Raw genomic sequence first — 63,248 nt, 5'->3', positions numbered from 1 at the left:
GATAAGCGCTATAAATAGCATGTATCCAATCGAACCGTGTTCAATCGTGTGCAAAGTAACGACAAAAGTAACTGTAAATTTCGTTACCGTTACCCAAAAAATGTAACTCGTTACCGTTACAGTTACCAAAAAAAGAAAGTAACGCAGTTACCAGTAAAGTTACCAAAAAAGTAACTTGTAACTGTAACTTCGTTACAAGTAACGAGTTACTTCCATTCCCTGTTCTAAATATAATCTAAACTAATATATGTGTATAGTTAAATAGAAAATATTTATATGTTTATAGTATGATATCAAAGTCAGTGAAACATTTAAACTATTTTAAAAAATTTCCAAAATTATGATGTTTTTTTACAAATAATCATTCGTAAAAATACACACAAAGAAATGTACATAATTACAATTGAATTAATATTTAAGAAAGATTAAAATCTATTTATATATTTAAATTTTCAAACATAATTTATTTCTTTACTACGAATGATTTGGATTAAACTTATTATTTCAATAAACAGAATGAGAAATAGACGAAGTCTATTTAAATAAGTATCTTTTAAGTAAAAATGTATGCAACTTTCACAAATAATTTTCCTCTTTTAAAAGTAATTATATTGTCTAGTATTGCTGTTTTCATTATTAATTATAACAATATGGCACAAAGAAAGACAAGAATGAACTTGATTTTTAGATTATTTAAGATTAATTTTAGTATCTATTATTAGCTCGTTCAAATAAATAATTTGACCTGGTATGCTATTTAAGAATTTGTTTTATTATCATACGAGCGGAAATTAACTTATGAATAATCTAGAATTGTTCATTTTATTTATTTGATTTTTAGTTTTATTCATGCAATCATTGAAGTAATTTTCCTGGTAAAAATATGTACAATAGACACCTGTCTAGTTATTATCTAATTATTGATTTTACGCATCTTCAAGTTTCTATATCCATTTTCTTCGCAATATTGTTACAACTAATATGAGAATACAACAGGGAATGAAAGAGTTTACCCTTTCTGCCACTTTTTATGATAATAATTTCATCATGACGTAAGTATTTTTTTATGACTAGTGCGATAATTAACTGTACAAACGCTGAATTTACCCTAAGATTGGAAAAATCACGTTAAAAAATAACATTTTATCATTATTCTTTAAAGTAGCGTTTACTCCGAGGGGGTAATCACTTAATGTAATCGTGGGACGGAGTCCTTGAAATCATTATGAAATTTATACGAAATTCCAATGTATAATCCGATAATTATATATACATAACTACAAGAAATAATTGTGTAATATTAGATAAAATCATTCATTTTACCAAATGACCGCATATATAGGTATAGTGAAGAAAATTATTTGTCATCAAATAAAATCATATGAAATCAAATGAAATCATGTAATTTGTGGGACAATATTTCAAATATAGTGGTTACTCCTCGGTTTACTCGTTGAAAAAAGTAATTTGTAACGAATAACGTTACTCGTTACAATACTCGTTACGTAATAACGATCGAGTGATTTTCCAATGTTGATGTTATCTTTTTACAGTCATAAAAAAATTCGTTATTGCTAAATCCTTTATTACAACAGAGTAACGATAAGGTAACGGATCACGTGACTAGTTTCTTGTGGAATACAGTAACACTCGACACAATAATTATAGATATGTAAGTTTAAGAAAACTGTATATACTTTCTACTAAAAGCAGTGACAGTTCAGATTGGGTTCCTCTATAGGCAGCAAGTGCTCACCCTCATCCGGAGATATGCCAGACATATTTCCGGGAGTACGCAAAATCTCACCTTGAAACTACCACGTTTCACACCCTTCCATATACATCAATAGACTTAACATCGCGCGCGATCATTCCCGCGGAGTTAAGCGGGATAAACTGCCGGAGATATATTGCCGGGGTTTCCTTTCGCAGTTAATCGACGATATCAAGGGATTACAGTACGCTTCAAACTGGGAACAGGCTCACCCTGATCCTAAGTACGTCCGGTCATGGAGGTTTGCTTGAATAAATGACCGCTAAGTGCGACATGCGGGGGGGGAGACATGCGGACGACATAGCGCACATGTATGAAGTAAATATGTATATGGTATACGTGTATCAAAGCAAAGAACGAGAGAAAGAAGGAAGAAAGCGATATAAGATTTTTTTTTATAATTTTTTTTATTTTAGAAAATAGTTTTAATTAAAAAATTTCTAGAGACAATATATATATATATATATATATGGCGTACCGTTCGATCTGGTTGACCTTGGTCGAGACTATCGAAAAACACCGGCTGGCAAGTCGTGTTTATAACGTACGTAGAATCATCAACAGGCAACCTCTGGAGGGAATCGGCGAAATGGTTCACGAGTAAGTAGATTGTACTCACAATGGTCGTCCTTAAATGGAGAACCGTTCTTCACGGACGTCTGGGAAGTGCAGGACGCTACCAGAAGGTGCGGCTCCAGGACTATCGCCCGTCTCCTTTAGTTCGCGCGCGAACTACGTATGCCAATCGATCGATCCCAACCGCTGCTGGAGAACGGGTTTCTTTGCGGTATAACGAAGGCTAACCGTCGAGAAACCCGCGAGATCAAGAATGCGTGGAATATCAATCGAATTCGTGAGTCATGCTTTCGTGGTCACCTATTCGGTTCCTACAATTGGTGAATCATATATGCATTCGTCGGAGAGGGGTGTGAATTCCTCTGACATTTCTTTCCAACTGTCCGGAAATAAATAATTTCGGTATCTTATACGATGTAGCGCGCCAATTGCAGGAACGAGCAGCGTGGGAATTCTCGGCAATTATTAGAATTGTTTGATACGTCGTGACGCGCGTATTGTTATACAATAAGCTCCATGTGATGTAAAGCTTGAAGACGACTCTGGTGCAACTTGCGGAGAAAGAACTCGCTTTCCAGAGAAACGTCATAGTGACCGCTAGATTTCAGAGAGGACTTTCGAGATCTCGAGCTACAAAGTTACGTCGAAAATCCAATTATCGACTGTCGTCTTGATAAAACTACCGCTTAATTACAAACCGCGATATTTTAATCGCACGAGTTCTGAAAAACTAAGCTCTTTTATTATTATTTACGACAATCTAGACACATGAATTCTTGGAATACAATTGTCTCTTTTTTTCAGATCGAGATCAGCGGTTGTGTAGAACCAACAGTTGGTAAAATTTAGTGCATCTGTCTGATGAGGGTCAACGTACAGGGGCTGCATTCTCGACAAATATCGCGTTCTAAGATATACAAAAATATTACAATAATATACACTGGGCAATAAAATTAACGCGACACCTGTTTCACGCAAAAATAGGCAAACTTTAATAGAATAACTTCGTCAAAAATCATCGTATCGAGATGTTTAAAAAAAAGTATTTTACAGCTTGAAACCTCTACTTTTTAGATCGCTACTTGAAAAAGAGGTCTCACGGAGATTTTATGAAGTTACACAAACATAAATGAAGATATAACAGATCTCAAAATTTTTTACGAAATTTGAAAAGTTTTAACGCACGAAATAAAAATTGTGCACAAATGCGGTTTACATTATTCGAAAGATCGAATCTTTACCCTTTATTTACGAATTTACTTTTTTATAAAGTTCCGTGGAACTCCACAAATTTCGTAAAAAAAAATTGAGATCTGGTATATCTTCATTTATGTTTGTGTAACTTCATAAAATCTCCGTGAGACCACGTTTTCAAGCAGCGATCTGAAAAGTAGAGGTTTCAAGCTGTAAAATGCTTTTTTAAACATCTCGATACGATGATTCTTGACGAAGTTATTCTATCTTGAAGTTTGCCTATTTTTGCACAGTGAAGCAGGTGTTGCGTTAATTTTGTTGCCCAGTGTACGTTATACATATGTATATTACAGATGTTCTTAGTATATATTCATAATACACAATATTTTGCGAGAATAAGACACCTATAGTCAACTTATATCGCCTTTCGTGTACTTTTCGCTCCACGATGGATTACAACGTACACTAAAAGTAAAATGTTCACGCCAATGTGAACTTATAAATGACTACGTTTAATAGAAAAAGCAGCTTTGCAAATGCTATAAGATTCTGTAGTATAATTTATATATTTTTATCCAGTTTATATATTTTATTATAGAAACTTACAATTGCAAAGCCGTTTTTTCTGCTGAACGCAGCCGTTGATAAAGCTGAACATGGATAAAATCATGTCACGTAATTTTGGGAGTTATAAGGCCTGCTTATTTAATGGCAACAGTGATAATAATAATCGGCATTTAATTAATAAATCATTTTGGCACAGTACAGAATAGCATCGATCTCCATTCTCTACAAAACTATCGAAGTGTGCGTCATGCGTCTCTCAGCAGCCTACTTTGTCGCAAAAATACAAAAGATTTCATTAAAATTATCGCGTTGTATAAAAAAAAAAATAGTAGTCCCGGTCGCCGTCCGCGTGATCGCACGAGAAAAAGTGAATTGTTACATCTTAGGGAGCATACGGACGTCATACTCGGCGAACGCGCTGCGGAAGCAAAATATACAAATTTATTTCCTCCGCAACGATAATTTCACGTTACGTATATATCGCATCGCTGCACCATAACGTCACAGCTTGAATTAAACGTATTCTGTATTTCAGCGTAACAACAATTGGCACAGTTTCGCGCAAAACGAATCCCGCTGAGATTCGAGAAACGTCCGCCTCCTCTTCTTTTCTTCAAGCTTCACGCAACGAGCAACGGCAACCCTCCTATGCGACGTAACGCTACGTATACGCCGTTTTCACTAATCTTTCGTCGGCTAAGTTCGATAAAAAATAAAGACCGAGCTTCTTATATATTTCTACCCCCAGCGTAGACGTAAGCGTTACAGAGACCGCATCGATTTAAATTAAAACAGCGGGTATACATGAAGCATGGTCGGTACAAGAGCATGCCGCTTATCCAATAATTAATGTTAATTCGTTTAATATCAAGACTGACAGTTTGCGGGAGATGACTTTAAATAATATCATGGCGATAGGAGATCCATAATAAACGTAATATGGATGAGGAAGGAGGAGGAGGAGGGAAGAGAGTTTCGGGGTAGCACTAAAAGTTACGTCGTAATGTATAAATAATTAATAATAATCGCCAGTGTGTATAGTGCTGACGCCCGTCTAGCCGGATCAAAATAAGATCCATTCTAGCCGCGCTTATTTACAAAACGTTTATGTACGCGAGCATAGGCGACGTCGACGTCAGCTGACTACGTATGTATTCGTACTGTCGAGTATAAGGCACCTACGGTAAACGGTGAATTTGCAACGCCTCCGCACGACGAGATACGCACGATGTCGAATAACATTTTATCATGACATCGAAATAAACGAGCGAGGCCTGCTACTAAGCCTTCGCGGCTGTAACAATTGAACCTAAATCGAACGCGAACGGTACTCTCTGAATTGCTTAGGTGGCCGAGTTCTCTCGAACGATATCGGCACGTGCGTATCTTTCTTGCTGGCTTCATTATAAGCAGCCGCTAAATTATATCGCTTCGAAAACAATATTCGGTACCATGTTCATAGTGGTAAGGGTGATTTCGACCAAAATCCGAGTAACTTTATCGGCAAACGACCACTCATTGTCAGATAATGCTATTATTTTGTTAACATGAATAAGATTACAGTAGAGCTCCATTTATCCAAATAGCAAAGGCCAAGACAGTTTCGATAACCGAGATTTAGATAATAAAGATTCACTAACTTTTCCCTTATTCCGATACTTATTAATTCTGATAAAAACTGACGTTTAAGAAACTGAGGTCAAACACGTCGAGCTTCTATTATTTAAAAATCTTCTAATCAGAGATTGACCGAAGTTCCGAAACATGACAAGTGCGATAAGATTTTTTTAAGAGACATTGATCGATCACAGTTGAATGTGAGAAGAAAAATCGACTATATGATTGACCAATGTCTCAAGATTTAAGGTGTGCCTTCCAACAAGCGACACAGTGTGACACAGCGATCATCTCATCCTTGTTTAACATTGGCGAACAATGACGTACTGATACACTATGTTACACCGTGTCATCTCCGTCGCTTGTTGGAAGGCACCCAAGGCTTCCTACATCTATTGTATTTCGTGATTAAGAACATGTTACGGCAAAATTATGGCAAGTGAGAAAAAAATATGTACTGTCTCGCCCTACAATGGTACAAGAGATAAGAAAATGTGTGCTATTTCGTTCTGACTAACGAATTGACAAAAAATACCGAATCAATAAAAAAAAAAAAAGTAGCCCTTACAGCCAGTCTCTGATAAGAGGGTTTCTACTATTATCCGAATTACAGCGCCGTAGTTCAGGAGCTCAACTATAAATTCAGAACTGAGCATAAACTTGTTGGTATAAATGGAGTTCTACTATATTAATTTCTTAATACATGGAAGACAAGATTATAGAGATCAGGGGCGTTGAATTATTCACCTGGATATTTCGCTGCGAGCAGTTCTGTATCAGTCGAATCGATTAAATTGATCAGAACTTTCGATCGAAATAGCCCTTTTTTTTCGCGTCGGGAGTATCTTACTGTTCAGTTTCACCTTCGTGCTTCTCAAAACTTATACAAAATAATGTTACACAAAAGGAATACGATTAAATAAGTGTATATGACAAATCTTTCGTACCGGTTTTGTTAAAACTAATATTTAAAAAAATTTGGAAAGACTTTTTTTTATGGAGAAAAGTAATTAACAAAAATTTCGAATTAGTCAGGAAAATTATAGTTGACTTTTTCTAAAATACTAATCTCGAACGATATTATTACATTTCTTTCATGTTTTGAAATTTAATTGTTAATTGTCGTACAGATTTAATTAGTAACTGCGAGAGAAACGTGAAAATTGATTATGTTTTGTCTTAAAATCCGATACGAGATCCAATTTAAAAGGATTATTTCTAATAATAAATACAGTTTAAATATTACGTACTTATAGTAACAAGTGTTATCGCTTTAACAAATATTACCGTTTATTCATTCGTGGAATAACGGCACATAATCTCGCCGTTCCTCGCACCGAACGGTTTCATACGAGATTTCATATAAGTATTCAACGTAACTACAACATAAATATATCTTTACGTTAGAACGATAATTTAGATTTACCACACAGCAATCGCGAGATAAGGAGCAATAAAAGTGACGCAGATGCGCAGCGATACCAATTACAAGACGATAATTGTAAGCGGATAGTAGTAGTAATACTATCGATAATAGAAATGACAGTAATAATAATAGTAATAAAATAGTAATATATAAGTTGAAATAATTAGTATTAGTAATCGTATAATATAACTGATGCCGCTGTCGGAGGTTTTTCAGTCTTCTTTGGTTGCTGGGTAACTCGCAGAGGTTAGTGGATACAGCAGGACACTGTAGTACCGCCGCGACTAAAAACTCGTTCCTTTCCGAGTTTTCACCACCTCTTTCCCACCCTTCTCCCTTTACCCCTTCACCCCACCGGTTGTCGCTCTTGGCGAGGAGAAGGGCGCTTAGTTTACGTTCTTCTCTTTCCTGTTTTTTTTTTTTTTTTCTTTCCTTTCAATCCGTTGATGGGGATCAATTGATTAATAAGCGTCTGGCTGCGGGCGCTGGAGGCTCCGGAGCGAACGACCGAGCGGTCTCGTCGAGGACAAGAATAGCAATATCCGATCCGTGTTGTCCAATCCCACGTCCTTCCTCTTATTGCACTAGATTATCTCTCGCGACTTCCTGCACGCGTCACCGATAACAACGATAAACTTTGAGCGACGAGCATTCGTCATCATTTAAATAATTACTCCTGTCACCTCGAATACCACTGCTAGAAATTAAAATGACTAAGTAATTTGTAAAAGTGTTTCTCGCTCGTTGTCGATCGAAACACGAATGAAACGTATAGTCGATCTCTCCCTCGTCTTTGCAATTTCTTAATATTCTTCTCTACTCTGTTCCCTCTTTCTTCCCTAATCTTCCGTAAATCCAGCTCTCGCGATTTGAACGTGCGGGCGTGTACAGAACCGTTCGGTTTCGATGTGGTTTCCGTCTCGAGAGCCCCTCGGGTCGTACGATACACGAAGAGAGCAATCGCGTGACGGGATAATGGTCGGCCGCGACTGATTTCGTCATCATTCGACGATGACTATCATGAGTGGACGCGGCGGAGCTTCCTCGTGTAGGACCGGGGCAGACTCTTCTCCAGACTCCTCTACCAGGCTCAGCTCAGCTCGCGTGGCGTCATGGAGTGCCGCCGCGCCGGATGATGGTTGTTGCGATGATGACGCCTCGCGCGATGCTCGCACTGCGCCGTGCAGCAGTCGTCGACGTCCGCCACGTGCTCGCCGCGCTTCATCTGATGCACGATCGAGTTACAGAGTGACCGTGGACAGCGCTTCCTGTCGCACCTGACCTCGCTGTTCTGAAAGAAGCAGAGGGAGCGGTCCCATTACGATAACCATTTACGCGTTCGTTGCGTGAAATCTGCGCAAGAAATTCTAGCCGTGAAACGCGCGGAAACGGATCATTCTGTAGAACGGATCAACGATACGCCGCTTCGCATCGCTCATTCTATTCTATTCTATTCTATGATGTAACGTAGGATGATACATACATGTATATGTATATCTTCTAGTCTCTCTACGTATATTGTATCATTAAATGCACGTTAAAATATACGAATGAATATTGTATTAACACTCGAAGTATCGAGAATATTAACACTATAGTATACCGAGAGACGTTTTCCAATTTGTTAAAAAAGAAAAACAAACTAAATAAATAAACTAATAAATTACTACACATTGCTGGAATAAATTGTGCTATACGGGTTAATACGAAAATAAAAAAAGCGTTGAAAAATTTCAGAATTTTTTCACATAAAAAAATATAATATTAATTTAAAAAATAGATACGGATAATAATGACCGCTCGGTACTTCTAATGCTGAAACCCGTGAAAACAACTCAGGTTGTGCTTAACAGACTTAGCTAAAAAGAAGAAACTCGTATGTAGCAAGACGAGATGTTTATCCATCAACGAAAAAAAACCAAACGCGAGTAATAAAAACGAAACGTGAGAAGAACCGGTGCAACGAGCTCCGTTGGAATACAAAATCCGTTTCTCACGATCGAGACGATTATTTTTCGCTCCGTCCCGTGACGTCGCGACGCGACGCGACGCGACGCAACGCGAGCCAGCCGAGGCCACAGTGTTCCATTTTCATCGTAATGGATGGACCCTATAATGGTCGGGCCAGACGAACGAGTCCGGTTAAAGGTTTTCTCCTTAAAGATCTCTCGTCGTGCCCGTGTCTGGATATCACCGCGAGACGATCGCGCGACGACCCCGTCTAACGAATGAATTGAGTGTAACGAACAAAAGTAACGCGAGCTCAAGACCGCGAGATTCACTTTATCTCGTCGGTTCGATTAAGATAATTAGACACGCCTGATAAAGAGAGATCGTAAAAATAGCGTTTTATTCATTAATCCAGTCTCTCTCGTTTCGAAACGATCCGCGCGATCATGTTCGAGAATCGTGGCGAATAATGCGCGCGCGCGCTATTTAATTTTTATTTTTCGATCGAATCTCAAGGATTTTAGATTTCTTCGAGATTTCTCACCTTGCAGCGGCACTTGACGCATTTCACCTCGCCGTGCGAGTGCAACCGGGGATGCCACTCCATGCCATTCTCGTAAGGTCCACCGAAGGGGTACTTGCAGCCACCGGAAGAGAGTATCTCTTCCGCGGTGCGCCGCGTCGAAGGTAAAGCTTGATCCCTAGGTAGGCGTACGGTGTCGCTTGACGCGGTGGTGGTTATATTAAGGATCGTTGATGGCGGGCACTGTCTGCAGCAAGCTTTCTTGTCCGGCCTGATGGCGATCTTCTCGTCGCACTCGAGCGGCGGACATTGTACCAACGGGCATTTTACCTCCAGCGTGACAGCCTGCGAGACAAATGGATTTCCGATGTAAATTGCGAAGGTGACCTCCTCTCTTACCTCCTGGCCATATCCCGTACGTAACGCATACATTTCACGCGTTTCGCTCATTCTCCTCTTCATCGTGTCGCATTTATCATTTATTACCGAAGGAGTCACACATGGCAATTTAGGCTGCGATCCGATTCACATTTATAAGCATAATTTGTCCTTATTTAATAACAAACAAGGACAAAAAAAAAATAATTCCAAGAACGCCGTGAATGTGAATCGGATTGCAGTCTAGAAATTTCGTCCCAAAGCCTTAGAAGCGTATATACCGTGGAACGAAGAATGTTTGTGTTGTGTGCGTAGTAATTTCAGTAATTTGTAAAAGATGTACGTCGTTCCCTGGCATACATAACGCGAGATATTTTCACGACTGCATGGTGTCAATTGGCTAGGAAGCGATTGCCGAGTATTAAATAAACTGCATCGTTTAGAAAATCTTGTCGCTGAATCATTCAATTAAACTCATTACTAACTGCCAGACCGCAACCGCATTCTTCGGACGTGGTGTGGTATAACGCTCAGGTTTTTCCGCGCGCTGCAAAATCATGCGCCGAGCTAATCATTGTAAAATATAATGGTGATTACTTGGACGATTTAAGCCAAAGCGTAATTATAATATATTAAGAAAATATGCGACGCACACGTGTAGACAAATATCTTATAATTGTTATGTGCTTCAAAAAGAAATTAATGTAACGAAAAAGAACACACAAGTATACATTTTAAGATGTAAATATTTATCGCCTTCTATTCAACTACGATTCTAATAAAACGAAAATAGGAGTAGAAACTTACGTCACATGTACAGACTGCACAAGTGTCGAATCCCGCTGGTGGTAGATACGGATGCCAAGATGATCCCGCGAGATGATATTGTCCGGCCAAAGTACAACCCCTCGTAGCATTGTTCTTGATCGTGGCGTTAGTTTCGGCAGTTATTGGATCTGAATAAATTATCAACGAAACATTAAACATGTCGATCGAATGTCGCATTTAAGAGTAACTTTATCAAATAGCTTTACCAAATAACAATTTATCATTCGAGCGTTTTAGGCGATACTTAACTTATCTCTTTCGCAATTTTGCTACATAAATTTATGCCAGTTATGTTCCGTTCTGTCCTTCTCTTACGTATAGGCATTCTCGTTTCGTGTAAAAAAAAATATTATTTCCAGTTTCGATAAATAAATAAATCCCTTTACCTGCGCATATCGGGCAGCAATGACCAGTCGGCGGTTGCTTGAACTGCTTTCCCAACATCCCGCAAGAGATTGTCGGACAAGGTACCACGTCGCATTGCGCCAAGCCGCGATAGCAATGACACATCGAGCAGGGATCCGAGTTCGAGGTCCATTGCGTGCCTTCTTCGTAGAATCTGGTCTCGTGGAAGCACGCACCGGTCTCGATATCCGACCTAGGTGGCTGCAGGTTGTACGCCACCACAGAGGCAACGTCGTTGTCGGCGTAGTGTGGCAGGCAGCTGAACGGTGCCCTCGCCTTGAAAGGGGCTTTCAGGATGTGGGTGACCTGCTTGTCTGTGACTTCGAGGAAACCGATGCCCGACTCGATCCTATAGAGCTCCAACGATGACAGTCCGGTGACCGAACCTTCCAAAGAGTATCCCGTGAATTCTTCGAGAAGTCTTCTAGCGACAGGAGCTCCCTGCGCTAACATGGGCATCGTTTCTAAATATAAACGAAACGTTCGCAGTTCTTGGGAGGAGGATGGGAAACCGGCTAGCTCCAGTTCGTAGTGTAGAGAACAATCTAAATCCACCGCAGTCCATATCAAACCGACCGGTCCAGGATGCGTTGGCTCCTTGGTCAATCTTCGCAGTAGCACAGGCGCGGTCGTGTCTCTGGCGTCCGCCACGGGTCTCTCTAAGAGTCTACCGCGTAACATGGAACCGACATGGCTGGCAGCGACCACGGAGAGTTCCTCGTTGAAGAGCGGTTGCAACAGTCTGGGTCCAGGCCGATCCAAGGAACCGTTCGCGATGGAGCCACCGATCAACGAAGGTGTCAGATCCTCGAGTTCCATCCTCCGTTTCCCACCCTCGTCCACTAACGTCACCAGGGGACTCTCTTCCTCGAGTCCTATCAACTGTACTCCGTAGCGTAGCGCGCCGACACGATCCAGAAAGGCCCAAGCCAATCCGGATGCCACGGATGGTGTTTCCGACAGCAGTAACGTTTGATACATGTCGCAGGTTGCGCGCGAGCCTATCATGCCGATCAGTCGAAGGGCCTGCGGGTCTTTGCGAGACATTATACTGATCAACAATTTGCCCCGAGTCAAAAGACGTAGATCGGTCCCGGAAAGGGCGCTGCGGACCTCGCCGTAATTCAGCTCGTTCGACGGCTTTCTCACCATTATCTCTTCGCGAAGGACCACGTGATCCTTCTCGTGATGCTCCAGCTGAACGATCAACGGAACATCGGCCACGTCGTTCGGCAGGAAGAGACCGTTGAAGACGAGGGACACGTGGATCGAGGGCGCTGAGGCGGACGACGCGGATACAATCGCCGTTGCACCCGCGCCGGACATTAACGACCGGTCGACGCCCATCGCCGATTCCAAGAGCGCGGAGAACTGCTCGGTCGACAACGCGCGGTAACGCGACAACTGCCCGGTCAGACTCGACGAAGGCTCCCAGAGGAAGGACACGTGTAGCCGTTCCTCGCGTAGCAGCTTGCGATAGTCGCGTGGCACGCGTCTCCACACCCCACAGAGCTTGCCGGTGGTGTTCTGATAAGCACCACCGATCGGATCGATCATCTGCTCCTCGAGAATATTGCCGGACCCATCGACGAACTGTATGCTGCGCGGTCGGGGCGTCGACGCGGACAGATAGAACGCGTAGTAGATATTCTTGCGATGAAACGTGAAGCGACCAGTCGCCAGATAGTTGTACGCGCTGTTGTAAACTGACGTCGGATTCGGTTCATCGCGACGCAGAGACTGCGACGTTCTGCCCGTTAACAGGGTGCCGAAATCTGTAATTAACGACGTTTAATTAACGATCGTTTAATCATAGTTGGTAGTCACGTGACCCAGACATTTTTTAATTACGTTGCGAAGATTGTTTATGACGAATGTTTTTCACAATTTTAATCTTATTCCTCGGATATATTACATCAACTTTAACAAAGATACATTAATTTTAAGGTTTATAAACCTGCAAATACTATATGAGAAAATTTCGAAGCGAATATCAATCAGCTTTGAGAAAAATGCCCGCACATTTCATGCTCGCGGAAATTGATAAATTAACGTTGTTGGAAATCGAGTCTTTGATACCGTTTTTTGAGCAAAAAAAAAATACGATTTCAAGATCAAACGTGTAGTACACGCGCGTCAAATTTTCAGAAAAGCTTGTAACAATCTTACGTTTCAGGCTTCGCTCCTCTTCCTCCGAAGTCAATTGCGCTGGCAGATCCTGCGCTATGTCTGCGTCTGCAACAAAAGATTTATTCCGTCGTAAACGCGGGTATTTGACCGCTCGATTGTACAATCTTTCCGGTCGTTCAACGCGCAGTAATTTACGTTCGCAAAAAAAAAAAAGACCAATGACGAAGCTCCTCTCGACATGGGTATTAAAAGTTGTCTTCGGCCAATTTTTGCGAGTTGCGCTTTTCGTTCCTTTTGAAAACTGGACGAGTTTTACGTTAACAATTGATAGAAAATATTAGAACGATAACAAACGGATATTTTTGAGAGGACATGTATAAATTATATACCGTGCGTCGGAATCAACGTCGCGGCCGCCACGTAACTCACGCGCGATATAAAGCCAAATGTGTATTCTATAGGGACACTCTCTCTCTCTCTCTCTCTCTCTCTCTCTCTCTCTCTCTCTTTCTCTCGGGAGGATAAAACTCCTCGCGCAGGAGAATGGCGAGTCCTTTGCACTCTGCATCGAGCGCGTATAGAGTGGTGGTCCTCTCCCGTTCCCCGAGCGTCTCTCCTTCGAGACGAGCGTAAAAATAAAAATAACCGGTCGATCGTCGATCGTCGATCCCCATTGAGCCGATTCAGCGGCCGGTGGTGGCATGTGCACCGACCATAAAGTATGCCTGCGCGCGGTAGGAAAAGAGTCGGCTGGCGCCAACCGCCGCTACTTTGAATGCTACTTTTATGGCGCATGCCGCGCCGGTTCAGCGCCACGGAGACGTTAATTGCCGCGGCGCGCAAAACGTACAGCACGCCTCGCACCCGACGCGGCCCGATCGGTTACTCTAACTAAACCGTTTCCGCCTACCTGATCGGATCTATGACCAATGGTCGCCGCTCTGTCGCGCCATTAATATCGGAGAAAGACGGATATGAGCGATAAAACGCGGTTAATTACGCGGCGATTAATTGGACCTACCACCTACCGCGTTTTTTTCTTTTTCCGCTGGCTCGTCGTCCATCTCCCTCTTTTTCCCTTTCGATCTCGTTCGAGCGCGGCTCCTTCGATTGTCGGCTTCAAATTGTTTCGCGGAAAGATCGCGACAATGGTGACACGATGGATTCACAAATCCACGACACACGTTGCGTTTTGCAATTCGCATGACTAGAAAGGATAATATGTGTGCGCGTCATCTAACAAATATGTTATGGCGGCTGGAGGTTGTACTACCGAAAACCGCCACCTTAAGCACAACACCGTTTCGGATCGAAGGACGACCGTTACTCAGAATTAAGAATCGTTCAAGGAGACAGATATAAATGTGTCACGAACGAACGGCGGAGCAGAGATCGTGGATTATCTCGCTCGTAAAGCTATATTCTTGCGCGATCTATACTAGAATCTCTATCTCGTCCTTGTCTCGCTTTCTCCTTTTTTTTTTTTCCCTCCTCCAAGATAATCCATCCGACACGCCGGACAGTTTCGTTTTATATTCTGACTTCAGACGCCTACGGTATAACCATATAACTAATTTGCTTCTCGCATTAGTCCGGAGAAGAGACCCGAGACCGCGACTTTCGGTCGCCCGTCACAGTCGGGACGAGAGAGCATCGAATGAGAATCGATGCGATGAACCAATCGACGAGCTCAAGGGTCGCAGTTATGTTTCCTCGTGTGGAGCGTAAAAGGCAGGGCGTTGCTAATTGCGGCCGCAGTTTCACCTTTCATCAGCAGGGGGCAACGAGCCCCCCATCAGCAGACAACGGCGACAATGATTATTATGACGATCGTATATAAGTCGAGTCGTGCATGTGATATTGATGCGCGCGAACGGTCTATGAGAATAAACGACCGGCGCGGCGCGGCGGTATATAAGTACGATTATCAAAAATGATTCGCTCGCTGTCCTCGTCGCTGTCGTCGTTGATAGATCCCCATACAGAGACGGCAGCAGAATTGTGGCGACAACGAGCGCTTTATCAAAAGTGTCATATTAACCTAATTGATAATATGCGCGCCTCTCCCGTTGCATCGCCAATAGCCGCGCGCGATAAGCGCGACCGTAAAAAATTTAACGAAACGACGACCCCGTCGTCTCTGTTTATTACAACGCAGGCGCTCGCGGAACCAATCGATAGAAACGAACGAAATTAACCGTTAATCAACGACGTATAGGGCAAAATGGAACAGAGAACGAAAACAGATTTATCCCATCCAACGAATGGATCATCCCTCCACTACTATACCGCGCGATCCATCTCTATCTCCCGCGCGTCCGCCGCCCATCTATTCTTATTCCCATCGCGCGCTTTATGCCCGATCATTACGTATGCTAATATTTACATTTAGATTGCACGGCTTAATCGAAGTGACGCCATGCGGTAATATAGCCGGCGCCATGGCGCTAAACCGTGCCGTCCGTCTCCCTCTCGCTCCGCCGCTCCTCTTCCACCGATTACGAACTCGAGTTCACTCTCGAGAGAACGCGATCGGTCAATCTCCTCTCTCTCTCTCTCTCTCTCTCTCTCTCTCTCTCTCTCTCTCTCTCTCTCTCTCTCCTCTCACTTCCACATCCGTCCCTTTTTTTCCTCTTCACCGCTAGGCAAACCGTTTCGCCCCGGTTTCTTCTTTCCTCGCCCGCATATCTCTATAATATACACGTAGAAGAGAGAAATATGTACGCTGCTCTTATCGACATCTCCGATAGTACAACACCCCCGGCGACCGACAGCCGGAGATTTAACGGGCCAATTTGCAATTTCCTTGAATAAACAATTCTACGCGCGTGATAAATGCACGCGAGGCGCGCGCAAAAGCGTAAAAAGAGATAGTATCGCTATTCGAAGCGGAGCGGTTTCGTACCAATTCGCGCTCATTATCCGTCGCGCTGGAATTGGCGCGCGCGAGCCTTATCTGGTAGCCTTATCAACAACGCGGGAGAGATACGTATACTACTTTCACTGCATCGCCGCGCGGCGTGGGCCAAATTCTTCGAGAGTGCACCGCTCCTCCACCCGCGGCGGGCTCCCCGTCCGCAACGCGCGCTCTATTTCTCCTCGCGCGGAGATCCGCGTGTACCGCGCGCTACACTCGCAATAGAATGCGGATGAAGTTCCTTTTCCTATTCTGGATATCGAGGAACAATATAGATACCGAGTACATTGTATACATATAGTTACAAGCTTGCGTATAAAAATCTTATCTCGCAGCTTATCTCAGCAGCGCTCTCGACGACCGGCGGAAAAAAAAAAAAGAGATTATAACCGGGAAATAATCGCAGACACGTGTGCGTCGCGTAACTTACTGTAGTCACCGGGACAGGATTTGCAGCATCGTCCCGGAAGTAGAACTGGCTCGTCACACGTGAGTTTGGGACAATCGTTCTTGATGTTGCGGCATTGAACTCTCGCGATGATCCGCCGTTTCTTTTGCACCTGAAAGTAGAAGAGTACGACTGCCGATAAAAATAAGAACGAACTATATACGTTTTGTCATGATTATATTACTTCGAGATTTCTTCTTCTCGCGGACGCACGAGACGTCCTTGTGCGAGTATTTTTCGCCACCTTACTTCATCTTTACATCTACTTTCCGCGCGGGAAGCCTCTGAGACACGATTGAAAGACACAGGCAATAAATAGGAGAATAACAGATTTCAACTTATCTACACGAACGGAATACTGCATTTTTTTTCCTGTGGCTTCTGATAAGTTAAACTTATTATTCTCCGTGTTTCTATAAGTGTTTTTCAATTGTGTCTCAGACTTTATTTTTGGTTGCCTTCCGGTATGACAATGGAAGGAATGTTTACGAGGCGAAGGCAACGCGGTAATGTGCGACGCAGTTACTAAAAGTGCGGCCGCGCGGTTCCAGTTACGGAGAGGAATTAAGTCGGTGGTTTTATAGAGCGGCGCTCGCGCACGGCATTCCTGAAGCGTGAAACGACGCACGTTCGACTCGACTTAGAGAGAAAAGGTGCGAGCCCCCGAAAAGGGATTCGATTGCGTATACAAATTGATGAAAATTACAAAAAATGTACAAATTTATATAGAATATTTATAACTTTATTGGCCTAAACATCCCTATAGGGATTTTGCTCACTTTTATCATTTTCATCCAAAGTCGCGAGCCTTGGAATTACCATGAGATGTTTCTCATCAACAGCCGAGGGCTGCAAATTTGCAACGCGTCGTGGGGCACGTATATTACAAAACATATCCACCGAGAGTACGACGATAAATCAAATTCTCAAAAGCGATCATTAATAGGCTGCTCTTTAAGTTTACATATCGTATATGGTGACCCGTCACTCATTGGGTATTCCGGCGGGGATAAGCGATGTCCGACGAGGCACGACGACATCGTCGCGGGAGCGACTTTAGGAGACATGGCTTCTTCTCTCTCGCAGCGACGTGTGATTCACGCGACGCGTCTGCTTCTTCCACCAACCAAGACCGCGACCTATCAATAGCTCCTCATGTACACTGAAGAGGGACTGTCATTCCTCCGAAGTCTAAAAATAGAGGCCGCGCTCTCTCGCGCTCCTCGTCCACGAGCCGAACGTAACAGCGTGACGTAGCGTCTCTCTCTCTCTCTCTCTCTCTCTCTCTCTCTTCCATCCATCTTTTCGGTCGATCGTAATATCTTCGAAGAAAGAAGGATTTAACCCACGAGAGAGTGTGCAGCTATCGAGGCGTCCACTCTGGCAAAATTTTAAAAGCGAAGATCGACTTCCTTCGAACTTTGCTTCGGTCGAAAACGTTATCTCCTTGATCGTATAATCACACATACCTGTTATTGCTAATACATTACGAGAAAGATTAGAACTCCGCGGCCTCTAATGATCTGAGCGGTGACTTTAATGGCGTCGTACGTAACGATCGTACACCACCTCTCCTTCGATCCGATCGTATAATTAATTTTCTCTTCTCGGTAAAACTCATCAGATAGCGTCTCATTAGCATTTACACCGATTACTTATCGCGTGTTTTATCGTCGTTTAGTGCACGCATAAATTCCGCAACATTTCCACATTAAGATTTAACGATTCGGCGCGCTCGAAATTCTCATAACGACCGGATGGCGGGCTCGAGAGAGACTCGCGCGATCGACGATTAAAACATTCTCAACAGTTGATCCAAATACCTTCGGTTTAATGTAACGTACGAATGCAAAATTTTTTATGGAAACAAATATATTGAGAAAGTCAATTTGTTTTGATTGTGAAAATTCTGGATAGATATAAATCTGTATATATAAACCTCAAGTAAACAAATAAAATACAATCCGACTTTGCGACAGTAAACACTTACTGTTATATAAAGCTTTTATAAGTATATGTAAGATTTTTTTTCAGATTTTTTCAGACATAATCCGTAAATCTGGACTGAAGTTCGAAGAACCAGGACGAAGGGTAAAAATTTCATATTGCCGATAGAAATGAGCCGATATGTTCAAGAAAGTAAGATATCTCAGAAGGGAATATTATACGCTTCGATTGGGGGGGGGGGGGGGGAGAGGGTGGGAGAGAAGGCATGCGTGTGTACAATCGGAATATAAATAACGATTATTGCGCGATCGCGAATAAATACGTATCCGTGCGCGTATTTCGTGACGCACGATCGCTCGCCGAGTGACGGTTCGGATTCGGCGTCTCGACATTTGATACGTCACCTTTGTGTCAATATCATGGCATTTATAGGCCCAAGGGGTTAAATTATACGCGGCGCGCGCAACGATCCGAACCGCGAGGGCACCGTGTAATTGCAAGAATGTACGCGCCGCGTTGATTTATCCCGATAGAAATTTATCCTCTCTCCAATTAATAAGACTCGAACGTACCGTATGACTCGGTAAACGTCGATGTGACTCGAATTTAAAAAAAAAGGAGAGAAAAAATAACGAGCGTAAAGTCGTAATAAGTACCTAGGACGTGATTATAGCATATTTCTCGACAATAAATTCGAAGGCAAAGGATAGAGAGAGGGTATATATACGCGTCGCTCTTTATTCATGTATGTTAATAAATGCTGGCGTGGTACTGATTGTTTACTAAACACTACGTGTACGCCGAACGCTACACGCGTGACATGCGACACATTTTAATACGCGGGCTGTAACGAGTTATGTGTTTTCTTTTTTTTTTTTTTTAATAGCAATAAAAAATATCGACAGAAGTAAAAATATTGTAACACACACACGTACCGGTATGCACTCGCATTTGATGCAATACATGACTCCGAAGGGCGGTCCCAAGTCCGCGAACCATGTCGAGCCCAATTCGCGTATCTGCTTGCCGAAAGTACATTCTGAAAAGAAAAGGAAAACATCGCGTCGTTATCAATTCAGCATTATTACCATATTATCGTCGAATGACATTAGCGATACAAATATAAACATCGCGTCTTATCCGATTTATGATTTCATCATCTTATCGATTACTGATACTACTACGCCACACAAAGTTTGTATTTCGCAGACATCGAGGTGACATTGGCTATACGTTCGGTAAGGAAAAGCAAAAAAATACTTTTATTGAAGATTCTCTAATAAAAAAAGGAGAAGAGAATGTTTATCACCGATTTATCACCTTCAACATTTTACGAGCCAAGAGAAGAAGACGTGATTCACTCTTTTTTTTTACCTCTTCCTCGCACATTTATCTATATGAGATTTTTTAATATGATTGATTTATATATACATGTAGATCCAGTGAGAAGAATTAAGGACAAAAATCGGTCATATTAAATAATCTTATAACAGTTGCAAAATGGTAATGTAGTAATCATATAAAAAAGAATACATATTTTAAACGCAAAACACAGCTTATCGCACTGACGCACTTCCGTTGCCATCATCGATGAATGAGACGCAATTTGATGCGAGTATAACGTAACACGCTCGGTATGTAGGTACATACATACATTGATCCACGTGCATATTCATTCGCATTCGCAACCGATGTTATGCGTCGCGCGTTCATTCAAACCACTTCATAAACCACCGCGCCACATCGTAAAGACATCGTCGAGACGCGATGATCGACGCATCAGTCATTCTCGATGTAAAACTCGGACTCCTGTTTGCAAATTACTAACGTATCTCGTATCTACGAACCATTTACGAAGAGAAAAAAAATTTACTATACAAACGCAAAATTGCAAAATTTTACGGTCAAATTCTCGTTATAGCTGTTCTTAAGCAAACAAATTTGCATATTTGATAAATATTTTACATTCATTGCAAATAATTTTGCTCACTTTATATTTGCAAACGGAATTTGCCGCCATGGTAAATTTTTTCTCTCCGTGCAGCTCTGGTCGATGCCGCGGTCAGTGACAAAACGGACGGGTCTCTCCGGTTAGCCGCTTTTCGAGTCTGGATTAGATTAGTTTTACAGCGCGAGACGTATATAAATCCCAAAGAGAGGACAGATAAAGACGAGACCGTTATCTTTTACAACAAGCTGGCGATAGCCAGTAGCGAAAACACGTAATAATACGCTCCATTAAATCGATAACAATACCGATCGTCTTTTTTAGCTCGATTATATTTCCTCACACTCGTCTTCATTCACTAGCAAGAAAAGGATGGGGTTAGCGACTGCAAGTTGCTATTAGCAGGGTAATTATGTTTCGTCCGTCACATCCTTTCTTTTCTGTGTAAAAATAATAAATACGGGCGTGGAAGCGTCCGAAAATAACACGATGAGGAGGATCACTCGCGTTTGTATTACGCGCGCGCGGCATCCTTATTATCCTGTAAAGTGGCACTAATTACGATATAATAGATATATCACTTTCTTTCTTAATCCACTCTTTCTACGCTCGATCTAAAATTAGCGGGATTATATCAAAATAATTATAAAATTTCGAGACGTTACACTCATCAGCTAAGAGGTTGCAACACTTTTTTTCACTTTTGGATTCTGGAACTCAGCCTCGTTCGTTGAACGGTTGAACATAAATGGTCAGATCCATAAGAAAGAACCAATCGCTCGGTGAACAGGCTACATTTCAAAACTCATTGAAAAGTGTTGCAACCTTTTATAGCTGATGAGTGTACACATCTCGTTCATAATATTATAAAGGAAAAAAATCGACAATTTTGTTTCTTATACCCTGAGAAAAATGTCCTGATTAAATTAACAAAAAGATTCAACAACAAAGGTATTTTATAGCGAAACTAAACAGAATTTCTGGTTGCATCTCTTTTGTCGGTTTAACCAGAACATTTTTCTCACATCAGTGTATATATAAGTCTTTAAAAAGGATGAAAGAACTTTCGACCTTTTTCGTTCCAATATTAAATAAAAAGATCAACGTTTATTATATAGATGTGTGTGAATAAACAAAGAAGAAAGAGATAGACGGGTGTTGTGAAAAAAACACATTAACGAAATTTTCATGATGACCGCTCTAAACTACTTAAAAACTATCCACCGCAATGAGTGAGAGAGAGAGAGAGAGAGAGAGAGAGAGAGAGAGAGAACTCGGTCACGTGCGAGTTAGAGAAAGGGAAATGGAGAGAGGCCCGTTTTGCACGAGGTCATTGCACTGCGTGCGCTAAGTCGTTCTAAGCGCAAAGTCGCGGCCCTAAGTAACTAGGAGTCCGAGAGAGCCACGGCACAAGATACCGCATCGAAAATATGCGAGTCACGCGGCATGGCGCGCGGTAAGGTGAAGCGTATATTAGGTCTCCCTCCCTCCCTCCCACCTCAACAGCGATGATGACTCCTTCGTCTTTTCTTCCGTTTCTCTCATCATCCGGGGTGGCTTTCTCGCGCGACGCGACACGCTTCTCCGGCGCGGCGTCCAGGCGTGTTAATATAAATCGAGTTTTCTCGACAAGTGCAACCACTTTCAGCGATCATTATTATCACGACTTTACAGATCGTGACTTAAAGCGCGAAGCTCGAGTTGAGAATTAATAACGTTTCACGCGAGGTATACTCGCAACTCATCCGCGCGTACGGCTCTCTTGCCAGCAGGCAAAATAAATTTCTCCCCTTTGTCCTCGCATACGCGCGCGCGTGTGTGTGTGCACACTGTACGTCCACGTGCGTACCAAAGAAGCGTAAATTCTAATCAACGGGAAGGCTTAAAGCGGTCGCTGTGGACTATCAATATTATCGCACAATATTATTGATCGTCTGAAGGCTGTATTACAGCCTCTCAATTATTTGTTTTGAATTGTTTAAATACTGAAAGAGAGAGAGAGTCCCCTCGTTGCGATAGTAGCTGTGAAATATTAAGTAAAATAATCGAGAGGATGCATGAGTTACTCGTAATAGTCGTAATCCACAAACTATACGTCCTCGAGCAATACTTGGCGTAATGATAAGAATTATTAGAATCAGAGCACACGGAAAAACTAGCAACAAGACGTAAGCAATGAGAGAATCGACCAAATCACAGTAGAGACTAAAGCCCGTGTCACACTACGGATTGCGGATCGCGCATCGATATTCAGCCAATCACAACAAAGCAGCTTTATCTTGATTGGTTGAATTCCGATGCGCGATCCGCAATCTCAATCCGATCTGCATCCACAGTTCATCACGGGCTTAACGTGAGCCTGGCAATAACATATGAAATATAGATATGTCGATTAGTTTACTGCTTATGTCAATCACTACTTAGGCCGTGTCAGACTACGTATTGAAAATTGAGATTAAAGATTGAAATTGAATTTTGGCTAATCAAAATAATAGAAGCTAAAATTTCTTTATCCTCATTGGTCAAATTTCAATTTTCGATCTTGAATCTCAATTTTCAATGCGTAATCTGATTCCGGCCTTATGCTTTTTGTGCGCCTTAACAATCATCGACGACAATACCTTTGACTCTTTCGAGGCTCGCACGGGTACTTTCTATATACAAAAGCTATGCGTTTCGCACTATCTGTCGAGAATGTCGATATTTCGCGAACGTTGCGGTCGACTTCGCATCAGGACGAGAGAAGTGGCGGAAAATCACGCCCGACTTCGCGAGCCGATGAGCCCCCGAGAGAGAAAATAAAATGTGTACAGTGCGGCCGCTACGCGAGATGCCATGAGTACGTCTTCGCTCGCTAATATAAATAATGCGAGCGTGGAAAAGGAGCGCGACGGAATGCACCGGACCCGTAATCCGCTAAGGAGGCGGTTAAGCGAATGGCAAACACGTGCTACACCTTTCGTTTTTCGCTTTTCCACCCTCTCCTCGGAATGCACCGGACCCGTAATCCGCTAAGGAGGCGGTTAAGCGAATGGCAACCACGTGCTCCCCCTTTCTTTTTTCCTTTTCCCCCCCCCCCCCCCCCCCCCCCCGCCGCCGCATTTCAGTATCCTTCTCGGATAGATTTACGAACGTGACGTCTATCCGCTCGGTATACCTCGCCAGCGCAGCCAGCCGTTTCTTCCTCTCGCTCTGCTTTTCGGCATCTACCCGCTTCGTCTCGAGTTTCACATCACCTTTAGCATCGCGCGCGCGAGCGCGTTGCTTCTCGTGACGCAAAGCGTGCATAAGACGGTTATCCCCTATCGCGTCGTAACGATAAAAACAAGAGCGCGGCTCGATTAGCCGATCGAAAACGACGCGACATGTCGTATATACGTTTATCGGTTCTCAGCCAGAAGCAGGTCGATCGGATCGTCCGAATGATCCTTCGTTAATGGCAGCACTTGGCACGCCGCGGTAAAATACAATCAGCGATAAATTTAATTTCGCGCGTACGGAGGGAGAGTCGTCGTCGTCGTTGCGTGTCTGATCGACACGAGAGAAATAGGCATAACGCTCGAGCTATGATTACGCCAGATTCCCGGAGGGAACGATATGTACGTCACGTGCAGCAGCATCATCATCCGCGTCATGAATGTCGCTTTGCGTAAGGCCGGAATCAGACTACGCATTGAAGATTGAGATTAAAGATTGTAAGATTGAAATTTGGCCAATCAAAATAATATAGGAGCTAAGATTCCTTTACTCTCATTGGTCAAATTTCAATTTTTTAATCTTCAATCTCAATCATCTGCGTAGTCTGATTCCGGCCTTAGGTCGTTGATGATGATTGAGATTAAAGAATTAAGATTAAAATTTCACCAATGAGGACAAAGAAATTTTGAGTCCTTTTGTTTCGATTGGTCAAACTTCAATCTCGACATTCTTCAATGCGTGGTCTGATTCCTTACTTTGCGTGCCGCGTGTTTCAGATTCGGACGAATCCTTGCGTTATACGCGGACGAGTAGCGCCCGCCGCTTTCTCGAGCGATCAACCCGCGCCCTCGCGTTTCCGCTAAAAGCGGAGAGACACGTAGGATGCCCGTCCGATTGTTTATGTATGCCGCGCCGGCCGCCGCGATACCTGTCGGCACGCAGATTTACGTGGGCGACGCGAGCACTCATCATCGCTCAGCCGCACATCTTATTTTCTTCCCCCTCTCTCCCTCCTTCTCCTTACTTCGACCTATTTTTTGCGTCATTAAGTTTTATTTCACCTCGTTCAGTTCGCGGGTGAGACTTTTGGAAAGAGGTCGAGAAAAGAGAGGGCTATTTTCTTCTATAGATATATCTTTACACAAGTATATCGTTACGTTATATTTTAGATATGGAATTTGGAGTTTGTTTATCAATTCTTTTCTCTCTATTCAATATCTCTATAGATGTCTTTATGAGAAGCGAGAAATAAGAAAAGAAGAAACGAGTTCTCTAAATATTACACTGTATAGCTCTTTTGTACAATGTTGCTGGCTAATGCACGTACCGTTTAAAATTTTAAATAATTCCACCAAATAAACAGTCTTCGATTTAATCTTCGGATAATCGATAACAGTGTGCAATAACATGTCGATCATTTAGGGCGCTTTAAAGAAAAATTGTTTCTACCGTCTCTTTTTGTGCGACTTCCGCTAAACTTTTATAGGTCGCATATTAATACGTTCTTCTGCGCCCTGTAATTCCTAATCGACAGATTTGTGCGTGCGTCGTTACATATTCGCGCGCATGTTCCTGCCCGCGTTGTTTTCATCAACCCCGTATATGTAAATATATATGTCGCCCGTACACCTACGTGATGTCACGCACGGCTCAGAAATGCCGACCTTGCGGCCGCGACTTAAGTCAGTGCACGCGTAATGCGATGCATTGACGTTCGCCAAGCCTTTCGGCCAATCCCTCCGTCCGTGCGACGGCCGCGCTGATAAGAGACGGCGACGGCGGCGGCATATCTGCGACGCGGCGCGGCGCGGCGCGGCGCGGCGCGGCGCGGTGTACGTGTCGCACGTGTGTACGCGCGTGATATGTAAATTGTAAATACACGCTCGGACGAAATACATATTGCATCGCAGGTAAGGCCTACATCGGAGAGGCAAACGTCGCGCGTTTTCTTCCACCCCCACCGTCGCGCGTCGGTAAACAAAATTTCTCTTCTCTCGCTCTGCGGAATAATTGAGAACGCGCGTGACGTAACGTGTATTGTAGAAAGCCTAGGAAGCGCGCGTTACTCGAGGAATTGAAACGGGGTAATTATGCTGCGGTGATGTTCTTCGTGACGAACGAAGGAATGAGCCACGGTTCAATTCAAACTCTTCGTCTCGACAGAATGAAACTTTTGCCCCTCTCTCTCTCTCTCTCTCTCTCTCGCACGCGCGCGAGAAAGAGTAATTGAGTTAACTGCATTGGGATTATGCCAGAGCTTAAGCTTGGCTTAAATCAGAGCTGTCTGACGAATAAACCGCTGTTACGTCGGCTCATTCGTATTACTCCAAATTTCACGGCTGGCACGTGTCAATTTCCTCGCGGAGCCAAGAAAACCGGCTGATTCAGTGGCGCGAGAACTATCGACCGTCAACGCGCGCGCGTATAATTGACAGAGATATTCCGCAAAAGGCGGCGACCAGAGAGAGATTCCCGAGAATAAAAATAATTAACACGTAAATGTTCCGAGTAGAGACATCGGTCTTTCCTATAGGCGTAATTTACGCGCCCGACTACACGCAAATGTACGTAATGGAAAATACGCCGTGACTATTACGGCGTTCGTTACAGTCGTGAAATAATAAGAAATGGATGATCGCCGCGATGATGACGTATGCCTTTTCCTTCTTCTAGCTTGGTAATGCGGGAATGGACACGCCGCGACTACAAACGATAAATAATACATCAACGCTTCGTTCCGACCGAGTCGGTTCGATTTATCGGAGCGACGATCGATCGCTACTGAGAATAAGGAAAAGGTCTTTGCCGGTTCCGCTCAAGGATACCAATCGAAATCGCTTCTCTTTGTGCGTCAGCAGTGCGGAGAGAGAGAGAGAGAGAGAGAGAGAGAGAGAGAAATGGATATCTCGGAATATACAATATAGAGAAATCACCGAAGTGCAAAAAATGTAAATTAAGCCAACAAATGCTATACAGTATTTTTTTATTACCAAGAACGCCAACTAAATCGATATAGTTTTTTGACCTGACAGAATTATTTGTTGCTCGGCAAGAATGTATGTATCTCGAAACTTTTATTTAATAGGTACAAGTAAGGTACTCTCTCAGAATATCGCAAACAAATTTTATCGTTATAGTTGTAAGTATTTTTAACATCTACCGTGTGTATATAGAGTTAAATTTACATTATTTACATAGCCTTAATTAATATATAATAGAAGAACATATAAAAATAACTTTAAGACATAAAATTAATAGACTAAGGCCCGGTTGCACCAACATTACTTGATTTTAAGCTTGACTTGAAACTCTATCTATCTTGTATTAAAGCCGAAACAGAGAGACAGAGACAGTTTAAGTCTCGCTTAAAATCGAAATCGCGTTGGTGCAATCGGACCTAAAAGGACAAATTAAGAGTCATAATTTTAAAACTTTTAATCACGTAGTCAAAGAATAAAAAAAAACAATAATGTCGAAGACGTTTTTCTTTTATTCCTTGACTACGTGATTAAAAGTTTTAAAATTATGACTCTTAATTTGTCCTTTCAGTCTATTACTTTTATGTTTTAAACTAAGAGTCTTTTGCCTTACTTATTATTATAACTTTAAGACTTCTAGATACTTGATACTTTTTATTTTCCTTTTCCAGGACGAGGCTCTTTTAAGACACATGCTGCGGCCAGCTAGCTACTTAAAATAAGTAATCACTATCAATTCTATAGAGAGAGAGAGTATTAAATTTCTGTGTAGAGAAGCCACAGTGCGCATTTCCTTCGTTATTAATACGTATTCAAGATATGGAATACAATCGGCATTGTAATCGACGCGATGTACTTGGCACCTCGACCAAGCTGATGTTTTTGTCGTCCACGCGCGTGCACTTGCCAGAGGCACGACTTGCGGCGGCGACGAGCCCAACCCTCTATTTAACCAAGTTCGAGAACCCCGACGAGCTCTCTCGCGTCTGCTCAAAGTAAATTTCCAAGGAAGCCTATTTACGCGATGACGATTCCAACACTCTCGCGGGAGATGATAGATAACGGGCGACCAATCGCGAACTGTGCCGTTCGCTCGACAGAGATTTCGACGATGCGTCGCCGTCGTGCAGTATAATTGCGCGGCACTGCCGCGGTAATGACGTAAATTAGAAGATTTCGCGGTGATTATGCCATTCATGCCGTTCCGCGAAATCACTCCGCTCCAATGACTTGCGACTTATTAATCGTTATTCGCGAGGTCCGCGATCCTTGCGAAAGTGGGGGGGGACGTAACCGCGCGCGGCGCGACGATAATAAAGGAAACTCAAATTTTTCCGTTCCCGCAGCGCGAAACGTCCTTGGCGGAAAAGAGATACAAAATATTCCGATATCATTTCAACTTGAAACGATTAGGATCCGGGGACATGCGGTTCACTATATATAGAGCGGCGCCAGAGTAACGTTCTCGAGCAGCCGTCCAGACTAAACTCATCCGCGAGGAACGTAACGCGCAATATTATTTCAGCGGGGCCCGGCAAAACGTTAAGCAACGCGGCGCGCGATCCCGCGCGATATGACGCATCTTATCTCCGCGCGAGGGATAAATCAAGACGCGAGACGGTTCGTAAAATCAGGACGAGTCTCACGCTCGTCCCGCGCGCGAGAAAGAGACGAAAAAAGAAAATAAAAAATAAGCGAACCCCTTTAACTTAACGCGTGTGTCTCCGCTAATAGAATCAACCTGGAACGAGATTAATTCGAATGCGATATAAACGCGATACGAACGATATCGACAAACCGATATCGTTGCAGATATCGAAAGACGAACGCCGACTCTCGCGGAACCTTCCGAGTACCTGAAGTAAAATAATCATGTATTTAGTTTCAACGCTTGAGAGAACGAACGCTATCTCCGAGCGTTCAATAAATAGCGATATCTATCTATTTATCTATCTAAGTAACGGCGTAAGTGAGAATGTAAAGCGACGTTAACGGTACCGATTAGCGGTCGTATCTTTCGCGTGTGGAAATGATAAAATTGATGATTTATATAAGTAAAAGGATTCGTTTGGATTTTCGATCCGCGGATCCAATCGGATTTCGTTAATACGACTGTCAACTGTTATATACGTTATATGCAGATTTCTAGGTAGAACACAAAATCATGAAAGATCAAGATGGGCATCAAGTGAGGAATTCTTGACACGATAATAATTTTTAATTTCTTGTGAGTCTCATTTATAAGGTCACGATCCTCTTTTAGAATCATTTGCTCGATTTTTACGAAGCTTCATCAATGGGGTTTGATAATATTTTATTCAAATCTGAGAAACAAAAACAGAAAATTCAAAATGATGGATATGACGCGAACAGAACTTTGAAAAGAATAATTTATTATAATAATAAATTAATTATCGGAAAACTTTAGGCTTTAGAGAATTTTAATCGCGCCGCGACTAACATCGAGTTTACAGTTTCGCTTTATTGAAAGTTCATTAGAGAGTGCTGCGTAAATAGTTAGTTGATTTCTAAACTTTCAAACTCTAATTGAACCCTCTACTAACAAACACTAGATCCTTCTTCATAGAGATTACCCTACTCTTCTGAAATTTAATATTTTTAGATTAGATTCAAACTCAGAGATATCAAGAGTCTCCTAAAACCAAGTTTCGATAATCAGATTATTGAAATTTTAATTTTATATCTGTAAGACTAGAATGAAATTCAGCGACTCTAAAGAAGGATTTTCCACAAGTGACTTTCTCAGAAAACGCTGATCTTCAAAAGATTCTCTTTTTAGTTAAAAGAATCATTGTTGCGTTAAGAATTCATTACAAAATTATAGTAAAAAAAATGCATCAAATGGCATCATTATGACTTTTTTTCTTAAAACGATCTCTACTTCAAATGTTATCTTCATCTTATGATTTTATATTCTACTTGACTTACGATCGCGATGTATACTTTGGAAGATACGTTTCCATTTTTTTTTTTGCGATTATAAAATATCGCAAAACGAATAGAAACCAGAATCGTTCGCCATTCACCGGACGCGGGTCGAACCTCAGTGACGCGGAAGAAAGTGTCAACCTTGAGTCCGAGCCGAGTTGATAACTCCCGCGCAACATCAGTAACCGTATTTCTCGTTCATTCACCAAATCCGTGATCAAATCTCAGCGATGCGGAAGAAAGTGTAAACCTTGACTCCGCGGCCGGGCCGAGTTGATAACTCCGGCGCAACATCGCGCAGGAACGTGTTGCTCGTTCATTCACCAAATCCGCCTACGAGATGTAGGTATATGACGCGGATCAAGTGTTTTTATCCACATTTTTTTATTCCTGCGACAGGTTTAAACGCCGCTGTGACAGCGTAGCGTAGCGTGGCGCGCCAACGCAAAAATTAATTGAATTATGTACTGACATCTCGTTGATTAATTTTATACACACACGATCTTGCAATAAAATTCCTGAATTGTGAAGAGTAACGTTTTCAAGATGTCGAAAGTGCTTTAAATAACGCTATGAGTTTAACAAAATGTTTTGAAGCTTTGTCAAAGATAAAGTGTACATGAATGTCACGGGAACTACTTTGAAAGATAAAATATAACATTTTGTTATCTGAGACGTGTGTTTTCATATTGCTAAACAGTCCGGGAACTTTATTGTTAGACTATACATATATACATATTTTACAAGTACATTTGTATATATACAGTATACGTGTGTAAAAGTTCGAAGTGTTGAAATAAATTTCACATTCGCACCCGTATGTTTAGAAAAGGATCGAAAAGCAATACCCCTTTTTTCACGAAGGGGGTTTGGTGCCTATCGCCACGATGCGGCGATAGTCTCCGGGTGGAAAAAAAAGAGACGCGAAAGAGATAAGAACCTTAATGCGGTGCCATACGCACGCATATAGCGAATACATGTTAATCTCATATATCCATACGCGCGTACGCCGCACCATACGTAACGAGGAATCTTGTTTCGTTGCGTCTGGTGACCTTGGGTGCACCCAGCGTAAAAGAGCAACCCGACAAATAAACGCCTTCGTAATTTTAGATTCATCAAGCGGAAGGTCTCCCTTTTTCTCGTTCCTCCTTCCCCTCCCCCTCCCTCCCTCCCCCCCCCCACGATCGCCCCTTACCCTCTCTCTTAGCGAGGCGCACCCGCGACAGACAAAAAGATATGCTGGAGCACTATGTCATACTTGAGCTCGTATAGACGAAGGAGCTCTACTTTGAAGTTGTTCGGGCCGGCTCTCGTTAATGCGCCGCGTCTATGGTCGCGCTAGAGATCTTTGTCCTCCGGCCAACCGATTAATTTCCCTCACCCACCCCGACTTTACTTTCTCCACGGAGCAAAGGAAAGGACACACACGGTATGTACGCGCATAGCGTACAATGCACACACACGGTTCGTTTTTAACACCGCGACAAATTCACGAGGTTCGAGAGCACGTCGACTTAAATTGTTTCGCGAGCAAGGTTACGCGGTAAGGCAAGGCTGCGTGCGGTCCGCTACAAGGAAACGTATAAAGCGCGAACCGCACCCACATCATCTGAGAATAATGGGGCAATACGCGCTATTTTGTGCATCCTGCCGTGCCTTGTCCGGTCGATTCTAACGGGCTCCAACGCAAAGTATTATATCGACGCGGTAGAAGGAGGCGATATAGTCTTGATCGGCGGCGCGAGATCGCCCTAAATCGAGCGCGCGCTAGCGAAAGAAACGTGATATTTTCGAACCGGTATTCGTATTTATACTTTGGAGAGACATTGAATTAGCATTAGCCGTACAAGATCTCTCGTACAAGTGCGTCTCCGCGACAATGAGAGAGGGCAGAAGGAATGAACTCAGGGAGAACGAAAAGGAGAGGAGAGAAACGGAGAAGCGCCGCCGTCGCGGAGGTGGTGGTAAGTCGTTTTGTGTCTGCAGCTCGTCTAAATATATACGATCCTCTCTTCGGCGCGGTGCACAAGCCTTTCTCAAAGAAACAGGAGAGACGAGAATGGACCCTACCACGATTTTAGAGAAATCCCTGTGCATATCGCATCGGGGAAGGCGACAAATCGCATCGCTATACTCGGTAGATGGCCGATCTAGCCGATTTCAACCGTTAAAGATCAGTTCGCTTTTTTTCCTTCATTCTTCATTTCAATAGTTTCCATTTAATTTGTTTCTTTTCTTTCGCGAGTTAATATCGATGACGATTATTATCCCGTTAAATTAATCCTGTGTTATAAGAATCAATAAAATAAAAATGTCTGGAAATTATATATTTCTTACCACGTTTCTGTTTCTTTAGACTCGCTCGCTTTATACGCGTAATTTTTCTCTATTATTTAATTCAATTTCAATTTGGTAAAACTAATTAATAATATAATGTACGATTAATTTAACGGGATAATTAATTGTCAATATTAACGAAAGAAAGAGGAGGACAAATTAATATATATTTATTTTCCATCTCTCTTGAAGAATTTTTATTCTCCTTCTTTCATTTCCATCAGCTTCCCTCTTGTTCCTATTATACAGATTATACAATAATCGAATACATCCGGAAGTTAAATAAAGCAACTGACTATATATACGCGAGAATGATGACGTCCCGGAGACGCGCGTTACGAGTGCGATATGCAACGCCGTCGTTTACCTACTTAAAAGGGGAAAAAAAAGACGCGCATTGGCTTACTAAACTTCTTTAATGCACAACGGCAGCGTTGTCTTCGTGGCTGCAGCCAATTAGCCGCGAATCTTGTACGGAGGATCGAGCGACGCGCTCGCGAGGGCGAGGAAAGGGTTCCGATCCGATGCTCTGTCCGCGCCGCCACGTGAATAAGGCCCATTTATGTAAAACTTTCAGGCGTTTTTAAATACGCGCGATTCCGAGGTAATCTACCATCGTATGAAATTGGGTAGAAATTGGTCGAATCCGCGAATACGAGGAACACAACGAAGCGCATAGTGATGATCTCTCAGCCAAATGCCGTCTCTCTCTCTCTCTCTCTCTGTCTCTCTCTCTCGGATAATTCGGATAGAAATCTCTCGCCGATTATCCTTCCTTTCTAGCTGATTTCGCGTATAAATGTTTATACACACGAACGGACCGGTTCTCAAAGCGACGATATTTGAAAAGTGACGTTAATTGATTTACACGCGATGTAACGCGAGGATTCTCCGGTCTCGAAGGAGTAAAGAATTCAAAAACATTCTCTCCGTTTCCAGGAACTCGAAACTCGAACTTTCGGGTGAATTATAAACGCCGGAAATCGGCGCGGCGATCAAAGATTTTATCGAACGAAATCTGCCGGGCTCTCGTCTCTCGTCTCCGTTTCTCTCTCGATCGCGACGTGCTATCGTGTGTTGTTAGACCAAAGTTATATTATTGGCGAGAAAGAAAAAGAGACAATTTCACGCATCGCCGTCCCGGAGACGCAACAGTTTAAAGGCGGACGCGCGGCGAGTTTATTTCGACGGTATTAGAGACTCGCGTGTTCGTCTACTCTGTCGCCACCTCGGCGATAAATACTAATTGAGATTAGCATCAACGGCAACGCCTAACAGGTGTTCCTAACGTGAGAAGTTTCGAAGCGAGGAAAAAAGATCCGAAGAAAGAGGGTGGAAATCTGAGAACGAAAAAGACAAAATCGGATCTCTCTCCAGGTTTCGACAAAAACACATAAAGCGCGCACATACAACCGTTTTTCGAATTCACTCTCAAAAATAGAACTATAGGCACGTATTTTAACTACTTTTATTTGAAAATGGTATTTGTGTAAGACAATTTTTTCTATCGTGTATTTGATATTTCAGCGGAGTACATGAATATTATATAAAAGTATTTTAAATAAATAAATAAAACAAATTAATGATTCAAGTGTTAATAATCACTATTTTTCACTCGTGTGAGAATAAACAATTCATAACGTCGCCACCCAAGTCAAAGTTTTTTATTTAACGAGCTAATATATAAGTTTGTTAATTCATTCTAAAATATTACAATTTTCTAAGCGGAACGTTTCGACTTTACTAAGCCTTCATTCTGTATTCAGTCTATATCTCCAAATAATATATTTCACGCTATTTTTTAAAAACTAAGATGTCAATAACTAAAGGTCAATATACAATACCACATGACCTTTAGTTTCATATTGTAATGATAGGGACATCATGTTACTGACATCTTAGTTTTTAAAAAATAGCGTGGAATGTATTATATTATTTGGATCAATGTATACAAGGGGTTTGTCAAAAATTCATATTATTGCGGCTGATGAAGACTTATGTTAGTAAAGTCGAAATGTTCCGCTTAGAAAATTGTAATGATATTTTAGAATAAATTAACAACTTATGTATTAGCTCGTTAAATAAAAAACTTTGACCTGGGTGGCGACGACGCGTTATGAAAAGTATTTTATATTTTGAATACTATGATTGACGATTAAAGTTATTTAAATTACGAAATACATAAAGCTTTCAACCTTTCAATTTTAAATACAAAATACGTAATACTTCCACTTTTGTACACTGTTGAAATATAAAATCTACTTTTATTGCAAAATTGTGTTTTAAATGAAAGTATTTCAAATACGTGCCTAGCCCTGCTAAAAAAACATCGTATATAAAAATTCCATTCGCCATTTTGGAAAAATAGTTTTTGAAAAATTTTAGAATTTTTATATACACACGCACGAAGAGAACGGTTTTGCTAAAGGTTTTGTTAAAATTTAGTTATAAATATAGATCCGAAATTAATTATTGGTATTTTGGACTATCAAAATAATTAATTATGTATAGAACGCTGAAAAACTGATTGCTAATGTTAAACATTGCGCTTGATTTTTCTACATAATTATTTTGACAGTCCGATAAAATTATTTTCGAATTTGTATTTACCTAAATTTTTAGATGCTTTAGCAAAATCATTTCTTCCATATATATACATATATAAAACTATTCGGAAACGACAAACATAAAAATAATGAAGAGTTGCAAAACGGTAACTGACTCCTCAGAAGGACAACCCTGTATTAAATCAGAGAAGCCTGCTAATGAATTTACTTAGTCGGGTACGATTAAGAACGATCCGAAAATGGTTAGTATGGTAAAAAAAAAGAAAAAAAACTATCAGGGTCGACAGCTTAAACAGACTTAAGCTGACGGCCAGCAGAAATCAATCGAGACAAGTTTCAAACGTGCGCAACTGGCCGGCCTCATTACCAGCTAGGTATACAATTTTCGGAGGATAGCGGCGAAATCGGCTCCCTAACAAATTCCGATATTACAGCAGTAATTAAATCCGGAAGCCACTAGGCGGATAATATAAAGCGTCGTGTGAAATCAAAGTAATCAAACGCAAGAAAAGTACGGTTTAATTATATACCAACAAAAGACGTATTATATTTGAACGCAATTCGATATTTTGTACCTGGAACAAGATTTTGAATTAAATTTTTGCAATTGTTTTCGAACAAATATGCTGGTTGAATCTTTCAAATTAATGCAACAATCACAGTAAAAAAAAAAAAACATTTTGTGTTAGAGAAATGATATCCCCTCGAGTCTTTGTTCAAATTTTATATGTTAATAAAAACTAGTTTTCCAATCGTGTGCAGATATCTTTTTCAGCGAAGTTTTTCACTATCGTGAATTAACAACAGGCGCAATTTGTTTAACCGATACTTTCGAATGCGCCCTCGTTCGATTATCCGGCGTATATAACACGCGTGTCACTGATCGATCAAATTTGTATGCAGGACGATGTCGTTGTTACTGTTTCGAAAACGTCGCGACATAAAAGCGGCGCTTGATTATCATTGCAATCTCGTACGGTGTGCGATTCGTTCAGGTCGAATTATGCAGACCTTCGGTCTTCCGTCCTCTCCTCGCGTGCGTAAACACGAATGTTGTAAACACTCTAGCAGACGCGACACGAGCGTTCGCAGTTCGACGACGCGCGTCCGATAAAGGAGACGGGATAGTTAAATAAGACAGAAATAAACTAGAACGGGTAAAACGAAACCTGTGTAAGAAGAATGGAATTGGCAGAGAGAAAAAGAGGGCACACGAGCGGCACAAGCCGGTGGACATTGCTAGATCCTTATAAAGAAGAGAAACGAGCTACACGAGTCCTTCTCTCTCCCCCTCCCCCCCTCCTCCTCTCTCTCTCTCTCTCTCTGTCGGTGCAACAATTCTCCGAGATATTTGAACGCTACGTCACGAAGTAGAAAACTCCCGGTTTACTTTATAAAGCGCGGTGATTTGCTCGGGCAAATACACGGCGCATTTTGCATTTTAAAATCTCGTCGAGATAACGAGAGCTGAGAGATTTAACATCGATAGCGCGTCGCGCGCACAATTTGCCGCTTAAAAAGTAAACGATTGCGTTTGGCAAAAAAAAAGAAGAAAAAAAGCAGCCAGCTTCGCGGCTCTCGTAACATTCTTCAGCGGTTTAGATCCGTTCTCTATCGATAAACTCTCTAAACTGGTGCACACCGGTGTAATAATAAGTTAAAGTGAAACAAATACAATTTATTTATTGGCACTGTACGCCTCCAGTTCAGAGTTCTTCGATAATCAATAGGCCTTTTGACTTCCGCGCCGAGGGGAGACTGGAATCCAGAGTCGAAACGTTCGCGACTGACTTTGCGCGAATCGTACAATGGTATCGTCCTATAAATCTATTACGACCCAACGATCGCGGACAGGTATCTTATTTATATGTATATTTAAAAATTGTCTTTAACATGGATTAGTCTTTCCGTAAAAATTCCTCGCTGGAAGTGTCATACGAGCCAATCGTACGTTAAGATTCTCTTACAACAAACAGTTGTGAGCGAAAAGCTGCCCTTTTCCGCCGAACGGCATGTTCCAAAGACAATGAGACGACGCGGGGGGCGTCGAGAGCTTTCAAGACGATTTTGTCGAACCTCGTCAAAAGAAAAGAAAAAAAAATACGAGGAGTCGCAAACGAAGGTCAGCGAAGGGTTTTCGCGATAACCGCGTGCGGCGGGGAAACACGTTTTACACGGTGAAAGCGTAATCTCGCAAAGGCGTCGCGCGTCGTGAGGAAAGCATTATGATCGGGGGGGGGGGGGTTTTTGGGAAGGAACGTCACGGATGTGCGCGCGCGGTCGCCGCTCCGTTTTCTTCTTCCTTTTTCCTCCCATTTCTTCATTCCTCTTTTTCTCTTCTCTCGCGCGCGTTCCTCATTATGTAAGACCGTCTCGCGGTCGCGCTCGGAACGGAGCCGCGAGACACAGCCGTGTGTTCGCCGCACGTACGAGACGCCTCTCTAACCTTTAAAGGACAAGAGACCACCGCCGCCGCCGCCGCCGCCGCCGCGCCTCTCTCTCTCCCCGAGAGGCAGGCGACAACCGAGCGAAAAAAATCGCCGGACGCCGGAGAGATTGAGAACCTCATCCACGGCAGAGAGAGAGAGAGACACGACCGGAAGAAAAGGTGGGACCTTATTCGCGTTTGACGTTTGTCTCTCTACCCTCAACTCACCTTCCGCGAAAAAGATCGTACCGGTTGATACAGAGCGACCCGTCGTCGTCGCCGGCACGTTTAGGGTAAACAACGGGTAAACAAGATTTATAGATCGTTACTCACCTGCGGCCCGATGCGGTCTCCTCGCCCAGTCGTCCTCGATCAAAGGTGCGACTTTTCGCGCGCGCAACGTCAAAGGACAGGAAGCGACGATAAATAGGATCGGGAACATCAGACCACCGTGAAGCTGCATCTTGTCTTGGCGACTCTCGGTCTCTCACGGCGACGGCCACCCTCTATTCTCTCTCTCTCTTTCTCTCTCCTGGCACTCGTGGTACCTTACGCATATAGCGCGCGTCTTCCTCCTCCTCCTCCCTCTACTTCTCTCTCTCCTTCCTCGTCGTCGTACGTCGTTGAGAAGCCGCCCCGCACTTGATCTATATATTATTAACGAAATCGTTCACTGCACACCAAACTCTCTGCACTATACGTAACCTATCCCCCTTATTGTTACTTCCGTCGCGGCGCGGACGAAAGGAAAGGAAAGAAAAGAAAAAAAAAAACGGAAAAAGGACAAGTTTTTAAACGCGCAACGCTCCGCCGTCTCCGTTCCTCTTACTTCGACCGAGAGACGGTACGCGAAAATCCAAGACGATCCTCACGCGGACGTTCCGCATTACCGCGCACCTCGCCGCAATGACGAGCGCGCGCGCGCGAAGGGAACGAGGCGAAGCTAAGCGACGAACTGTGTGCTGTGCGCGAGAAACACGCCGCCGCGCTCTCTCGCAACTCCGAGCCGCTACTCTCCTCGCCGAGCGCGCGATCTCTCGATTCGCGCTCCTCTCGCGCCTCTCCGTCGGCGGCCACGAGAGCGCGCGATACTGCGGCGCACGTTTTATAAGGTGGTAGGTATAGGTAGGTAGGTATACACGGAGCTGCGCTACGAGAATGCTCCAAGAGACAGACACGCGAGAGAGTCTCTCTCTCTCTCTCTCTTCTTCTCCTTCCTCCTCTCGTTTTCTCCTCCCGTTTCGCACCACCCGCGCGTGCCTCCTCACCTACCGCGCGTACTTCTCGCCACTTCTCTCTACTTGACGACGGTGTTTTACGCCGCGCGGCGGCCGCGCCGGTTCGCACGTCTGACTGACACACGGTGCGGCAGCGCGGCTGCTGCTGCCGGCAGTGGCCAGCTATAAGTAGCTCTGATTTCCCGACGACCACGAGTCAAAAGCGCGTCAAGCGTATCGGATAGCAAACGTCCGACTGACTGACTGACTGACCGCGAGCCGCCTGGTCAACTCCTCCCTGCCTGGTGGGAGGTGGAGGTCCTCCCGCGACGAGATCGCGGGAACCGGGAAGTAGCCGCTCTGCGTGTATATAAGTATACTGTATAAGAAGCGCGCGACCGAGTTTTACGGAACGACGACACTTTTGCCCGCTCTTCGAATTCCGCGTCACGCCTAATATAAAACGCTTTTCGTCCCCTCTCTCTCCGCGATACGAAGACGACTCTCGACCACCGACGCGCCTCTTATTGCCAACGGAAGCGTCGTCGCTCTGTCTACCGTTGCCGCGTTGCACGCTCTCGGGGCTCCTCTCTTATAATAGTCTCGCAGCCACGTGCTATTACCGCGCGCGCGGACGCGCTCTCTCTCTCTCTCTCTCTCAGCGAGGAGAAAACCGCCGAACGATTATCATCGCGCGCGATAACCGTCAGCTCGCCGTTATCTTCCCCCGACGGCGAACGACATGTGCGATAAACGTGTCAATTTTTTTCGGTCCTTCTCTCGCAGAGATAACCGCTTCCGGCAAGTTCGCGATGACAACTGTCCGCGGGCCACTCGATTCCGTCTCTTTTATAGGAGAGAGTGCGACCGCCGCGCCGCGCCAACTGCGAGCAAGGGTTAATCGAGAGAGAACTCGTGTCGTCCGGTGTGTTACCTCGATCGCATACACGCGGTGGGTGTATGCGAATCGCTATACGCTGTGCTGTGTCCGACGGTCCGAGAGGTATGCCAGGCAATGCCATATCGTCGTATCTTGCAGTGTCTTACCAACCGGCGCGGCACGGTGCGGCGGCTTCACTAGCGTCAACCGAGCGAGCCGAGCCGAGCAGAGCCGATCAGCTCTCATCAGAGATCACCGTCCGACGGATTGCATCGAGTACATCGCAGCAGTGTTGCCGTTTTTAGTACAAATGTATTTTTTTATTACATTTTGATCTGTTTTAGTACGTCAATACAAAATACTTTAAATCTATTACATTTTAGAATTTATTAGAATTTTTTAAATGTGTTGTAAATTGTTGTAAGAATTTAAATGTACGCAGCCAATGTAAAAACAGTAAAAGTAAGATTAAAATTATTCGAAATTGTGTTAAACCAAAGAGGTTTCTCCCTGATAAAACTATTATAAGATCCTGCAAGATTCCAAAGTGTACACTCGAGGATATGATATTAATTATATGTATAGTGGGGACAAGTAAGCAATTTTTTGTTAATTTTATGTTTTCTTCGAAGTTTTTCTGAATGTTCTGAACATCTTTGCTTATTTCATGCTGCCTGTAACTACTCAATGTACAGTAAGTAGTTTAATATACTTATAATTTATATAATTAATTTCACAATCTGAGTTTTTATTTAAAGCCCATGACACATGGAAAAACGTAAGGCCGTAAACGTAATCAGTAAGCGAATTGACCAATCGCAGTTGAGAACGTAAGCCGCCGCCGCTTACGTCTCAACTGCGATTGGTCAATTCGCTTACTGATTACGTTTACGGAATTACGTTTTTCTATGTGTCATGGGCTTAAGTTATTTATGAACTGTATTAAAATGTAAATAAATTATAAATAAAATACATATACAAATTGAAATAAGTAGTACATATGTAGGTACACATTTAAATCAATAATAAATAAAATATATATTTGTATTTATATTTTATTTCGTGCTTCTTTCTCTCTTTTTTAGTACATTTTTTAGTACATTTATGACCCTAATGTATTAAATGTTACATTTTGCCACCAGGTGTCAGTATATTTTAAATTTTCGTCGCGGCAACACTGATCGCAGTACATCGTCGTCGAGAATCGTTACATCCGTACGATCCGTACGTCGCCGTCCTCGAGATGCTTCGCGAAACAACGATTTTCTCAAGTATTTTGTTCGATGTCTCTCTCGCTAGATACGGATATATAAAAACAATTTTGCTGGCCCCCCCCCCCTCCCTCACGTCGAGATTTAATTACACGTTGAGAAAAAATTCCGATTGAAAACGATTCCGATTATGTCACGATCAGAATTCTATGTGGTTATTGTTGAGACAAGACGTGTTAATTTTCTTTCCTGTTTTGTCGATAAATGTACTGATATGTTCTCTCTGACCACGTGACAATTTTATATACATTAATGCCCATTTCCACCAATGCAGATTAACTTTTAATCTCGGTTCAATTTGCTCTTCATCTTTTTCTAATTCTAAAAATTAGAAAACGATGAACAGTAAGTTAAACCGAGATTAGGGGTCGACAGGAGTGACCCACTCCACTCCCGTAATATTTTTGTTAGCCTTTTTTTACTAAAAAATAGCTCTGTACGAGCCTTCAGGAGCCTTTCCTAATTATACGAATATCACAATTAAAACGCGATCCATCCAGTTTTAGCCGTAATTTGGGAATAAAAAATTTATCTTGGACTAGAGGTCTCTGGGTCACTCCTGTCGACCCTTAATGACTTATTGATTTTATAAAAGAGATTATTTAATTATTCTTCCACAGATTTACTACCAATCGTTGTTAGACTGATTTCTTGCCCTAAAAATGGATTCATCTTTTAATTTAATTTATTTTATAATTGTTTCTCTTTTATTTTTTGACTACGTGATTAAAATTTAATGTTATGACTCTTAATTTGTCTTTTTAGTCTATTACTTTATGTTTTAAACTAAGAGTCCTTTACCTTATTTATTATTATCTCAACAAGAATTATAATAGATTTACTTAACGAAAAATGTTAATTTGTTCGGAACGTCTAGCTCGAGTTGATTGCTAAAATATCAAAACTTCTCGCAACGTTGCTCGTTACACTTTACGGTATTCTAATTAACTTTTGGTATTTGTACCACTCATCGACTCTTAAGGCCCGTCTACATAAGTTGCAAAACGCAGTTCGCAAGACTAGAAACTAACCTAACATATTTTAGTTATAATAGGTTGTATAGGACGCAGAACGCAAGACGCAGGAAGTTGGGTGCACGGAAAAAAATGCTATGGTTGTTACTACAATATTCTCTATGTTTGGAAAAGAAATTTATGTGACTTCAAATTACATTGATACTACATTGAATGTAGCTGTTAAGATATGCCCATCCATACGGTTATCACAACCGTAGTTCTATCGATAAGTAATATTCGATTAGAATATCCAAATATATGGTTGCCTCAACCGAACAATTATTGCTATCTCTCAATATGGTCTTAGAACAAATAGTATGTTTGAGAGATGTATAGGTATATGGTTACACAGCACTGAGACTAACGGTTGCACTATCACCAGTAGCTTTTTATAACTAATGTTACCGCCAAAATTCGCGAGCCGCGACTCGCGAAGACCTGCTGCGAAAATTATAGATATCATAAGTAGTATAAAGTGTTGTATTGTGCATATTTGTGTTATGGACGAAGCTTGCGAGCTGTATCTTCAAAGCATAGGATTTGAGGCCTTAATTCCGATTTTCAAAGGTAAGATATAACGTTCAAAAAACATTTTTAGGTTACAGTCGAGGTTACAGTTTATGTTCTGGTCGATGAAACAGGAAAATTTATTAATCTTGTAATATTCTTTTGTGTAATTATTCCTCCTTTCTTTTATATAATAATTGTGATATTTTTCGCCCATCAATACGTATTAGTTATAGCAACTGTAGTACTATGGAAGTGTCTATATGTAACATCGGTTGTAACATCCATATAACAATAATAATCATTGCTAAGGATGGAGCAACCATATAGGACACTTCCATAGTACTACATTTGCTATAATAGTAGGGGAGGCCGAGAGGCTAAATGTGGATTTACTCGAGCGTCGTGGGGACCTATTGGATTGTGAAGATTAGATGCTAAAAAGAAAAAAAGGTTATATGATGTATACCGTTTCAGTGGTGGGAGGAGCGTGTACAGGCTTTCAAAAAAAACAGTGACAATCCCAGACAGCATGCTTGTCAGAATGAAAACTTTAAGAGAACTTTTTCAAGAGAACATTTAGTTATCTTTAAAATGATGTCTAAACGATATCTCATAATAATCATTTATTAGAGAATCTACCAAGAGAACTCTTTAAGATATCCGATTTGAGAGATGTCTTGAAATTGTTATCTTTATGATGTCATGCTAAATGATATTAGTTTGTTCTCTCATAAAAGATATCAATATGTTGTATGATTTTTGACAGTTCAGAAACGAGACATAATTATGATATCTTTTATGAGAAATTCATTTGATGTTATTAAGAAAGATTCTGTTTCAAAGATGCCAGAAGGTTTGTAGATTATCGCGCCAACGTTCTGTGAATTCATAATCTTGCCATTCACTTCATCAGGGCGAGGGTGCAGTGATACTTAGCAATTTCGGGTGGGACGCACTAGTGTACACTGGTGCATGTTAAGTCCGTGTACAATGTACATGTTCGTGCATATGTTATATCCGTGTACTACCGCGGTGGTAGATTAACAGTGTACAACGGTTTTAATATGCACCAGTGCACACTCATTTTTCCAGCCGAAATCGCTAATAGATACGTATCAGTGCATTCCTCGCCCTGATGAAGTGAACGGCAAGATTAATTAATTCAAACCTGCAAACATAACCTGTAAATCCTCTTTTTAAAGAAATTTATATATTAACATATAACAGATTTCTTTAAGACATCATAAATATGAATATATATGTTAATCATAAAGATGTCCAATTTAAGAAATCTTTTAAATATCATTTTTGTGACATATCTTTCTGTTCTCAAAAAACGACGCATTAGATAACATTCAGTTACCTTTATGTGATCTTTAAGAAGTTTCTCTAAGTTATCAGATTCAAAAATAAGATATTTTTTAGAAACCTTTTGGATAACATATTGTTAAATGAAATACTCGAGCGTGTCAGATATTAATAGTGTAAGCGACCCATGTGTTTCTGATAACGGATAAATATTAATCTGACGGTTTGCGTGGTGGGGTTAGCTGTAGGAAGGGGTCAAAAAAAGGGGGAAAAAAAAATTTCCTCGAGCGCGTCAGATTTTTGAAATGTACACTTTTTACATGTAATTAACACACCATACCTTAATCTGACGCGCTCGAGTTTTCGAACGATCGATTTTTTTTTATTTACTAATCCCCTGGACCCCCGGCTCTATATAGAGATTTAATATTTGGTGGGGGTACTTATTAGGGTGTAAGCTTTCCCCCTTTATGTTATTCTGACGCGCTCGAGTAAATCCCAAAATCCCCGCTTGGCCTCCCCTACTATAACCAATACGTATTGATGGGCGAAAAATATCACAATTATTTGGTTGTGGCAACCGTAACTTTTTTTCCGTGTGAATTTCAACTTTTGCGTCCTGCGTCCTTCATATTTCGGTCTGCAACCTATCACAATCTGAAATACGTTTCACTCGCGATCTGCGATCTACGTTCTGCGTTTATGTAGAATGGCCTTTATCTATATCTAAGACCGTCTTGAGTAAGTACGATCGTAAGATGTTATAAGCCAATCGTATATGTATAGAGTTATATTGATATCTCTCGAGACATTAATTAAGATGGTCTTGAAATAAAAAGACTCTTACAAATATACCATTTATTTTCAAATATATATGTAGGTAAATTTTTAGATACTTCAGTAAGATCGTTTCTTCCGCGTAGAAATCACTTCGAGATCTCAGACGAAGAGAGGCCTGATCAATAGCATTGGTCAAACGGTTTCTTCTGACTAAAGCGACTTTAGTTCTCTCTCTCTGTCGAAACCTCGGAGAGATTCCTATTGTAGGGAGCGAGGGGCTAGTTGTAACAGGAGTAAGTAGTAACACGCAATTTTTACCGGGATTTTGAACTCTTCGACGTCGAATATTTAACACGATCTTAGCCTTATAACTGCCCGCATTACGTAAGCACAACCAATGTTCCGTCAAGTAGCATAGCGAGTAGTTAACACGTGCACGTGTTGTAATTTAGCCAAGTAATGAAAAAAAATTTATTTAAACATTGATTTTTCATACCTATTGTTATCAATTGTTATGACTATTTTGGGCATTACATTCTTAAATATATCTACCTTTATTATGCTATATTGGTTTTTACTGCTAATGACAAATTAATATTAACCTCAATTAACCTAGAAATTCATGCTAAGGGGCAAGTTGAAACAATTTCTTGGGGTTAGTTGTAACATGTTACAACATGCCTTTGATGTTTATATTTGCATGGGTGGTTTTATGAGCTTTAATGTATTTCATTATCGTATGTCTTTTTTAGTATGAGAAACTACAAAAAGAAAATGGTGAAGGCTTCGAAAAGCCAAGATGTCTATGATTTGCCTGCAGTTGAATAAATAATATGAAATATATATGAAATATATGAAAATAATAATTATTTTTGCACTTATCTTTCAAAAATAAAACTCAAACCTGGTAAAACTTTACAAATTTATTATTGTTATTACATGTCGCATTGCTGTTACCCCAAGCACGGGGCAAATTGTAACAACCGTTTTTTTTATTATAAAAAGCATGTTGTGGGGAAAATGTGTAGGTACTTTTTAATATTTTCTGTTCTGATTTATTGTAGAAATGATTGATTTCTCGATAAAAGTAATTATAGTTATAAAATACACTTGATAGTACATCATAATATACACAATATTTTGAAAATTGTTACAACATGCCCCTCGCTCCCTAATATATCGTGAAAGAGAGCGCGAATCCGTAATTTTGTCAAGGACCCTCCCGCGCAGAATTTCAAAAAGGAGGAGATTGTTCGCGCAAAAAAAAGAACGATATCGGTCTTTGTATCAACATCGCGTCTCCGCGTCTCTTCCTTCGCTCTTATTTCGGAGCACTACGCAACAAGAAATATCTTGGCCGCGCAAGCATCTAAATTTCGCCAACGGCGCAAACACACACACCTACTAGTCTTGTAAGATTTATGCAGCGCCAAGGGATTAAATTGATACAGCAATAGCATATGTGTTAAATTCGCCCGACGGAAGACGCTTTACAAAATCATTATAGTATAGGAAAGCCCCCTATTATGAGATAGGCGCTTAACATGAGATAGCGGCGTTTCTGCTAAACTAATAAATGCTATTTGTTGATTCTATCATGAAATTATTGCTCTTGGATTGAAAACTGTTTAGTGGAAAATTCATTGTTAGATCATGCCTACAGTAATTGTAAAATAAAATTTTAGAGTTTGAATGTTTTCAAGTTTCATTGAGATAAGCCTTTAATCTTTGTTTATTATTTAATAAGTAATTATTTGGCAATAAATTCTTCATGTAGTAATAGAGTAAGATCGTACTGATAGAAAAATACGAAATATGTTGAATTGTTTAATTAAAGAAGTTAGATTTGATGATCGTAAAGCTGTAAGACGTGATACTCGTAACATGAGATACCCAGGATATTTCTAATATGAAATAATCTATACTTCTGTGCCCAAGTGAAAATCGATGTTAAAGTATAAATGTTATTGTACAATAATAAAAGGAATAACCGGAATGAACATTGAGGGTCTGTTTCTGCAATACTTCATTCCAATTACTACTGAAGACAAATCCTGAATACAATGCATCACATGCTCAATTTACGCGCATAAGCTGTACTCGTTGATATGTTAGAAACATCAAATAAAGTTTTTTTAATTCTAATACTGATGTACTTTGTGCTTTATTATCGATTTCACGGGGTATCTCATACTAGGAGCACAATTTTTCGACTTTGCGATTTGTTCACCTTTTACATTTCTTTAATTAAAAAATAAAATAAAATTTGAATTAAATTTTACATAACGCTATCTTAAAGCTTATTAAATTCTCTTCAAAATGACCTATTATTTTTTTTAATTCTACCAATAAACATTTAGTAATTACACAAAATGAACTCGGTATCTCATAATAGGGGCCTCTCCTCTATATTCGAAAGATGTTTAATGTTTTATATGTACATGTATATGCACGTGTATGTGGTCGAAGCTATTCTTGGCACGTCGGAATCAAGCAAGACAAGGGATGAATATATCGTTTCGATTACGATGACATATCCTTTTTCGTCATTTCACTCGCTAGCTTTGGTGAAAAGGGTCTTTCATTGTAAAAGTATCAAAGGAGAATCTACGTTTAAATTTAGTTTCGCTCGATATTTCTTTCAGAATCGTAAAATCGCGAGACAGATTCCGAGTATATATATATGCAAAACCGAGAGAGGATATAAGCGGCAATTTCGAAGAACGGATAGAACGCGGCGATAAATATCGGTAACGACGCATCAATGGTTCGAGTGTTGTGAATGGAAATGAACAGTGCTCGCCGACGCGATAATCTTAATCAAATTCGTCGATTCACGGCGTGTCGAAATGACGTAGGCGTTAAATAAGCTCACTGCGCGTACGATGCAAATCCATTTCGCGCGACGTCAATCGCATATCTAAAATTCGCGGCGTTATACCGAGAATGAAATAAAATCATGCTGCACTTTATTCGCCTTTTCGCGACGATACGTCGTGACGAATCGGCGCCGTTGAGTAATAGACAGAAACATGCGAGCAAGGAGGGGAGGGAAGGCGTTCGTCTCTTTCAGATTTTTACAAGGAGAAACGCACACACGCATAATTAAACGTTTCACCGCAACACGTGTGCGCGGAAGGAACAATTTTCCTAAAAGATCTATAAATTTTTGCTGAATACGACACAATTTTCATAAAATTGTTCTCTCCGTAGTAAAGTTAACTGAAGACCCGTAAAGACTGACTTTAATATATAAGATTAAATAATTTTTGTAATAATTTTAATATATAAGTTTTCTCTGTATAAAGATCAATTTTTATCACTCCCTGCCCGACTAATTGTAAGATCTCGCGAATGGGCAGAAAAGCTTAACATTAATTGTGTAACATTCCCGTACTTTGCCTCGATGTGAATTTTTTTCTATTAAAAAAATATAAAAAGCTTTCACACACACACACCGATTTCACCGAAAATATAAACCTATACAAAGGGAAAAAGTGTAGGAGTATGTATAAGAACATGTGTGAGTATATGTGAGACCTTAAAGCAGGGTCGGATTGTGAGATTTTTTCACACAATCAGGAACAGAACAAAATCTTACTTATTATAGGTAAAGGATTGTAAGAATTACAGCTTTTTATTTAATTATAATAGCTGTATTATAATAATTTTATATTTTACGATTATAATAATAATTTACTAAAATAAGAACTTTTCTGAGCAAGATTGTCAATAATGTTATCATGGTCTAATGTGAAAGGAATATCCTTTTCTATTGACATCAAAAGAAACGTATCTAAAAATGTGACAGACAATTTCGTAATCATATGGTATATATTTTAAAAATGTGATAAAAATAGTGATTAAATAGACTCGTGTGATAAAAATCAATAAGTTATAATAATGCCTAGTCGAATCAATACACTTGGTGTTGGTGTGATGTGGTAAATGTGTTTATTGTAGAAACGTACATACGTTTCGATCCTAGTTTCAATCCTTATCAAAGCGAACCATCTAATTAATTACATATGTCATTGTACTACCTGGAACACTTTATAATGTAATGACAATGAGTTTAATTGCTTAGTATAAATCAACAATGTGGTTTTTAATTGTTGTATTGAATTGTGTAAAATAGATTTATGTAAGAATTAATTGTGGAAGATGTAATATAATAACAATGTAGTAACAATGAGTTTAATTGCTTTATATAAATTAACAAATTTGTTTTTGATTATTGTAGTATATTGTATGAAATAAATTTATAAAAGAATGAATTATAGAAAATGTAATATAAAATTATAATGCAAGGATGTATCATAGAAAGTAGTATTATGTGTCGCATCTTACTTGAGTACAAAATATCGTTTAAAAATGTACACGTCGGTTGCGGGCCGCGTGTCGCGCATCCTGTGATTGTCAACTGATAACTCTCGCTCACGTGATGACTAAAGCAATAAATTCGGGCGGGGTCGAGAACACACGTCTCACAGTCGAGAGCAACGTTTTATAAAAATTCACAAAAATACATAAATTTTTAATATAAATTTACTTTATGATCTTTTTATGATTTTTCAATGATTTTTATGTATTCGTCTGTCTCAGAGAAGTTTCTATATGTTATATTTTATATAACCTTGTTATCTTGTAATTTGTGTATTCAGTAATCCTATAACATTTTTTATGAAATAGGCCATAGGATCAATCGCAGTCGGTTTCCGACGTCCCGATTGCATGTGTATCGCGAAACGCGGGCGCCGACAACCGACTTTTCTTTAGCCGTACAAACTTTTCCGTATTACGTTGCATTCACTATTGAGCGAAACTTAAATTTGCACATAATTTTAAACTTTAATCAACGTCCAAACAAAAAATGTAACATAATATAAAATAATGCTACATTATATTTTTTATCAGTTGAATAAAGTTTAAGATTAGGTATGAATTTTTAAGTTTTGGTCAGTACTTAAGAGGGGTAAAGCCACTCTAAAACTTTCAAAAAATTATTTTTTTTTTTGCTTAAATGATGCTTTAAGATCTTAGAAATAAGATACAAAAGAGAGGTCTTATAGCGAAGAAAAATTCCTAAGTGTCACTTTTGGAAGTTCAAAGCGTTGGATTTTTCGGTCAGATTTGAAGCTTTTGTGAAGGGGTCCTTAAAATAATAAAGAAATTAGTTACGTGCGACTCAATCATCTCTAAAATCAGTCAAGAAGGATCAGAAAGAAGAGAAACATCAACGGCCTATTGTATGATGCAGACATCGCAAATTAAAGGTAAATATTTCTAACGCAGATACTTTAAATGCATTTTTATCGAAATCACTTTTCTCAAACTGACCGGAAACCTAACTCCCACTTGTTTTATATAAACAATTTATCACCTATGTTTTACCCTTTAAATTTACTTCAAACTCGTATCATTTTTTTCAAAAAATTGTATATTGCAATTTCCGTATGTCCTCTAGCTTTTAGAATGTAGATTTAAAAAATTTTTCATTTTTTGTTCTAGGTTAAAAATTGCCGGAGTTGGCCACATAGCATTGTCCATGAGAAAACGTTACAATTGCAGAGCTGTAGCGCCGCCATTTTGTATAACAAAATCACTATAAAAAATATTTTTTTACACCTCAATGTATATACAACAAAGACCTAAAATACATTTTTTTATTTCTTTCATTACGTTCCCGAAAAAAAATTCACAAAATTATGCTTATTTTTTCATGGCTTTACCTGTTAATGCAACATAAAGCGGTGGTTTTTAGACCCATCGTCCCATATTGTCCTGACTGAATTTGCTCACCAAGTTTTTGTCAGATAGCTCAATCCGAGCCTGTCTTTGTGAAAAAAGGAAAATATAAAGCAAAGAGTATAGGCTCGCTGGAAACCTAGGTCAACCCAGATTGAGAGTATAGTCATAATGCCAAACGTTGTTGCGTTTGAGGGCGAGACAGTTAGAAAACAGCGTTTTCACAGATTCGGAACGTGTGATACCTTGATACCTGCCGGCAGCATTCTTCGTTTTGCATCCGAGATATTAAGCCGGATGCACATTCGTCGTGGACGTTCGTCGTTCGCGGTATTCGTTTTCTAAGAAAAATATCTTCCGCCTTGAAACGAATTTTACGGCAGATTTTGTTGACGGCCCGCAAGGGTCCACGCTCGATCCGCCTGTCCCTCCCTCTCCCTCTTTATGGATGGTCCTCCATTCGTCGCGCCCTCGAATTATTATTCTCGCCGACTAATTGGATAGATGTCGTGTGTGTGTGTGTGTGTGTGTGTGTGTGTGTGTGTGCGTTTAATCTATTTTGTAGAAAAGGTCACACTCTCGGGATAATTCTACGAATGTGCGGTGCGACGATTCCCGGACGAGGAAAGAAAAAGGTCATAAGTAGGTATCTCTCTTCGCGCCTCGCTGCCACCCCTGCGCGACGTGGCCAGGCGCGGCGGCGCCGCCGCCGATTTTATCGCCGGTGCGCATCTGATGACGAGACCGAGATGTTAGCACTCCCACGCCGTTAGGCCCGTCCATTTATCCCACCCGACGTACAAAACTCCACCCTCTCCGCCTTCATTCGGCATATCTTCGATCGCGAAATAAAAGGGGGGGGGGGGAGAAAAAGGAAGATGAGGAAGGAAGGAAGGAAGGAAAGAAGAGAACACGAGAACGTGGATCGAGGAGGCGCGACTCCCAATTTCGCCGGCGATTTAAGACGTCATTGTGTAACGCAGCCCGTATATACGCGGCGGAAATAAGAAGAAATCGCGATCGTCTCGCACAGGATCATCAGTCTCTATTGTAAGATTTTACGATGGAATTCTGACGGTGCATCTTGCGTTTTCACACGACGACAACACGCGTGCAGGCACGGCGCCCTCCGCGCACGGCTCGCTCCGTGCGTGAAAAAGAGGAACGCGCTATAAGAAGAAGAGGAAGAAAGGAGAGGCTTATAAGATCGGCTTGAAAGGATGTGGCCTGGCCCCCCGACTATTCATAATCAAGAATGACAAATCTAATAGATTCTCGCAGCGATGCTGTTCGCCGCGAGGCGCGAGGCGTGATGCTGCAGCCGTATGGGGAGAGGAAGAGTGGTTGGCAATAACGGATGTAGGTAACGACCGAAGCATCGAGTTCGGCTCCGTCGACGATAAAGATGACGCCGCGCCGCGTCGAATCCTCGTCACCGCCGACTGCTTCGGTCGACTTTAACAATAATACTCATTCTTTTTTTAGGGTGCGTGAAAGACCCAACACGTATGAATGAAGTCAAGCTACGACAAAAACTTTTGGACAATACTCTCAGTTATGACGCGCCGACGATGGTCTCGGAATGTAAAGATCGTTTAGTATTATTATTGACGCATTTAGACAGACGCACAAGCTGGACTAGACTGTTGACCAAGACACTTTGACTTCTTAGAAATTCCATAAAACATTCGTTAATGCGTACACACCTATATAGGACACGTTTGAATTATTCGATACATAATCGTTCCGTTATTTATGATTGCATATATTTTAACATTTAACCCTTACGTATAGATACGAAACTATTTGTCGGTCGACCTCTTAGTTGACTCTAGAATTCAATAATTTTTTCAGAAACGTATTTATGCGTTATACGCGCGTTTCGCAACAAGGAAGAAAACAGCGGAGATTCCCATGACGAAAACAATAATACCGATAGATACAATTCGAAAAAAACTAATGTTTATATTTCTACATAATTAATTTATCTGTATAATCTGTATTTACTGTAACATTGAGAATGACCCAATCGGAGTCGAAACGTTTGTAACTATATATATTATTATTATTTATATTTTAAATTAAAGTTTTTGTGTGGTATATTATCGACTCTTCGCCCCCCTTTTTTATTTATATTGTTTTATACTTGTACAGCCTTATATTTATTAGTATAATTAATTTAGTTAAAAATAATTAAAATTAGAAAACTTTCAAAGATTTTAAATCAACAAAAGAATGAGAGCCGATACAGTTGATTGCATGTATAGTCTAAATATAATATTAATATAATATTAATTTTACAGATTTTTCGACCCAAAAATTTAATTATTTAGTGTATAAATACCAGATATCGGTCCGTGTAAGAAATATTTATACGTTGCAGAAAGACAAGTGAATATGATGTACTGTCATTGAATCATCGTTAAGTTATCGTCGAAGATTCAAATTTCATTTGTCGTATTTAGCTGGATACACAAACCAAATTTTGTATTTAACTGAAATATCGGATCAATATTGAAGAAATTAACGTAGTCAGAACGTTTAAGAATTAAATAAATTTATAAAACTTACATTAAACTTAGCATAACAATGATCGGTTATAATCCAATGTGATTATACTTGAGTCTTGAGAACGTATGAGAGATCGTCTGATATTCGCAGTGATTATATATGTACGGATATTACACGAAGTAAATACCAATAAGAAATCAATAATAAGAATTTTAAACTTAGAAAACAAAGAAGCCTATTTAACAAGATCATAATTTAACGGATCCAACAAATCGATATCATTCTATACAACAGATTAGATTTATTTTTTATTGGACTTAATTAAAAGTACTATATATGCATGTATATATTTATTTTATTTTAACATAAATTGATTTAGAATAAAATATCTGTTTATATATGTATATTCAATTTAAGTGTCACTGAATTACAATTTAATTTTTATTATTTAACAGAAATTTATACTTTTACCAAGACTTTGAAATATTATTGCGATAACGACCAAAAAAATATTATTATACATTAAATTATAATTTTCCAAACAAGAATTTTGCATTCATCATCAAGACAAAGAAATCTATGTTACAAGTAGTAGTTAGAGTCAAGGACACAAAAACAGAGAATCGAACGTATTAATATGTATCTTACGATAGTTATATTATAATTTAAACATTGAGAATGATCCAATCGGAGCGAAACGTTTGTTTAATTGTTTTATGTTTTGTTAAATAATATGTATACATTTATCGTTGTTAAACGAATTTATTAGGCACGAATTCATTTAGCCCTTCTTCTGTATCATTATTTATTTTTATTGAGTCTTGTTACTTGTACATTAGGGTGGTCTAAAAAAACTTATAACGAAAATTTCCCACTCCTACCCCTGAAAATTGTTCTCTATAAGCTAAAAATAAGTTCTCAAAAAGGATTTTGGAAAAAAATTATTTTTGAGCCATCCCAAGCAATTATAATTTTCACTTATTGCAATTATAATTTTCATTTATATATCGCATATAGGTAACGCTTGGTAACTGCAGCAGATATAATATTTATGATTGTTTTACAGGAAATGGGTTGTTCAAGAATACATACACTAGGTAATAGTTTAGTAATTATTAATATTTGTTTTCTAGTATTATTAATATTATTAATATTTGTTTTCTAGTATTTATTTCATTTTAATGTTATTTTGAGCGCGTCCCATTTAACGTTCGAAAGGCGTATCCTGATTGTAGCAAAAAGACTCTAAGAGAAATGAAACCGAATTTCACTCACTAGTATTACTTATTATTGATTATTATTATTCGTTATTATTCATCAGAATATTATAATAAAGTTTAGTATACGAAACAACACATCTTATTACCTATTTTATTAACCTTTCGCAAGTCCTCAAAATTCAATTAGCTTGGAATAGATCAAAAATAATTTTTTAAATATTTCGTTAATATTTCGCAAATTCTTAAAATTCAATTAGCTTGGAATGGCTGAAAAATAATTATTTTTTAAATCTCTTCTTTGGAAACTTATTTTTAATCCAGAGAGAACAAATTTCAGTGATAGGAGCGTAACTTAAAAAAAAAAATCTTTTTTGGGCATTTTTAGACCACCCTATTGTACATATTCTATTTTTTATTTCTTAATTTAAATCGTCTCTAATATTAATCTTTTAGCCACAGTTCCGACGTGATTTCAATCAGATACATAATTATGCTCAAATCTACAATATTCGATATAATCACTGAGTGTTGTACAATGTTCCTGTTATGTGATTACGATGTTCACTAATTAGCGTTTTGCTCGACTTACATATTATATTAATCTTGTAAACTACATTGGAATGCAACAATGAATGTAATTTATCCTTTTATGCTCCCTTGTAAAGAAACTTCATTTATTAAATCCTATGTAGTGCTCCTCCAAACGTACCTGCCCGATCTTGTCCGTAAAAGATCTTTTGAATTTCTTCGATATTGAAGACACATTTTATAGGGAACAATGAAAAAAGTTATTATAATGTTAGAAATGTTCTTTCTGTGTATATACTTTTTTCGTTACTGTTAAGTTGTACCAATCTCATGTATCAAATAATCAATCGTGAACTTTAATCTGGGACAATCATTAAATGTACTTAAGGGGTAACGCCATTCTAGAATTTTCAAAATAATAAAAAAATTTTTTTTTGTTTAAATGATGCCTTAGAGTATTAAAAATAATGTACACTTGGTCTCGTAGTGCGAAAAAATTTTTAAGTACTTATTTCGAAACCGAAACTGCTTTCGCTCGATTAATAAGAAAAGATTCGTGGTACTCGTGGCAGAAGGCAAAAGAGGCCAGGGTATTGTTAAAATCGGTCAGAAAAGACGCAGAGTAGGAGAATTTGGAAGGTGAAATGTATGGTGCAGGCATTGCCGACTAGTGGTATATAAAAAAAAATTTATACTATTTTAGTACTTAGAACTTTAAACGCGTTTTTCTCGAAACAATGTTTTTCAAATTGGCCGTAAACATAACTCGAACAATTTTTGAATGATTCAATTCAAATTTTAACAGTAGCTTTGTAATTAGATTTTACACAGAAGTACGTAGGAGTTTTTTGATATCTTGTCAACTTTTTTTGTTATAAACAATTTACGGTGAAATTTTTACTGAAAAATGAATTTTTTCTTCAAATAAGCATTATTTTTTCAAAATTCAATATTTTCAAAATCCCCTACGTACTTCTGTAGCCAATTATATATAGTTTACAAACAATTTTGGTTTTTTGTTCCGGATTGAAAATTGTGGGAGAAACTTTTTTCGACCGTGAAGCCCTTTCAGCGAGAGGTGGTCTCGAGTTTCGTATTATGTAGCCGCCATTTTGTTTAAAAATGTTAATTAAAAAATTTTTTTATTTTCTTCAGCACATGTATAATAAACTCCTATAAACAGATTTTCAATTTCCTTTATTGTATTTCCGTAAAAAATTATCAAAAACATGTCTTTTTTTCGAGCTCTAGAGTGGCGTTACCCCTTAACAAAGCACCGATATTCTATTGTTCTTGTATCGAAGGTGCAATGTCATCAACGTACCTATCATAAAATCCCAAAGTAAATGGTAATTTTTCAAGAGAAGCTCTCTAAATTTTAATTAAATTTTTAATAAATATTCGTTTGAAGTACCAGTTGAATATCTATTAAATATAAACATATATTTTTATTTTTCGTATAAGAATCGTTAATTTGATTTAATTATCATTTTTTTTATTCGATTAACATTTATTTACCGTGAATAAACGTCAAGTTAGTACTTATCAAATAAATATTTATTAAAATTTAATACATCAATTTTTTTTCTCAGTGTAAAATTCGATACTGACATTGATACACGTATAAGCTTGTGTTTATTGCTTGCATACAAATGTTATGTGTACGGTCGTAAGAGAGCATTCGCAGGCGATAAAATTGTAAGCCATATATGTGTATACGTATGTACAAATGCATATATACATATATATATAATATATATATATATATACATATAAGAAACGGACGCAATCAACGTTCGTTGGCATCGTTAACTTTAAACTCGGCTTTATATAAACATCGTGATCTGCGCATATTTACACAAAGACGATACGCAGATACGCGTCGAGCTACATAATTTTTTATAAACAATAAACGCACAGAAAGCGATCTTTCCCCTCGTAAAATTTTCTACTCTGATGGTTTTGTATCTGACGTAATATGTTCTTATCGTACATTACATAAGGAAATAGATACACAGAAAATTGCTGCAGTTTAATAAACATTTACGAAAATACCTATACATGATCGAGTACTCTCTCGTTCTATAACGTCGAATTGCACCGAGTTCGAGACTCTTCTTGCGGTAACGCGCGTTGCTTTCGCGAAATCGAAACTGCCAGTGCACGGATAAATACATTTATAAACGAGCGAACGATAGCGCGTATCTCTTGCGTTGCATTAATTAATTATGACGAAAGTGAAAGCGCGCGCGGTATCCTCGTCCTCGTGACTAGGTTCACTTCATTTACTCGAACGTCGTCAACAGTCGTCATTTATACGTTCGAAGATTAATGGGGCAATAGACAGCGTCGTAAACGATCGGTCGGCGAGATAATACCACTAACGTGCTATAACGAAGCGCGCGTGTTTTTTGAACGCGAGCGAACGCGCATCGCGTCGTATCGTCGCCTTAAATTAAACCTAAGGTCACCTCGACCTCAGACAGAGATATATCGAGAGCATGTCCTATACACCGCAAGAAAGAGAGAGAGAGAGGCGCATCACGAGCCGTGGTTTCGCCGCGATCACGTCCACGAGGTCTTCTCGCCTCACATCAATCTCGTTCCAGTCGAGAAGAAAGAGCGCGTATATACGCTTTCTTCGCGGAAACGAAACGTGCGGTTTCCGCCGGCGATCGAAAATCTTACATAGTACCGCGTTGACGTTATAAATAATCGAAGGAGAGACGTATTGTGTGACTATATTTAGGTGAAGCCTAGTGCGTGCCAGTATCTTGTTTGAAGCGATCAACGGGAACAACCTTGTACTTGAAAATCATGGTCGGTTCCCAACGTCGCTGGCTCCGACGTTCCTGCGGAACAAACGAGCGCCTTTCTTCCCGGCGCCAAGCTGCCGGCGGCGCCGTGTGGTTATACCATTTATCTCTAACAATGAGACAATACGTCTATCTATATGAAAAAAAAAAAAAAAGAACCCAACGATCATCCCAGTCTCAAAAGCTGAATGAAATTATCGCAACAGCTCTGCACCAGCTTTTCTCACAATGTATATACACCTCGATCCTCAGGTTCGCTCGGGGTGTAACTCGTGTCGCCAAAAACCATAATCTTGGCGCCGGACGCGAAGTCACGTTCCCGATTTACTGCGAGGGTCTTAAGTATGATTTAAAGAGCTCCATAATTGAAAATGAATCTTGACTACTGGTGCCCCAAAACACGCAAATCCATATAATACGATTTGTAACACGTTAAACCTCTATAGAAATATACGATTGAGAAACAGTTTTCGGATCCCCCTGTGACAAGGTGGTGACTAATGTGGCGCCTTTCTCTACGAATATTTACTATATGGGGACCCGATCCCCATAAATGGTCATACATCTCTAGGTAGAAACATATAATAAAGTACTTTCTAATAATGTTTTTAAACACAATGTACTTTACTCTTTTGTGGCAATTTTCATTCACGCGAATTTTCTTGACAACGGAAATCAACTTACTAAAATCCGATCGTCTATCATCTCTGAATCTCTAGCTCCTTTATAATTTCCCCATTTTATGTGTAAATGTATGGAACGAACTTTGGAATGCGGTTCGAATAATAGCTTGGCGCGACAATCTTTTCCTTTTGATCGAACATTCCCATCTGTCTCTTCGCTACACAATGTCACGGTACACAATTTCACATTCCTGAAAGATGATCCGAGATTCAAAAGCTTCGCCCAATAGAAATTAGCGTCCGCTCGTCATCCAAATATTCCTTTTTTGACAATCTACGCTCGAGCGTCTAAATTATTATATAATTTAGAGAACCTGAAAATAGTGAAACGTGTATGATTTTCATCGTTTAGCTGAAAATACAAAAGATATAGAAAAGTGCGCAAAATTGAAAAGTTATAAAATTTTCAATTTTATCGTGAGAACCACGATGAAAGCTTCGAACGAGAATCTTCCGGTATTTGAAAAAAACTCCGGTGTCTTTCAAGGGATCAATATGTGTTTACTTTCTCTTGAATCCTTTTTGCGGAAACTTCATAATACTGGTGTTTTGCGTTATGTCTAGGTGCTTAGCATCGATAATATTAAATTACTTGTCAATTTTATCCGTGATATTATTACGCACTCCAACTTCAACGACCGTTTTAGGAGTGAAACAATAATAATCGGTGTGCATTGTTCGTCCGACTAAAAATCGTAAAAATATTCGCACAATATTATTACGATCGAGGGGGTAACCACTATCTGAAATATTGTCCCATAGATTACATGATTTCATTTGATTTTATATAATTTTATTTAATGACAAATTATTTTTCTCACTATATATGCGATCATTTGATAAAATAAACGATTTTATCTAATATTACATAATTATTTCCTGTAGTTGCATATGTAATTATCGGATTACATATCGGAATTTCATATAAATTTGATAATGATTTCAGGGACTCCATCCCACGATTACATTAAAAGTGATTACCACCTCGATAACGATTGATATTAAGACCTGTTGTTTAAGAATATGGCTCTCTTCGCTCGTCGAGATCATTTCTCGGTCCATTCTCACTAGTAATACATTGTACATCTTGATCGTTACTTCTATCTTCGCGTGAACACAAACGGTCAACGATAGAGAGAGATTCGCGGCGCCGTTCTTTCAACGGATACGACGGCTTTCTCACGGCAGGCATATCGGTGAGGAATATGTGTCATGTCGCGTAAACAGACTATAATAATATTACACTATAAATACACGGTCTCTGGTAGGCGAGAGCGCGTGCAGGCGCAGGCGCCGGCGCCGACGGCCGCCGCCAGCCGTGTACATTACACGCGCCGAGAAGGCATTACCCGTCCTATACGTATTCGACGGTACTCGCTCCCTCCTCCTATCCCTATCTTCATTTTCTCACAGTTTATACAACACGCGTCATTATTTTTCATTCCTACTGCTTTTATACTCGACTCGTATCGAAATACTCCGGCAACGCTTAATACATCTGTGCCCTTAAAGGACTTTTGCTCTAGAATATGAATACATATTGTATGTATAAACGCTTCATTTATCTCTCTCTCTCGCTCATTTCCTTTTGCCGTGCCATGCGGCCTCTTTTATTACACTTTGTCGCGCCCATTTTTCTCCCACGAGCCGACAACTTCTCAGGGCCTATATAGAGTTCCTTACCGGATCGCGCGACACCGCAGAGCGTGTATAGTAACTGGCTTGGTTGAACGACCAACCGACTCGATCTCATCTTCTTATCTCCTTTCCGTTCTTTTCGGTCCTTCTCTCTCGCCGCGCCGGCACGTATAGGAGAGACGTGAGGCGAACCGTCGACACGGCGCGCGGCGCGACGCTTTATCTTGAGAGAGTGGGAAAAAAAAAGGGAAAAAGAGGAAGTCATTATACTCCTTTCTACCTTATTCGATTTCTTCGCGAATCTGGATGACGTGATCACTCCCCCCCTCCCCCCTCTGCCGTTTGCGAATTTGCTCGTTTCCGCGTCGCGTGCTTGTTTGTCGTAAGAGTTCAGTGAGTAAATTATCGTGTGTATAGAGGTTGTAGGTGCAACGCGCACACGAGGAAGTATTATTCGCGTCCCACACATTCGGTCGTTATTATTGTGACTCCGCGCAGCAACCTCTCTCTCTCTCTTTCTCTCTTTCTCTGCTTCTCGGACGGAGTTTAGCTCTCGTGTGTTTTGTAAATTACACCGAGCCGTACGAGGAAGCGTACAGCGGCGCCGAGGTATATATTATTATACATATATATTGTATATATACGACGAGCGTAAACTCGCGGCTTCTATCCGATCCGGGAAACACCCTGATCTTTAGCATCAAATGGTCATATTTCTTCCGTCGCAATCGCGTGAAAGGCAAAAGCAGAGGCTATCTCTTTGCATCTTCTCTTTCTCGCGCGCGCGCGCGCGCTTTTCAATACGCGGCGAATCAATCCGCACAACCGGCCCGAGATGACGACGGTGTCGCGGCCGCGCGGATATTGCGACCATCGCGGCGCCACGCGATTAATATACGATTATCATAAATTCTAATCGGAAAACACCGTGAAATTTAAATATCAAACGGCGCGTGATGTTTACCGAGACCGCGGGGAGAAAGGTGCCGACTTTTTCCCGCCGCCGCGCCGCGCCGCGCCGAGAGGAGAGCCGGCGGGCTTATCGTATTTGCATTAACGACCATCCGGCGTGAATTAATGGCTGATTATGCGGCATTCCTGAATGCATTTACCGCAGCCGCGTGCACCCGTAACGTGCCGTATTCATTTAAATAGCGGCACAAGTAGCGTTTTTTTTCTCTTCGGGTGGCGCACAGACGTATGTACGTCTAATTTAAATCCGCGCGGTGCCCACACCGCGTTCTCGGTATATAGCGCGTAAACCCACATATGTCCGTAGGTATGTTAAGCGCCGCGCCGCCGCGCGCCGCCGCCGCCGCCGCCGCTGATCCGGACGTTTTACGGCCGCACGTACGCATGTCGTTAAACGACGGGAATGTTGGCGCCGTCGCATGACCGCGCGCGCGGAGGTGGTATATACTAACGTATAGCTCCGCTCCGGGAAATAATGCAGCGCGAGCAGTCTGCGGCGCGCGAAAGATCGGCCAATCTGGAGTAACAAGGAGCGAGAAGCACATCTCCATCTTGTCCCATTCTCGCCTCGCCGCGCCGCGCCTCGTTTCGCGTCAGATAAAACGAGGTGTCTTCTCGCCCACGCCGCGTCGTCCGGAAAAAAACTCGCGCTCAGCGAAAAACGCAACTTTACAATTGTTGTAAAATTCTTTAATACGTTTGCCGCTAGTTCTCCTCACTGAATCTGTATAAATGTATAAATCAATTACGAGTATATTAAAGAATCTTACAGTAATCGCAAAGCTGTTTTTTCTGCTAAACCCTTGTTTGCAGGTTTTATGTTCTTGTATACGCCTATATACGGAATCTTCGATGACAAAATCCATTTGAGAGTTTTTTTGCAGACGCGATTATTCACTGCTTACTAAGAGATCGCGAATTTAAACCCGTCGACATCATCTAAAAGTAGCATAACGTCGATATTATCATTTCGCACTAATAAACACAATATAAATATAATACAATAAAAAACAATAATTGCATTCAAGTTTATTCAATTTATGTAAAGTGACTAGATTTATTCTAAATGATTAGAGTTTCAATAACTAGAATTTAAGTGACTAGATTTAGAGTTGTTTGAATTAAGTTGGTAATAAAACAGGATCAAAGGGATACTCGAGATTAAAACAGTAGAATGTTTACATGATCGCATGATTTTTTGTTTTTATCTTCCTCTTTTCCATGCGACCATGGTGAGCTCATCATCGCCGAACGATATTTGTAATATTTTTATTTTTTACTAAAAATTTACTAAATAATATGTAAGATCTAGAGCGATAATTGAGGTTTGAGCGATGATTGAGTAAACAGATTGTTTACTTTTGTAAATGTGTGTTATCAGATATAGTTAGTATAATTCTATATTCTTATTCAGAGTGATATGCAAAATATGTGTGATGGAAATCGTTTATTTTAGCATTAATTTATTGTTTAAAGATATTTGTATTAAAGTCGGTTAAAATAAACTTGATATTGTTTAAAACTAAATACGACTACTTGAAGTGAATATATAGAAACTAGTTAGGATAGTTTTTCTCTTAACATATACAACAGCGCTGAAACAAACAAAAATCATGAATTTTTCACAATGACTTGTATTTTGCTTGATAGTTATATTGTGTAAAATTATAACATCAATATTACGCTATTTCCATACCAAATATTCCAGTTGATGTCGACCGAGTATCTTCCAACGAGAAGAATCTACGGTGAGAAATCTTTTTGACGAATACGATAAAATCGCCAGAAATTACGTCCGTAAAAAGAATGCTTTATCTTTATGTATAAGCTTCGAAAAGAAAAGCTTTTCTCTCATAATTGTTTTCAATTGTTTCTTAAAACAATTGCTTTCGATATTTTGTATTTCGATAAGATCATTTCCCACGGCAAATTTCACGAATTTCAAAAGACTTTGTTTCATTCGCTCGTTTTCTGCGTATAACTTGCGGAAATTGAAATAGCACACGAAAATGTCTTGAAATTGTAGAGAAACAGTGTAGTATGTATGTTATTTGAAGAAAAAAATCTATGGCACAGAAAAAGAATTAAACATTAAGCAGTAAGTAAATCAATATTTTTTGCATCTTACATTATTACCTTATGTTCTCTATTGTGATTAGTCGATTTGTTTACTGCATACGTCTTTTAGCCGTAAAATTATATTTTCTTCTTTGCTTGTTATCTGTTTGTTTCTTGAATATACTATACGAGGATCGTCTGAAAAGTGTTGAGCCTAACATAGAAATAAGTAATAGTATGGAGAGTGCCATAATGAAAAATATAAAATTGAATTTGACCGAGAATGAGGCTCAAAACTTTTCAGATGTCCTATGTATATGTTTCCTATTTTTCTCTATTTCCAACGCATTGAGGAAATAAAGAATATATGTGATTAGATACTATATTTATATACTAATGGTAAATTACAAAGACAAATTAAGAGTCAGAAATTTAAAAAAAATTTTTTCTTTTTAATGAAGTAGTCAAACCGTAAAATAAATATCAAATCGTCAATAAACGTAAAAAACATAGAATTAAAAAATAACTTAACAATATCGCAAATCTTCAAATCAATAACTTGACATGTTTCGACTCGTGGATTGAGTCTTCTTCAGAAGTAAAGCCAAAAACCGTAGTGCAGTTAACAGAATCATTAATATTCAAAGATGAATCCATTTTCAAAGTAAGAAATTTATTAAAATCGATTGGTAGATCGGAAAAAAATAAATCTGTGAAAGAATCAAGCCTTTTCATTATATTTATATACTTTCAAGTGAATAAATTATCTATTTTCTATTTTCTCAAAAAGTTTATACAAAAATTAACAGACGTTTGCTTTAGACGTGTCTTCTACATTTCTCTTTTCCTTTCGAATATTATTTATACATTAAATATAGATATTATATTGTGTGTGTGTGTGAGATGTTTTTTTTTTTTCCAGCAAAAGGTACAAATATGATACAGTGAATCTTTGTCGTTTGCCACTGTTGAAACAAAAATCATATACCAATGGACGCACAAGG

General features: G+C 40.2%; 1 protein-coding gene across 1 annotated transcript; it reads right to left on the bottom strand.

Moving 5' to 3' along the window:
* Nucleotides 1-7,141: 7,141 nt before the first annotated feature.
* sog (chordin short gastrulation) lies at nt 7,142-37,565 on the bottom strand. Its single transcript, XM_018543934.1, has 8 exons — nt 37,422-37,565; nt 19,616-19,719; nt 16,716-16,845; nt 13,408-13,473; nt 11,220-13,013; nt 10,813-10,961; nt 9,649-9,972; nt 7,142-8,445 (listed from the first exon to the last, which is right to left on the bottom strand). The coding sequence occupies exons 1-8, from the start codon at nt 37,549-37,551 to the stop codon at nt 8,245-8,247; spliced, it is 2,898 nt and encodes a 965-aa protein (XP_018399436.1). The 5' UTR covers nt 37,552-37,565; the 3' UTR covers nt 7,142-8,244.
* Between the last annotated feature and the right edge of the window lie 25,683 nt (nt 37,566-63,248).

This window comes from Cyphomyrmex costatus, unplaced genomic scaffold (assembly GCF_001594065.2).
Source record: "Cyphomyrmex costatus isolate MS0001 unplaced genomic scaffold, Ccosl1.0 scaffold41, whole genome shotgun sequence".
Taxonomy (NCBI): Eukaryota; Metazoa; Arthropoda; class Insecta; order Hymenoptera; family Formicidae; genus Cyphomyrmex; species Cyphomyrmex costatus.
Note: the sequence above shows the minus strand (reverse complement) of the source record. Positions and strands in the feature narration are given on the sequence as shown.

What these genes read in the sequence shown, in the direction of transcription:
- sog (XM_018543934.1), bottom strand. Translation starts at nt 37,551, where the DNA reads ATGCAGCTTCACGGTGGTCTGATGTTCCCGATCCTATTTATCGTCGCT. An exon ending in GAGACCGCATCGGGCCGCAG is followed by an intron (nt 19,720 to 37,421) that starts GTGAGTAACGAT and finishes TTTTCTTTTCAG; the next exon opens with AATGTACTTTCGGCAAGCAG. An exon ending in TTGCTGCCCGATATGCGCAG is followed by an intron (nt 10,962 to 11,219) that starts GTAAAGGGATTT and finishes TAATTTATTCAG; the next exon opens with ATCCAATAACTGCCGAAACT.